We start from the raw sequence: 67,656 nt of genomic DNA on the forward strand, positions 1-67,656 counted from the left end.
TTTGTCTAATCGTGAATGGAACTGATGTCTCAGGTGAACTGAAGGATGATATAGAATCCCTGTTTCCTTCCAGGATAACTGATGCTTTCAGTAGGAGGTTCTCTCCCTGCTCTTTTTCTCTATACATTCAATGTGTTTACAGAGCGAAGTGATACCCGTCACTGCCATGACGTTTCTCGTGGCTACAGATGGTATTTCCCTGGAAATCTTCCTCCAGCTTTGGGAGTGGTCTCAAGTGTAGGGGCATCAGAATTGCTTGGGGTGCCTGGGAAAACACAGATCCAGCCTGTAGATTCTATTAGCTCATGGATGATTTGGTTCACCACGAGGTCTGAGAAGCATTTGCTCTACAATGTTATTTTTTAAATTATTTCACTATAATTGTTGATTTTTGTTTTTGTTTTTTGAGACAGGGTCTCTCTGTCACCCAGGCTGGAGTACAGTGATGCAGTCATGGCTCACTTCTGCCTTGAACCTTTGAGCTCAAGGGATCCTCCTATCTCAGCCTCCCAAGTACCTGGGACTACAGGTCTGCACCACCACACCTGGCTGAGGTTTTTAGTTTTGTAGAGATGGGGTTTAACTATGTTGCCCAGGCTGGTCTCAACCTCCTGGGGTCAAGCAATCCCCCAGCCTCAGCCTCCCAAAGTGCTGGGATTATAGGCATGAGCCGCTGTGCCTGGCTGATAGTTTGATTTTTCATACGCCATTGAAGTCATTTTACCTCACGGTTTCGAAATACTTTTTCGTCTTCTTAGCAGTTTAAAAATATTGTTTTGTTTTTCTTTTCTTCTGAGTTTGGAGCATTCCTGTTACTAATTACATTTCTTTTTAGACAGGTGCATGTTACTACACCCAGCTAATTTTTGTATTGTTTTATTTTGTTTTGTTTTGGTAGAGATAGGGTCTTGCTCTGGTACCCAGGCTGGTCTTCAGCTCCTAGGCTCAAGCAGTCCTCCTGCATCAGCCTCCCCAAGTGCTGGAATTACAGGCTGAGGCAGCACGCGAGCCCTAATTACTTTTATTAGGCCAAATTCCTTGTGTGGAATTCCTGTGCTTGGCACACATATTGTCAGGTTGGCCCCAGAAAGGTGGATTCCGTTTTCCCCTTTCTGTGCCTACGTGGGTGACCAGTGTCCCGAATCCTACAGGAGCTCTTGTTGATCTTTGTCCTCTATTCGCTGAGATAAAGTCCGCCATGGATTTCTGCTTCTTTTATTCACTGTCAGTCCACACATAGGGACAAAGTACTGTGCTCTCCTTAGAAAGCCATTTGTTAAGTGAGAACTCCGGGGAGGGCGGGCCTGAACGAGCGCTTGCTGTCAGTCATTTCGATCAGGGACAGGGCAGAGTCCACTGTCACGGGTGGAGCTGCCCAGCCATTCCCCACCCCTAGGAAGTCTGGGCTGACTAAGGGGGTGCTTAGAAGGGAACCCCTGGGGGTTGGAGGTCTCTTAGCTGCATATTTCCCTGTTATCAGTGTTGAAGTTAAATACAGAGATGAATCCTTGAAATTAAAATGTTTTATTTGGGGAAAGGAGTGTAATTTGTGGATATCTGTAGCCTGGGTGGTTTAGGATGTCCAAAGAATGAAGAAAGGCTGGAGGTTTTATAAAGAGAAGAAATATTACTACTGCTCTTTGAGGAAGCTCATTGGCACTGCTGAGTTTGGGGAGCTGGCAAGCTCCGATTGGCTGGTCCTGCCCCAAGGGCAGAGGGTAAAGCTAGTGAGAGTTGTGTCAATGGGTTGTTTAGTAGGCGTGAGGTAAACTGGGCTCAGGTGGCGGCAGCAGTTTCAGCAGTCGGCTTACAGAGAATGCCATTCTAGCAGAAATTCTATGTGCCCCGAGTGCTCCTTCCCCCGGCCTCTTGACCCTCGATTGGGTAGGACAAGAATGACCCAGTTTGTGTGATTAGCTTTACGTTTTTCTCTTTTAATCAAGGTATTTCTCTGAAAGCATCGCTAACCAGCTGTTCTGCAGCCAGGCTTATCTGTCCCTGGTACTGCGACGGGCCTGTGCCAGCTGTCTCTGTCCCACATTGCAGGGAGCATGGGGGGGTCTATGTCAGCAACCTGGGCCACATTTGTGTAATAACAAGGCCAGAAGGAAAAAATGTCTCAAAGCAGTTTCTGTTTTTTTTTTTTTTGAGATGTAGTTTTGCTCTTACAGTCCAGGCTGGAGTGCAATGGCACTATCTTGGCTCACTGCAACTTCTGCCTCCTGGTTTCAAGCAATTCTTCTGCCTCAGCCTCCTGAATAGCTGGGATTACAGGCATGTGCCACCACGCCCGGCTGATTTTCTTTCTTTCCTTCCTTCCTTCCTTCCTTCCTTCCTTCCTTCCTTCCTTCCTTCCTTCTTTCTTTTTTGTAGAGACAGGGTTTCACCATGTCGGCCAGGCTGATCTCGAACTCCTGACCTTAGGTGATCTGCCCGCCTCGGCCTCCCAAAGTGCTGGGATTACAGGTGTGAGCCACCGCTCCTGGCCTCAAAGCAGTTTCATCTGGAGTCCAGTATTAAGTTTGATTTCATCTGCTTTATAGGCATTAGTCATTACTGGAAGTGTTGAGCAAGTATTATCCTGTTAGGAAAGTTGGCTTCATTGAGATTAGACAGGCAGTAAGAACAACATTTAAAAATTATAATGAAAAAATTGGCAACAATATAATAAACTTAGTTCCTAGAAATGGTTTTTGAACTAACGGCCCAAGCCTAAGGGCAGCAAATTAAACAAAAGGCCTGTGATAGCCACTCTGTAGTATTTCATACAGGATCGAATTAAACTAGTGAACGCCAGCTTTATAAAAGGGACCACCAGCACAATTTGAACAAAAAATTGTGTTAGGGAAAATGCCAAATGTGCCCACTAGGTGGGCTAAAAGGATTGTTTTTTTTAGGTCAGGTTTTCTCAAGTTACCTATAGCAGTTACTTATTGTGAAATTTTAATTATAGCGTTATCCTGCCAAGTGAAATAGTGGCATTGAGAGGGTGAGAGTCTCATTATTATGTGGAGCCTTATAACAACGCCCTAGGAAAACTCATTTTTTTAGGTTTATTTTTCAACTTTTGTTTTTAAGTAGTGGGGTCTCATCATGTTGCCCAGGCTGAAGTTTAACTCCTCTGGCCTCAGCCTTCCAAGCAGCTGGGACTACAGGCACCATGCCTGCTGGAAAAGCTGTTTGGAGCAGGGAAAACATCAGCTTCTCCTCTTGGTTTGTGGTTTGGTTGTCTCTGATTACGGCATCATGCAATTTGGTGAACTTTTGGTGTGGTTCATATATCAGGCGTAAGACTTGTTTTTTACTTCATTAATTTTGTTTTTTATTTTTATATTTTAAATTATTTCATACTAGTTTATTTAGGGGTTCCATTTTCACTCCTTAATAGATTTTTCCATATTTTTTATAAGCTTCTTTACTCATAAGTTCATCTAGTTCTTTTTTTTTTTTTTTGAGACAGTTTTGCTCTTGTCGCCCAGGCTGGAGTGCAACGGTATGATCTTGGCTTACTGCAACCTCTGCCTCCTGGGTTCAAGTGATTCTCTTGCCTCAGCCTCCTGAGTAGCTGGGATTATAGGCGCCTGCCACCACGCCCAGCTAATTTTTGTATTTTAGTAGAGACAGGGTTTTGCCACGTTGGCCAGGCTGGTCTCAAACTCCTAACCTCAGATGATCCACCTACCTCAGCCTCCCAAAGTGCTGGGATTACAGGTGTCAGCCACCACGCCTGGCCAAGTTCATCTAGTTCTGAAGAGTTACTCAGTGTCATTGCGATTGGCCAAACATCTTTATAAAAAATTTTTTTGATAAGTTCTGTATTTTCTACAAGAGCTTCATTAATTTCAGTTACTTCTCCTGATAAAGGAGAATGGAGTTCACCAACAGCTTTCACACTTTCCAAAGCACCAAATTCATCCTGTTTGTTCAATTTTGTCCCAGCTTCAGGCAGACCACAGTAAAAACATCTCCCAGCGCTTCCGGTGCAAAATGCCTGATTCACACTGTTCCCATACCATTTCCTGTTGTTCTCCAATCATGTTTCCTTGTGGCACTGAGAGCAGAGCAGGTTCCGTGCGCAAACCGTGCCCACCCCCAGCCACCAAGACCTCGGCCGGTGAGGCATGGCAGGTGCCAAGGGCCCGCTCAAGCTGCAGACCACAGCCCACACACACTGCGCCACTCAGTGCCATGTTTATAGGGAGGGGTGCGGAGGATCCCCATGCTGCGCTTTGGTCACTGTTTTTTTGTTTTTGTTTTTCTAGAGACAGGGTCTCGCTCTGTTGCCAGGCTGGAGGTGTAGTGGGGCAATCCAAATTCACCGCAGGCTTGAAGTAGCTGGGACTATAGGCGTGTGCCACCACACCCAGCTAATTTATTTTTTGTAGAGACAGGGGTCTCGCTATGTTGCCCAGGCTGGCGTGCAGTGACACAATCATAGCTCACTGCAGCCTCTAACTCCTGTGCTCAAGTGATTCTCCCACCTCAGCCTCCCAAGTAGCTGAGACTGCAGGTATTAATATATGCCATAGCACCTGGCTAATTCATTTTATTTTATTATTTGCAGAGAAGGGGTCTCACTTTGTTGCCCAGGCTGGTCTCAAACTCCTGGCTTCAAGCGATCCTTCCGCCTTGGACTTTGTTTTGTAATATCTGTTTAGTTTTAGCTTAGTGGGCTTCAGGAACAGAGCAGTTTTCATTTTGGTAATTTTGTGGAAGAAAGTTGGATTGGAGGTACCTAGAAGAATTTAGGATTTAGTCGAGTCTAAATTAGATAAGAACTCAAAAATAGTGCATAGAGTTAAAATCTAATAACAGGTGTATTATAGCTTTTTTTTTTTTTTTAAGGAATATAACTCTTTTTTTACCTTGATCATATAGGAATTTCAGATGAAAAATCTCTTGAGGCTAGAAAGTCAAACCAAGTAAGACTTTAGATTTTACTCATAGTCCTAAGTTTCTTGGGCCTGCCAGAAAATGACAGTTTTTATTAACTTACTGTAAGACTGAGGACCCTTGAAGTCAGATATTTTATGTGTATTTTAAAATATGACATTTTAGTCAGTCTTGGTAATAAAACCAGTGTTTCTCATTGTATTTTGTTATAAAGAGAGCATATTTTATTGGACTTATATAAATAACCATATTGTCTTAAGTATACTCACATATAGTTTTCACAGTTTGGAGGAATCAAGTGAGGAGATAAAACACAAATTTTTTATCTTTATTTATAAAAATTTATTTTATCAAATTGTAGTTAATTATAGATAGCTTAAAAGAGAAGTTTTTTTTTTTTTTTTTTTTTTGATATGGAGCCTCGCTCTGTCGCCCAGGCTGGAGTGGCGCAATCTCGGCTCACTGCAAGCTCAGCCTCCCAGGTTTACACCATTCTCCTGCCTCAGCCTCCCGAGTAGCTGGGACTACAGGCGCCCGCCACCACGCCCAGCTAATTTTTTTTTGTATTTTTTGTAGAGACGGGGTTTCACTGGGTTAGCCAGGATGGTTTCGATCTCCTGACCTCGTGATCCGCGCGTCTGGGCCTCCCAAAGTGCTGGGATTACAGGCTTGAGCCACCGCGCCCAGCCGAGAAGATTTTCTTAAATCTGGAAGACAAAACATTTGAGTAAAGAGCCAATAACATTTTAAATAAAAATGATAAAGTATTTTTATCATTTATTATTTATCATTTATTATTTAATTTTATGGCATTAACTTTTGTTCTGCTTGATTTTTATTAGAATAAAAAATTCTATTAATTTTTATAAGAATTTTAGAAATTTTTATTTAGTCCATTGATCTTAAAGTTATTAGAGATCTATATTTAAGAGTACTTGTTGGACTCTTCTATGAATCTGTGAATATTTTTAGAGAAGAGTTTAAAATAATAACAGTGAATGACAAAAACTTAGCATAGCCATGTGTGTTAGGCCGTTCTTGCATTGCTATATAGAAATATATAGCAGAGACTGGGTAATTTATGAGAAAAGAGGTTAGATTGGCTCACAGTTCTGCAGGCGATACAGGAAGCATGGTACTGACATTTGCTCAGCCTAGTGAGGGCCTCAGGAAACTTACAATCATGGTGGAAGTGAAGAAGACACAGGCATCTCACATGGCCAGAGCAGGAGCGAGAGGGTGGGGGGACTGCCACACTTAACAACCCGATCTCAGAAGAACTCACTCACTATTGTGAGGCAGCAGCAAGCCATGAGACACCTGCCCCATAACCCAAACACTTCCCACCAGGTCCTCCCTCCAACACTGGGGATTACAATTCAACATGAGATATGGCTGGAACATATATTCAAACCATATCACCATGGTTCAAACTCTGATGAAAGTTTCCAATTGAAAAGGATACTTAATTATTTCTACTACATGTAGATAGCATTTTAAGATAGCAACCAGAATTATGACTGATAGCATATTAGATTTTTATAAAGTTTTATAATTTTTGAAATATGTATTTTAATAACATACATATATAGCTAAAAGAAGATCTAATATTAATTATTATTTGACATTTTTAAAAATGTAATTTACCAAATCAGCCTAATCACTTAGTATCTCTATAAGATGAGAGAGATATTTTTTGAGGCTTTTTAGGGCCCCAACTAAAAAATATCAAAGTTAATTTAGGCTAAAGAGACTTGAATTTAGGATTTGATTTTTGGGAAGTTTGTCAAAGATGTTAAAACACTCAAAACACTTGATCAAAACAGAGTTGCCTTGTAAAATAATATTTATTTAATCAGAGTGATCATTAAAACACTTTGAAAGCCATACAGAAAGTTACATAGATATAAAAACCTTAACCCTTTTAAAGCTTAGGTTTTTGTAAGTAATTACAAGCCTAATAAAGACAACATAGAAAATTATTCTTGATAAAACATAAAATTTTTGTGGTTTTAGACCAGCTACCAAAAGGTAAAGAAAAACGTTTTGTAGTATGATTGTTTCTTTATGGGAGCTAATTTAGATAACTTGGAAGTCAAACCTGATGAAAAAGGGACTTGGATTTAATCAAACACAAAAAATTGTGTCCAAGGTTATTAGCATAACAATTTAGATACCTTAAGAAAAGCCAAGAGTACAAAATTAAATTATACTAGAAGAAAACATTGCTTTTTTAGGCCTTTAAGATAAACATTTTAGTGACAGTCTGTAAAAGCAGAGTTAGAACCAGAGAAAAAAGTTACAGGAGGCTGGGCACAGTGACTCATGCCTATAATCACAGCACTTTGAGGGGACAAGGTGGGAGGATCATTGGAGGCCAGGTGTTTGAGATCAGCCTGGGCAACATAACAAGACCTATCTCTTTAAAAAAAAAAAAAAAAATTTACAGGACTTAACCAAAAAAAAAACCTGAAGGAAAGAGTTATCAATCTAGGCCTTTTCAAGGGAACAAACAGCTGAAGGCAATGAGGTATGACCTGTAAGTCATATGAAGCAAGATAGCAAGATAGCAAGATACAGTAAAAGTTGAACCACTGAGATATACATCTGAGAAATTTTTTCTTTTTTTTTTTTTTTGAGACAGAGTTTCACTCTGTCACCCAGGCTGGAGTGCAATGGTGCGATCTCGGCTCACTGCAAGCTCCGCCTCCCGGGTTCACGCCATTGTCCTGCCTCAGCCTCTCAAGTAGCTGGGACTACAGGTGCCTGCCACCACGCCCAGCTAATTTTTTTATTTTTTATTTGTTTTAGTAGAGACGGGGTTTCATCGTGTTAGCCAGGATGGTCTCAATCTCCTGTCCTCATGATCTGTCCGCCTTGGCCTCCCAAAGTGCTTGGATTACACATGTGATCCACCGCACCTGGCCATATCTCACTCTGTCGTCCAGGCTGGAGTGCAGTGGCGCGATCTCTGCTCACTGCAAGCTCTGCCTTCTGGGTTCTTGCCATTCTCCTGCCTCAGCCTCCCGAGTGGCTGGGACTACAGGCGCCTGCCACCATGCCCGGCTAATTTTTTTTGTATTTTTTAGTAGAGATGGGGTTTCACCATGTTAGCCAGGATGGTCTCGATCTCCTGATCTCGTGATCTGCCCACCTCGGCCTCCCAAAGTGCTGGGGTTACAGATGTGAGCCACCATGCCTGGCCAAAACTTACCAATTCTTACTGCAAGATTCTCGCTTGCTCTCACCTGTGCTATGGGTGAGATGGGGTGGTCTGAGCCTCAGGCCCTGCCAGCATCCATGGGCAATTTCTAAGCAGCCACTTCCTTAAAATGTCAAGGTTTTAAAATTGGAGCATGACATACATGCAGAAATATACACAAAACATAAATGTACAACTGGAAACATGTTCACAAAGTGAGCCCACTCATAGAATCAATATCCCTGAAGCCCACTTCCTACCCCTTCCCAGCTTCCCCTCCCCAGGGTAACTGCTACCTTGACTTCTAATACCATGAATCAGTTTTACCTGTTCTTGAACTTTCTGGACAAGAATGCCCACACCACATACATTTGTGTCTGGCTTACTCATCCTGAGTCATGCTTGTGAGAGTCTTCCAGGCGGTTGTGCATAGTTGTAGTTCATTCATTGTCTTTGCTGAATCATATTCCATTTTATGAATATACTGCACCTTCTTCATCCATTCTACTGTTGATGGATCTTGGGTTGTCTCCAGTTTGAGGCTGGCTCTTCTGAGCAGTGCCCTTGGGCACATTCTTGTCCATGTCTTCTTCTTTTTTGGGGGGAGGGATGGAGTCTCGCTCCATTGCCCAGGCTGGAGTGCAGTGGCACAATCTTGGCTCACTGCAAGCTCCGCCTCCTGGGTTCATGCCATTCTCCTGCCTCAGCCTCCCAAGTAGCTGGGACTACAGGTGTCCGCTACCACACCTGGGTAATTTTTTGTATTTTTTATTTTTTAGTAGAGACGGGATTTCACTGTGTTAGCCAGGATGGTCTCGATCTCCTGACCTCATGATCCGCCCGCCTCAGCCTCCCAAAGTGCTGGGATTACAGGCGTGAGCCACCATGGCCAGCCATTCTTGTCCATGTATTCTGGTAAAGATATAGACAGGTTCTGTTGTGCATGGAGCAAGTTGCTGGGTCACAGGGTTTGGGTAGGTTCCGCTTTAATAGACACTTCCAGACAGTTTTCTCAGGTGTTTGTACAAAGTGCACTCCCACTAACAAAGCGTGATGCCTCTGGGGGCCATCCTGGCCGACACTTGATATTCTCGGTTGTTTCCATTTTAGCCAGTGGTGGGTGCATAATTGCATCAACTTTTGATTTCACTTGACATTTCCTTGATGACTGAGGAAGTCAAACACTTTTTCATACTCTTATTAGCCATTCGGAAGTGCACGTTTTTGACACTCCCATTTCAATCGTAAGAAGCCAGTTTTTCTACTGGGTCCCTGTCTTGGTATGATTGATTTGTAGGAGTGCTTTGTGTTTTCTGGACACGTGTATTTTTCAGATACACGTATTAAGGTATCTTCTGGAATTGTGCAACCTCCCTTTCTACTTTGTTGCTGGTGTTAAATAAATAGAGAGGATGCCGTTGGTTTGGACTGAGCTTCTGCACTAGGACCAACAGACCAAGTCAAAATGCAGCTACTCATGCAGGGAGTTTCACACCACTGAGCAGACACTAAGTTGTTTATCTGACCCTCTTTTAGGAGACAGAGAGAGGGAGGGAGGGAGAGAGAGAGACCCCAAATTCCCAGATAGGCCAGTTTTAGTCGGGGTGATAAGGGAAGTCCGCTGTGCTTTAACCATGACAAGGAAAATAACTTTGAGATGACCAATCTGCTTTTTGGTCTCTGTTTCTGCTTTCTTCTTTCTTCCACTCTTTCCTGCCTACAAAGCCAACCTCTCTGCTCAGCTCATCCAAATGCTCCTTCTATTTCCTAAGAATGAGGGGTTGTCCAAGTCTAGAATTGCAAATGAAAACCTATTCAATCTTAACTGAATTTGTTGTATTTTGTCATTTGACATTAGTGACTTTGAGGAACACAGGTTTTCATTTTAGCTGTATTCTTTCTTTCTTTCTTTCTTTCTTTCTTTCTTTCTTTCTTTCTTTCTCTCTTTCTCTCTTTCTCTCTTTCTCTCTTTCTCTCTTTCTCTCTTTCTCTCTCTCTCTCTCTCTCTCTTTCTTTTTTTTTCAGACAGGGCCTCACTCTGTCACCCATGCTGAGTTCAATAGCACAATCTCATCTCACTGCTGCCTCAACATCCTGAGCTCAAATGATCCTCTAACCTCAATCTCCCAAGTAGCTGGGACTGCAGGTGCACACCACCATACCTGGCTAATTTTTGTATTTTTTGTAGAGACGGGGTTTCATCGTATTGCCCAGGCTGGTCTTGAACTCGTGGGCTCAAGTGATCCACCCACCTCAGCCTCTCAAAGTGTTGGGATTACAGGCATGAGCCACCATGCCTGGCCCATTTTAACAGTATTCTCCTTACCTTTCCCTGCTTTGTGGGAGGAGAAAAAAGGAGCAACCATGTCCCCAGAAGCTGGTGGCAACACAGCTGGGCTGAGTTATTCTGTCGGACAGGAGCCACCTCACAGAACACCAATATCAGACGGGGTGTCTCTGAGACGGCGACAGAATTAGACAAGACAGGGCCACTTTAACTTTGTCCAAACACAGACAAAAGCAAGGTCACTGTGCCACCCTCAAATTCCCAGCCAGCCCCTCTGTTGGCAAAAATGAGTGGCAGCAGCTGCTTTACGGGTTCTCCATTCTTCTCTGCCCACTGCCGAGGAGTTTTGTTGAGACGCCTGATCACAGAACCAGCCTGAGTTCTGACAGCATCCACACTACAGGGAACCTCTGATTCTTCACAGCCTCCCCCAAGCCCCCAGTTCTGGCTCATTGTGGGTACAAGTTCTTTCTAACCCCTCTGAGCGCATGTCTGGCGCTTCCTGTGGTGCCTGCTCTTCCTCTCTGTGATGCATAAGGAGCTCAAACTGCTCAGCCACAAGTGGGTCCAGTGGCCTTTAGCTGGAGTGTTGACAGGAAGAAGCATGTGCGTGTTAAGAAATGTTTGCATCAAAGTCAAGCAGGCATGCTGCCGGAAGGACAACCAACAATCTGGTTTGCCTGGAACTGAGGGTGCTGTCAGACCTCAGGGTTTCCACTTCAAAGCTGGCAGGATCCCAGGTGAGCTGGAACAAGCTGGTCAACCTAGCTGTCTTACTGAGGCTTTGTACCCATCTCTGCAGATCTTAAGCTTCTACTTTGTAGATTTGGGGGTGCTGGGGACAGCATTTGACAGCCAGGACGTGCCCAAGAAGGAGAATCCAATAAGAGGCCCCAGGACATTTTTAAACTATTTGCACTCAGTTTTCAAGTGCATATGTTAATTATGTCAATTATAATGCAGACTGACTGAGCTGAGCTCCCTCTGTTTCTATATAAAATTAAGTTACCCAGGAACACTATCTCTTATTTTTTTTTTTTTTTTTTTTTTTTTTTTTTTTTTTTTTTTTTTTTTTTTTTGAGACGGAGTCTTGCTCTGCCACCCAGGCTGGAGTGCAGTGGCCGGCTCTCAGCTCACTGCAAGCTCCGCCTCCCGGGTTCACGCCATTCTCCTGTCTCAGCCTCCCGAGTAGCTGGGACTACAGGCGCCCGCCTCGTCGCCCGGCTAGTTTTTTTTGTATTTTTTAGTAGAAACGGGGTTTCACCGTATTAGCCAGGATGGTCTCGATCTCCTGACCTCGTGATCCGCCCGTCTCGGCCTCCCAAAGTGCTGGGATTACAGGCTTGAGCCACCGCGCCCGGCCCACTATCTCTTATTTTAAAAACTTTGGTAAGTAGGTCATAAATATATTTAGAACTACATGGAAATTAAGTGTTACTATTACATACAATGCTATAAGTGACTTAAAACATGCAAATCTGGTGGAATTCTGTGTCAAATTGGCTAAATAGCCTTTCAAATAGCAAAAGTAACTCTCAGAACACTGTCTGCACAAATCACAGCACTCAGTGCCCCTGCGGGAGGGGCCTGTTCTGCCCACCCACGGCAGCATGGTCTGTGGTGCTCAGGCAGCCCTGCCATGGGGCAACAGAGGGGAGAGGCCTCCAGATACCATTCCAGGAGACCAGGAAACCCCACCGTGCACTCATGGAACCCCTGGCCAGAGAGAGGCGCAGCCCGTTCTCCATTTTGACTTTCCTTAAAAGTGACATCCGGCCCTATGGATATATAAAAGCCAGGAAATTGTGCACTCTGCGTGAATTATATTTGAATAAGGTGTTATTTGAAAAGAGCACGAGGCCGGGTACAGTGGCTCACGCCCTTAATCCAACACTTTGGGAAGCTAAGGCAGGCAGATCACCTGAGGTCAGGAGTTCAGGACCAGCCTGGCCAACGTGTGCAAATCCCGTTTCTACTAAAAATACAAAAATTAGCCGGGCCTGGTGGCAGGCGCCTGTAATCCCAGCTACTTGGGAGACCGAGGCAGGAGAATTGCTTGAACCTGTGAGGCAGATGTTGCAGTGAGCTGAGATCACGCCAATACACTCCAGGCTGGGTGATACAGAGAGACTCTGTGTCAAAAAAATAATAAAATAAAAAAATAAAAAGAGCACAGATTCCTGGTTTTGATTCTTAGTAAGATGTCACCATTGAGAGGACTGGGGAGAGTACAGGACTCTACTATTTTGGTAACTTCCTGTGAGTCTATACTTTTCCAAAGTATTAATACAAAGCTTTTAAAATCATTAGGTAATCACAATGTGAATATTGAGTCACTCCAGTTGAATAATTGAGGAAATCATTGAAAATATTTAAAAGTGACCCTGGCCCCATTTTCCAGCACACACGTGAGGCCCTGGGTGCTGAGGGAGCCATGGGGCCTCCTTCCCTGGAGTGGAGCCTCCTGTATCCCAGGACTCCTGGCACCGGCTCCCTCTAGGGACCCCATGAGGTGGGCGGGGTCCTCACACTGTGCCCTCTTCCCACCCTGCCACTGCAGCTCAGGGCCAGAATCCTGGGGTTCCACACCCAGCCCCACCCATGTTTGATTCTCCTAGTCTCTACTGCACCCGCCACTGCAACCCTGGGTTGATTCTGGAAGGCCTCCTGGGGGCAGGGAGGGGCGGGACCCTTGCCCTTGCTCGCATGTGGTGGCATCACCCTGGCAGCGGGAAAGGCCCTCCCCTGGCCACATCTGTGCAGGTTCCAATAACCGGTCACACGGGAACATTTGGGCGTAGCATTACAAAAATGCCCCGAGTTAATTTCCTGGGCCCAGCTCCTTTCTGCTTCAGATCTCAGCCTCTTAGGAGAATAAGCCAGGAAGTGGGCTTGGGCCACAGATACAGGAGTGGGAGGAGAGTAGGTGGGAGGACCCGTGTGGTCAGACCAATGCTCCCACTGAAACCAGATCATACGGTGGACTCGGTGTTTTAAAACGTGTCTTTTTAAAAGACTGGAGAGCTGGCAAAGTAATCAGGCCCTAGGGAAGGGAGGCAGGGCTCTGTGGGGTCAGTCCAGGAGAGTTTAGGGGGTGGATGAGAACACTGATTGCCATGGGCTCCAGGGGAGGGGAAACAGAACACAAACCCCTGTGTGCCCACGTGGAATGTCCCCAAGGAAGTCCCCTCCACATGGTACTGGGTGCACAAAGGGTCTCACAGTCACAGTTGGGTTACCCAGAGTGAACCCACGCTTGGCAAATGCTGCCCCGGAACTCACATTTCCTACTGTGAGAAATGTGAGAAATAAACTGATCTGTCCAAACCCAAAGAATGGACTCAGAGACCCACAGAACAACAAAAGTGAGAGTTTTTTGTTTTTGAGATTTTCGTGCCCGGCCTGAAAATGAGACTTTTAATGACGGTCTTGCAAGATCAGGTGTCTGATAAGCTGGCACACCCAGCACAGTTTCAACAAGCAATTTATCCCCTACTGCGCAGGTCCCTCTCCCAGTTCCTCATAGGCTGAGTACTGTGGGATCACAATCTTCCCGGACATCTCACTCTGTCGCCCAGGCTGGAGCTTAGTGGTGTAATCTCAGCTCACTGCAACCTCTGCCACCCAGGTTCAAGTGATTCCCCTGCCTCAGCCTCCCAAGTAACTGGGACTACAGGCACCTGCCACCACGCCTGGCTAATTTTTGTATTTTTAGTAGAGACGGGGTTTCACCATCTTGGCCAGGCTGTTCTTGAACCCCTGACCACGTGATCCACCCTCCTGAGCCTCCCAAAGTGCTGGGATTATAGACTTGAGCCACTGTGCCTGGCCCAAAAATGAGACTTTTAATGACGGTCTTGCAAGATTGGGTGTCTGATGGGCTGGCACACCCAGCACAGTTTCAACAAGCAATTTATCCCCTAGTGTGTAGGTCCCTCCCCTGGTTCCTCACAGGCTGAGGACTATGGGATCACAATCTTCCTGGACATCGCCTATTGGCTGTTGGGCAGGGGCTTTAGGTGTTTTCTTTAGGGTTGTCTTGTTGCATTTTGTTGCAGCCCACAATGCATTGCAATTCTAGTTAGCTCAGGGGCTCTTCAAGTATTTAACTTATGACCTAAGTAGCTGGGCAGGCTGTTAAGAACAGACAAAGCAAGCTATTTTGCAGGCTAGTAAACTTTCATTTTAGACTAAACTTTTTTGGTTTGGAAGAGGGCAACTAAGAAGGAAGCAGGAGAGGGGGCAGGGGGAGGCTGAAAAGCAGGCATCAGCCATCCAAGCAGGGGCCTAGTATATCTTGTTTCTTCTGTAGTTTGCTGACCTAAGCCGATTCAAGGCCCATTGTCTTGGAAATGGACCACTGTATACATTATTTCCTTCACTGCTAAGTGTAATAAACTGACTCCAGCCAGGGCCTGGCAGAAGCACATGCGCAGCCTCTGGGGAAGGTGCCCACCTTGCAGGCCTCAGAATATTGCAGCCATTGAAGCAGGAAATTTCCCCTGACCCCTTCGTGGGCAGGAACTGAAGTGCAGGCACTGGAGCTAGCTGGCAGCTTCGGCACCAGCAGGGGAAAACTCCACTCACCCAAACCCCTTGTGTTCAACCCTTGTGGGAGGGAACAGGCAGGTGAGCAGTTGCAGCAGCCAGGGTGAGTGCTTTCGAGTGTTAGCTGGGGCAGAACTGCGTGGGCCCTGCAGCAGTATCTGGGAGAAGTACCCGTGACCCCCAAAGCCCCAGAAGGAATGTTACAGTCAGTGCTCTTTTAGTTCTGCCATCCACAGATGGCTTAAGTGTTAACAGCTCAGTGGGTCCTCTGCCTTTTCTCATGAGGTGGCTGCTTTCCACCAGTGAGGGCAGGGGGTCAGTGTGACAGCCTTTTGCATCTGCACCCATGGTACCTCAGCTCTTGTTTGGCGTCCAGGTCACACAAATTGAAGGGTGGTGAATGTGGGGGATTTTATTGCCGATGAAAGCGGCCCTCATCGGGAAAAGGAGTTGGAAAGGGGATGGAGCAGGAAGGTGATCTTCCCCTGGAGCAATGCCATCAAGCCATCTCTCTGAAGTCAAGCTGCTTCTCTCCAACATCCAACTGTACTCTCTGATGTCCAGATGCTTCTCCTCTTCTCTGCTCTCTGCCAGTGGAACCTGGGGTTTTTATAGGCACAGGATGGGGGGTGGGGGCAGGCCACGGGTGGTTTTGGAAAAGGCAACATTTGAGCAGGAAAACAGGAAGGCATGTTCTCACTTTGGGCCATGGTTCCAGTCTTCAGGTTCGGGCCTTCACTGGGGACCTGCCCTTTTCTGCCCAGAATTTCCTTGCCTCCTGTCCCTATCATTCCCTACCTTGGAAGAGGCACATCTAACTGCTGTTAGAATATGAACAATGATTGATCTTAGCTACTTCTTGCTGACAGGGGGTGTTGTTTTGGGGAGATCAGTTTTCTCCTTCATCTCTGAGATGTTTATTTGTACCATCAATAACATCTGGCTCTTCCCAGAGTCCTCTCTTCCTGCTGTAGCTCATGATAGATCTTCAGATGTTTGGTGGGCACCCACACAGGCACCTGATTGTCACCTGGAGAAACAAAAGCAAATCCTCTTCCCCATGTAATTATCCGCCCTTTGATTAAGTTTAGTTAAAGGGCCAGGGAGGTTAGTATGTGCTCTAATATGAATGACATAGAAAGGGGAATGCCTTTATTGTACTGATTGCTGTAAAGAATGAAATAGAAGATTAAGTTGGTCATCAGTCACATTTTGAATTAAGGCACATTCAGTATTTTGCGTGGCTTGCACTATATAGGCTGAATCAGAAACAATGTTTACTGGCTGTTTAAAAATTTTTAATACTTTTATTACAGCCATAAGTTCAGCCCTTTGAGCAGAAGAAAAGTCAGTTTGAAAAACTTGCTGTTGAGGTCCTGCAAATGAGGTTTTTCCATTACTAGATCCATCAGTGAAAACAGTAATGGCCCCTTCAATAGGGGCTTTTTGAGTAATGGAAGGCAATATCCATGATGTTAATTTAAGAAATTGGAATATTCTGGATTTAGAATAATGATTATCAAGAACACCAGTAAAACCTGCCAAATTAACTTGCCATTCCTGGGAATTAATATAAGCCTGCTGAATTTGTTGTTTGTTTAATGGAACTATAATTTGATTTGGATTATATCCCAATAACTTTGTTGTGCACAGCCTTGCTTGTCCTGCTAGTACAGTAATTTGATCTAAGTACAGAGTGAGCATTTTAGCCATATTGTGAGGTAGAAAAAGCCACTCAACCAGATCATTCTGTTGAACAATAACTCCTGTAGGTGAATGTTTAGTAGGAAAAACTAAAAAAACTGTAATGGCTGCATAGGGTTAATTCGAGTTACTTGTGCTTTTTGAAATTTTTTTTTTCAATTAATTGAAGTTTCTCTAATGCTTCTTTGGATAGAGAGTATTTGCTGTTAAGGTTCGAATCACCTTATAAGGTAGAAAAATGATGAGACATAGCATAAGTAGGAATGCCTGAAGTGAGATGAATCCAATTAATGTCTCCTTATAATTTTTGAAAATCATTTAGAGTTTTTAAATTATCTCTTCTAATTTGAACCTTTTGAGGCTTAATAGTACTTTGTTCTACTTTAATTCCTAAATACTGAAAGGGAGCAGAAGTTTGGATTTTTATTAGGGGCTATGATTAATCCCACTGCAGTTACAGTGTTTTCCAATTGTTTGTAGAATAGCATTAATTCTTCTCTAGTTTCAGTTGAGCATAAAATATCATCCATTTAATGGAGAATATAGCAGTTTTTGAATTGTTCTCTAACTGGTTTAATAGCTTTTCTGACATAAGTTTGACAAATAGTCAGACTATTTAACCTGCCTTGTGACAGTACTTTCCAATGGTATCCGTCCACTGGTTCTTTGTTATTTATAGCGGGAACAGTAAAAGCAAATCTTTCATAATCTTCAGTAGCTAAAGGAATGGTAGAAAAAGCAACCTTTTAAATCTATTACTATGAGAGGCCAGTATTTGGGGATCATTGTTGGAGGGGGCAGCCCTGGTTGCAGTGTGCCCATGGGTTGAATCACAGCATTAACGGCCCTCAAGTCTGTTAACATTCTCCATTTCCTTGATTTTTTCTTAATAACAAACAGGAGAATTCCAAGGAGAGAAAGTAGGCTGCATGTGTCCCTTTTGCAATTGTTTCTGTGCCAATTTTTTAAAGTCTCTAGTTTTTCCTGTTTCAGCAGCCATTGCTCCACCCAAACTGGTTTGGCAGTTAATCAAACAAGAGGAATGGGAGTTGGAGGCTCAGCAATGGCTGCTCCTAAAAATGATACCCTAATCCAGTTCGATCCATTTGCCCTTTTAGTTCTAAAGATTCTGGTTGGCCACTTTCATTTTTCTCAGTCCCTTTTCTGGGAGATATCCCATTTTTCTCATCATTTGTTTACTATTATTACTACATTGAGCCATAGGAATTGATATTTCAGAACCCCATTGTTGTAGTAAGTCTCTACCCCATAGATTGACAGGACTAGGTATAATAATAGGTTGAATTGTCCCTTCTTGGCCATCTAGCCCTTAGCATGGCAAAATTAAAGAACTTTGAAAAACTTCTGAGGCAGCCCCTACTCCAACAATACCGATGGATGCCTTTTGTTTTGGCCAATGCCAGGGCTGTTGATTTAAACCAATAATAGAAACATCAACTCCAGTATCTACCAGCCCCTCAAAATCTTTGCCTCGAATGGTTACTGTACAAATAGGTCTTTTGTCAGACACTTGATTAACCCAACATAGAGCTTTTCCTGCTGGATTCACACTACCAAAGCCTCCTATTCTTTTTACTGTGCTTCTTCCCAGTTTTGCATAAGATGACAGTAACAACTGAGCAATTCTTTCTCCTGGGGAAGCAGACCATGGAATTGAGGAACTAATAACTAATTGAATCTCTCCAGTATAATCAGAATCAATTATTCCTGTATGTACAGTGGCACCTCTTAAATTTAAACTAGATCTTCCAAGCGATAGACCAACTGTTCCTGAGGGTAAAGAGCCCCTAACTCCCATGGGGACCTTCTTTGGTGGCTCTCCAGGAAGTTAGGAAACAGGAATTGTGCTGCAGAGATCTACAGCAGCACTGCCTGCTGTGGCAGGGGACAATGGCTGTACATTTGTAGGGACACTGACGGTGCTGCATATGCCTTGGGTTATTGAGGGGATCCGAGGCCAGCCCCTCTTCCCATTTCCTGAAAGAGGTTGCCCATCTTTGCTAAATTTAGAAAGACACTGATTTGCCCAGTGATTGCCCATCTTACATCAGGGGCAGATACCAGGACTTTTTTGTTGCTTACTGGTAGTAGCCCTTGCCTATTGATTTCCCTTTTAACATTCCTTTTTTGTGTGTCCAAACTGCTCACAATTAAAACAAGAGCCTGAGAAACAAGGCATATTTTTCCCCACTTTTAATTCAGCCATTGCTTGAGCTAAAAGAGTAGCCTTATGTAAGTTACCTCCAATGTCATCACAAGTCTTAATATATTCAGCCAAATGAGCCTTCCCTCTCATAGGTCTAATGAAGGAAGGATATTTTTTCCCTGTAATATTTATTTTTTTCCATGCCCATAAGCACACAGTGCATAACTGAACAATGGCAACATTTTTCATTACTGCTTGATTGTCTAATTGGCCCCAATTAGGGCCCAACCCCATTAACTGTTCAAAGGAAATCGGCACAGGCGGCTGTGCTTGTGCATTTTCTCTTGTCTGAGTTTGAGCTTCATCAGCCCACGAAGTTTTAAACTGCAAGTACTGAGATGGAGTGAGAACAGACTTTGTTAAAGTATCCCAGTCATATGGTACTAATCTATTATCAAGAGCCACATTTTTTAGTAAAGTTTGTACAAAAGGAGAATTTGGCCCATATTGACTAATGGCTTGCTTAAATTCCTTTAACATCTGAAAAGGAAAAGTGGCTCAATTAACTATGTTTTGTCCTCCTTGCTGAATTATAGAAACTGGAAATTGCCATGCTTCTAGCTCTTCTTCAGCTCTAGCCTTCTGAATAGAATTTTGTGTAGCACCACCAATTGTTCCCCATATTTAATGTTGCCACTACAGAAGCAGTAAGTTTTGCAGCTAATTCATCTTCTTGCCCATTAAGGGGAGAGGGAGGAGGTGGCCATTCATGTAATTCAGCAGGTGGAACCAACGGGCTAGTAAAATATACCTTTTTCAGCTTCCCTTTCTTTTCTTTAATTTCTTCCAGTTGCTGTTCTTCATATTCAGAATCTGAAGTTATTTTTTTACACTCGTCTACCTCTTTCTCATCTGAATCTGCCTCATCATCTGTTTGAAATGGCTCAAGAACTGCCTTTATCAACACCCACACTGACCAAACAGAAACTAGAATTCTGGCATCTTCTTTATGGGCCTTTAAAAAATCTCTGCCAATTCTTTCCCATTCATCTAACTCCATTGTCCCTTGTTCTGGGAACCATGGATAAAACTGCTCTACTGTACAAAAGAGTGTTAATAAATTCTGAGTACTAACCTTCACTCTCCCTCTCCGTAATAACTGCCTTGAGAAATTTAAATAAGTAGAATGTTTGCTTTCATTTTGTCCCATTGTTACCCTGGTTCTTCTGAGCACTCAGCTTTCCCACCAAGCTTCTTTCAGTCACCCTCAGGTGTCCTCTGACAATGCATCCTCTGCTTCCGCACACTCTGGTGTTTCTTCACCGGGGTCTTCATAGCCCCACATTGGGCACCAGAAATGTTGGGGTTATCAGACTCAACACCAGGCCGTGGGGGCTACAAAGTCTGGCGGAGTCAAAGAAATGAGAAGAGACAAGTTAAGAGTGCATAAGGTGGGTCCAGAGGGCCAACGCTGGTATGGAGGCTGCGAAGGCCCTGAGCTCTGGGAGGCCACACTCTTTCTTGGTGATCACACAAAAAACCAGGTGGTGAGGATGCACGGATGTGGTGGTAAACAGATGAAGACGTAGGGGTAGAAAGGTAGGGGTGCATCAAGCATAGCTGTGACAGTTTAGCATTTTCCTTGACGCATATAGAATATGCTCTGCTGCTTGAGATAATGGAGAACATGTTTACTAGCCTGGGAGAGCAACCAACAAGTCTGTGCACGTTCCAGAGGCTGTGAGGGGTTTTGTGCCCTGCGCCCTGAATTCCATCCAAGCCATGGGCTTAGATTTGTGGTACAGCAGGGCAGCCTTCCACCTTTGGCACAGAGCTTGGTGTTCCAAAGGCCACGAGGGATTTTAGACCCTGGATCCTGAACATCTTCCAAGACTCTTTTATATTATGACAGACAAGCCAGTCCTACCTCAGCTCTTCTACCAACACTGTGGCCATCCTGAGGGCTGAAGGATATATCCTCGAGAGATGGCCCGGTCTATTTCTGTAGGAGAATATTGAGGTTTTATTTCTCTATGGGGCCCTCCCAGATCAGTGGGGCTTCAAGTGTATCAGAAATCAGAGGCACTCTCAGTGCTGATTTAGCTGCATGGTCCACAAATCTATTTCCCTCGCCTACTTCATCCGTCCCTTTTTGATGGCCTTTACACTGTATTACTGCCACTTCCTGTGGAAGGAAAACTGAGGATAATAGTCTAGTAATTTCCTGATGGTATTTAATGAGAGACTCATTAGCTGTGAAGAAGTTCCTCTCTTTCCAGATAACGGCATGGACATGGAGGACTAGGAAAGTGTACTTAGAATCAGTATAAATGTTAACTGCTTTCCCTTTGCTTAATTCTAGTGCCCTCATCAGGGTGATTAGCTCAGCTAGTTGAGCACTTATGCCCAAGGAGAGAGATGCATTCTCAGCAATATCATTCAGAATAACTGTTGCATACCTTGCTTTGTGGATCCCTTGCTCTACAAAAGAACTTCCATCCATAAAGAGTGAGGGTTCTCTAAGGCGGTTTCCTTGAGGTACTCCCTGGCTGCATAGGTTTGCACTACTATCTGTTCGTAGTCATGTTCAAGTTTCCCAGCTTCCTCTGGGAGGAAGGTGGCTGGATTTAGGAAGGGACACGTTCTTAATTTGACTGCAGATTCCTCTAATAACAGAGCTTGATATCAGAGGAAGCAGTTGTCTGTTAGCCAGAGACTCCCCTTAGAAGACAGCAGTCCTTCTACATTATGTGGGGTAGAAATGGTTACATTATTCCCCATGGCTAACTTAGTAGCTTCCAGTACCAGCGAGGCTACTGCTGCAGCTGACTGGAGGCAGGCTGGCCATCCTTCAGCTATCAAATCAAGCTCCTTAGTTAGGTAGTCTATAGGCTGCTGGGCTGGACTGTGGCCTGTGTTAGAACTCCCAGGGCCATTCCCTTTCTTTCTGACACATAAAGATTAAATGTCTTCCCTATGGGGAAACTAAAGACCAGTGCCTTAAGCAGGGCTTGTTTAGTTGGTCCAAAGCCTCTGGTTCCCAAATTGCACAGTGAGTTTTATCTGCCTGGGTCTCCTTTGTTAGGTGATATAAGGGACAAGCTATTTCACTGTACCCAGTTATGAATCCAGTAATGCCTAAGAATCCCCTTAGTTCCTTGAGGGTTTGGAGGAGGGGAAAGAAGGAGATGGATTTAATCCTCTTTTCACCCAATGCTCTGGTCCCCTCTGACAAGACCAGGCCTAGGTACTTCACCAAAGTCTGACAGAGCTGGGGTGTAGATTTTGAAACCTTATATCTTCTGTTAGCCAGAAAATTAAGAAGAGCCTTTCTATCCTCCTGAGAGATTTCCTCAGTTGGAGCACAGAGGAGAATGTCACCTATGAATTGTAAAACTGTAACCTGAGGATAAAGGAACTTGGAGAGGTCTCTTGACAATGCCTGCCCACATAAGTGGGGGCTGTCTCAGAACCCCTGAAGTAACACTGTCCAAGTCAACTGGGTGGTTTAGTTAGAGGGCTCCTCAAATGCAAACAAATACTGAAAGTCAGGGTATACAATGTCCAGAAGAAGGCATTCTTTAGGTCCAGGACTGTAAACCATTTAGTTCCTTCAGGTATTTGAGCTAGCAGGGTGTATGGATTGGGAACCACTGGGTGAATAACGGAGGTCTCGAATTAGTTAGTCTCCATTCCTTGTTGGGTTTTTGTACCCCCAATATTGGGTATGACAATGGCTGTTGCAGAGTTTGAGGAAGGCCTGCAACCTTAAGTTATCAACGATGGCTTGTAGTCCTTTCCTAACTTCTGGTTTCAGGGAATATTGTTTCTGGTTAAAAAAGGAGAACTTAAGGTTGACCCAGACCAGTATGGCAGTTGTGGCTTGGCCAAGTTTTTTGTTTTTTTGTTTTGTTTTGTTTTTAGACAAAGTCTTACTCTGTCACCCAGGCTGGAGTGCAGTGGCGTGATCTCAGCTCACGCTGAGGAACCTCCACTTCCTGAGTTCAAGCAATTCTCCTACCTCAGCCTCCCGAGTAGTTGGGATTACAGGTGTGCACCACCATACCCGGCTAATTTTTGTATTTCTAATAGAGACAGGGTTTTGCCATGTTGGCCAGGCTGGTCTCCAACTCCTGACCTCAGGTGATCTGTCCACCTCAGCCTCCCAAAGTGCTGGGGTTACAGGTGTCAGCCAGAGTGCCCGGCCGCCCATTTTCCCTTGAATTGCCCAGACTTCTGGGTCTCATCTAACGGACCTGTCATGCAAGACCCAAAAGGACAATATTTCCAAGTAGCTTGGAAAAAGTAACTTGGTGCCTTGATCTAAGGGGATCATCTGATGGAAGCTCCATGATTTTTAATTGTTTTCAGAGTCAGAGTCTCGCTCCGTCACCCAGGCTGGAGAGGAGTGGCGCAACTGTGGCTCACTGCAGCCTCAAGCTCCAAGGCTCAAGCGATCCTCCCACCTCAGTCTCCTGAGTAGCTGGGACTACAGGCCCATACCACTACACTTGTGCTTTTTTAAAAGAAGGTTATATGTTGACATAATTACAAGACTTCCCAGAATTCAAAAGTGTTCCAACCAGCACTTTGGCAAAAAACGTTGGAGTCTGTGCTTCCCTCCCACTGATTTTCTCCATCACTTGGCATTGGTGAGCTGCCCTGGCTCCTCTGTAGTAAGAAGTGGGTCATAAATTGCCCACCTGTGGCTCAGAAGTACTCAGGATCTGGGTGAAGGGGCAGGAGAGGGTTTGTCCCACCACAAGGGTGAGAAAGCGACTCTGCGGAAGGGAAACTGCCCCTCTGCAACTCTGAAGGGAGCCTCCTGCAAGGCCTGGACCCAGCCAAGTTCCCGCGTCCCCTGGGCTAGGGGCTCCCATAGCTCCCCAGAGCTTCCTCTACAGCCACAGTTTCTGCTGCCCACAGTGGGCCAGGGTCCTTCGCCCTGGGAAGCTGAGTGTTCCACAGTCCTGGGCAGTCCCTGGGGCCACCAGCTGGCAGAGGCACTCCCTGTGGTGGTCACAGCCTTCACTGGAGCTACCTGAGGCTGGCCTGCCTTTCCCAGGACTTCGCTGGGACTGCTGGCCTTTGGAGGAAGCTGGAAACACGTGAGCACTCGGGAAAGACTGGGCTAGTCCGGAGCTGTCCCTTAGTCCCCAGGGTGAGGGATGGGAGGGCTGAAGCTTGGTGAACAGGCCGGACCTGGACACGTGTCATCGAGACAGCATCTGAAAGGGGCAGCCAGAGCCGTGACAGCCGGGACTTCCAGGGCACTGCCACCAGCTATGGGGGAGTGTGCTGGGCCGTCCCCCTCGTGGGGAAGGACTTTCCATGTTCCCGTCTTATAGGAGAGAAAAGAGCCAAGGAGAGACCCAGCCAAGCCCATCCCAGGGGCTGCGTCGCTCTGCTTGGGTGTCCCAGGGGTGACCCAGCTTCTGTTCCCTGCCCAGCTGGCCTTGGCTCTGCTTCCCGGGGACTCAGACCTTCCCTCCCCTCAGTGCAAAGGGGCAGAGGGGTCCTGCATGGCCAGGCCTCAGTTTCCCTTCCCTCGTGGCAGATGTGGCCCCGCCAGCCCCTCAGCCCACCTGGCTTTTGTTCTTCCAGCCTGGATGCCGTTTCCTTGGGGACACCAACACCGTTTTTGCTTTAAGTCAGTGTAGAAAAACACATGGCCACACAGCCCCTGGCAAACAATTCCAGAACAATCCTTGGATCATTTTGGAAAAAGTAAGCATTCCCCTTCTTCTCCCACTCTTCTGAACTCCACCCACCCATGCAGTGGGAGGGACTGAGATGCTGGCTGCTTTCCGGGGAAAGACCTGGGGACAGAGGGCACCTGACAGAGCTGCCCCTGCCCAGGCCTGCTTGGGGTGAAGCTAGGCAGAGCCCTTCACTGCAAAAATGTGGACTCTCCAGCCCCTGTCTGGGCTCAGGAAGGACCCCAGGGCTCCTGCACACCTGAGGGCCAGGCTCTCTATTTGACCGAGAGTGGGGCCAAGGTCATGGCCACGGGAGGGTGTGGGAGGGTGGACAGAGTTGGTCCTAGGACACAGTTCCTGCTCTTGAAGTTCCAGACTTTATGCAGCCCTGAGAATCAGCTGCCCTCCAGGTAGGGGAGCCCCTCTGCTGACCAAACCTGCCTCGTCCCCAAATGAACATGGCTGCCCCCAGCTCAGGCTCCTCCTTCAGGCCTCTGCACCAAACGCAGGACAAGCTGCTCATTCACCCCCAACAGGGTGGAGACCAGGCAGTGAGGGTGACAGATTTTACTGTGGGATTAGGGGTGGTGGAACAACAGAGCAACCCAGAGGACACAGGACAAGGGCAGCCTGAGCCCAGCCTGTCCTGGGGTCGGAGCCTGTCCTGGGGTCGCACCCTGGCCCCTCCCACTACCTCCCCTTGGTGCACTCTGTGCCTCTGCAGGCCTGGAGTCTGGGCCAAAGTGCCTGACAGTGCTTGCCCTTGAAAAGGGAAGGACCCACCACGCTAAGCCTCCAGCCTCCCAGGCCCCAGGCCCGGACCTGGGTTGAAGTCTTCACGGATGAGCCGTCACAGATGAGCTGGCAGAAGGACTGACCAATCTCATGGGGAGATGTCCCAGCCCGGCCCTCAGGGATGCTCCCACCCTCTGGCCTCAACACACAACCAGCCGTGTGGCAGGTTCATATTCAAGAAAAATTCTAGGCACCCTTATTCAAGTAAAGCTGTAGGAATTTATTATACAGACTCTTAAAAATTGTTTCTAGTTTTAAAAGCATTTCTTATAGGAAATGTTCAAACTAAATATCAAAATAAGAAATTTTAAATTATTCAAGCACTACAAACATGAATATGTCTTCGATGCCTTTCCCCGCTCTACTTATGCAAAATACCATCTTGTGTGCACAAATCTGAACAGAGAAGAGTCACCCACCATCCCACACATTTTAAGGGATTACGTGAAGTACAGATTGGATCCTGCCACCTTCCCCTTCCCCTTGAACATTTTGGTGCCAACACGTCTATACTAGCACAACCATTCTGCACAGATACTGTTCTACAAATTTGCATTCTTCACTAATATCATGTCATGAACGCTCTTCCAGATCAGTGGAAACATCTGCCTCCTTGTTTGAATAGCCACATTGCATTGTGTAGTATAGTTGTTTTCCTCTTTCCCTCTTGCTGGATAGTTTGGGAGTTTCTAGTTTTCCCTACAATGAGAATCCTTGTATGAATAATGACAGGTTTGTCCTAATATTTCTGATAACATACATTCCCTACAAGTAGAATTATTACCTCAAAGATCCTGTTCAATATCTCTTTATTAAGATACGAAATCTTTTTTTTTTTTTTTTTTTTGAGGTAGAGTTTTGCTCTTGCTGCCTAGGCTGGAGTGCAATGGCACAATCTCAGCTCACCACAGCCTCCTGGGTTCAAGCGATTTTCCTGCTGGAATTACAGGCATGCACCACCATGCGTGGCTAATTTTGTATTTTTAGTAGAGATAGGATTTCTCCATGTTGGTCAGGCTGGTCTCGAACTCCTGGCCTCAGGTGATCCCCCCACCTCGGCCTCCCAAAGTGCTGGGATTACATGCATGAGCCACCGCACCCGGCCTAGGATAAGAAATCTCTTTACTAAGGTAAAAAAATTTTAGCAGAGATGTAAACCATCTCGTTTGTCTGAGGACTCCCCCAGGGACCTGTATGGCTTAAGAATCCAGAAATGTAATTATAACAGGGCTACTAAGGTAGCAGGTTATCAAGACAACCAAGCAGAATCCCAGGGTTTTTTTTGTTTGTTTGTTTGTTTATTTATTTGTTTTGAGACAGAGTCTCGTTTTGTCTTGCCCAGGCTGGAGTGCCACGGCGTGATCTTGGCTCATTGCAGCCTCTGCCTTCTGGGTTCAAGTGATTCTCCTGTCTCATCCTCCCAAGTAGCTGGGATTACAGGCGCCTGCCACCACACCCAGCTAATTTTGTATTTTTAGTAGAGATGGGGTTTCTCTACTAAAGGAGTTCGGGGTTTCTCAAACTCCTCACCTCAGGTGATCCACCTGTCTTGGCCTCCCAAAGTGCTGGGATTACAGGTGTGAGCCACCACACCCAGCCAGAATTCCAGGTTTTTATTTGAAGTTATTTTCAAAAACCGTGGCCTCAAATTCTAAAGCTTTAGAAACATTACAAAGCTCTTCTGTTTCAATAACAGTTCATGGTAATCGAGAAATTGGAAAGTTGGTAACAATTACAAAGTTTCACACAAGTCCTAATTTCCCACAAGAAAACAAGATTTATACTCTTGTAAATGGTCTTAATTCCACACCTTATCCAATCAAATTATTTGATCAGCCTTTATCATTTAGAATATCTCTCCTCCATGATTTCAGGGGAAAGGAGAAATCTTTAACCCTGTCTTAGATTTTTTTCGTTGATGCACATTTTCATTTTTAAGGACAGGATCTGAAAATTCATTAGTTGCCTGAGAAGCAGAAAGCAAACCCATGGAACTCGGCTTTACCCAGTCAAAAATGAAATGCGTTAATAGGATCTTAGTTCTAACAGCTGAAGGAGGAGCAATGCAATTTTTCTTCCACAAAGAACAGAAACACTTTTCAAATGCAGAGTTCAAAAATTAATTCCAAAAAACATATGCCAATTCGTTCTTTCGCGGATAGGGAGCTGGCTTCCTTACCCGTTGTCAGGACTAGAGGCAATCACCTTGTTTGTTTATATTTTTGACAATCTGATGGGAACCAAAAAACTAATGTTTTATGATTTTTAAACAGCTTTATTGAGATATAACTGACATGCAATAAGCTGCACATATTTAAAGTATGTGTTTAATTAATTTGCATATGTGTATATACTTGTGAGAGTATCACAACAATCAGCATAATGAGCATATCCACCACCACCACCAAAGGATTCACCATGCCCCTGGGTGACCCATCCCTCTCATCCTTCCCTGCTCCCCCATCTCCAGGTACCATCTGATCTTAGTTGAATAGTTAACATTTATAATGGCAAGACTGTCGGCCGCCAGGCCATCTCACTCACTGCTTTGGGAACATAATTTTGCACAGTCCCTGCAGAGGGTGATTTGGGCTCATGGGTCAGGCTGACAAATGCAAGAACCTGTGAGTCAGCCATTCCCCTTCCAGGAATGTATCTTATTTCATTCTCTAACAGCTATGCAAAGTGGCCGGGTGCAGTGGTTCATGCCTGTAATCCCAGCACTTTGGGAGGCCAAGGCAGGCGGATCACTTAAGGCCAAGAGTTTGAGACCAGCCTGGCCAACATGGTAAAACCCCATCTCTACTAAAAATACAAAAATTAGCCGGGCATGGTGGCAGGCACCTGTAGTCCCAGCTACTCAAGAGGCTGAGGCAGGAAAATCGCTTGAACCCAGAGGGCAGAGGTTGCAGTGAGCTGAGATCGCACCATTGCACTCCAGCCTGGGCGACAGAGCAAGACTCCAACTCAAAAAAAACCCACAAAGCACAAAACACACACGCAGGAAAAACCCACAAAGTGACTTCAGTGCCGGGCTAAGTCATTTCTATTGTAGTAGCAAAATACTGGAAACTCCCTGAATGCCCATGAGCAGACAGCAGGGAAATCATCGCAGGGCACCCAAACAATGGAGTACTGTAAGCTGCTTTCAAAAACAAAAAAGAGACAGAGAAAGAAAAACAGGAATTGCTCCAAGATGCCATGTGGAGGGGAAGCCCATGGGCAGAGCGGGTGGCGGCAAGCTTTGTCCCTGTGTAGGATCCGCCAGATCCGTGACCTGGCCTCCTCTCTCTCTCCCTTTCCAACCCCTATCCCAGGCGAAGGGGAACTCATCTGACTGGCAGACGGGTGAAGGTATAAAGCCCATTTCTCTGTGCTTTAACTTGTTCAACTTATGCAGTGTTTCTCCTTCTTATGTCTCCCTGGGGGAAGCGCTGCTGCCCACATCTGGGTCAAAGCATCTGCCCGTTGCTGGTGGCGCTCACGTGGGGCGGCCGTGGCCTGCAGATGGCAGCCACATTCTTCACAGTGGTGTTTTCAGGAATGACGATTATATTTGATCTTCGCCTGCCTGCCTCCCTCAGGTTGTGCCTCGGTAGGTCATTTGTTGGCACCCCTAACAAACGATTGTATACCAGCAGTTTATACACATCTTATATGTGCCATTAGACAGGGTACATGTGTCTTATGCAGACATGACACAGTGCGTATATGAATGTATAATCTCCCAAATGACAGGATTGTTCACCCAGAAAATCAGAGACTACACCAAAAGTCTCCTAGAACAAATACCACAATCTGGAAATGTCACTGATTATAATAGAAATATGAAAAACTCAGTAGGTTTACATTTTACACTGAGAACCTAGTTAGATAATTTTCAGGGGGAAAGGGTCTGATTCACGATATTGCCTAAAACTATGAAAAGCTCTGTTAATATGTTTTAAAAGAATTGTTCAAGACCTACATAGTAACAACTCAATACAGAGCACTCAAAACTAAAACTCAAGAAGGACCAGAGACACGGGTAGAGGTGAAAGGGGCGGCCTGGGGTGGTGGTGGCAGGGGGTGCAGGATGGACATTGTAATATAAGTTCTAGAGCTGTTATTTGATTTTTGAAACTATGTTGATGTACTACTCTGGCAAAAAATGTAAATCAAAAATTTAAAATTCACAGAAAAAAATAAATTTGTGAGAAGTGACAATTTGAAACCTTGGAATTAATTTTTTTTTTTTTTTTTTTTTGAGATGGAGTCTCACCCTGCCACCCAGGCTAGAGTGCAATGGCACAATCTCAGCTCACTGCAATCTCTGCCTCTGGATTCAGATAATTCTCCTGCCTCAGCCTCCCGAATAGCTGGGATTATAGGCACCTGCCACCACACCCAGCTAATTTTTGTATTTTTAGTAGAGACGGGGTTTCACCATGTTGGTCAGGCTAGTGTCAAACTCCTGACCTCGTGATCCACCCGCCTCGGCCTCCCAAAGTGCTGGGATTACAGGCATGAGCCACCGTGCCCAGCCGGAATTAGTTTTTTTTAAATAAACAATCAAATGCCTTCCGTAAAGTTTGTGCTAGGTTACAGTCCCACCAACGGTGAATTCATGTGTCAGATTCCAACACTGCACTTACACAGCCTTGGAGTGAGGGTCTCCTTAGGAGTAACACATTGGCCTGGCATGGTGGCTCATACCCATAATCCCAGTGCTTTGGGAGACTGAAGCAGGAAGATTGTTTGGGGCCAGACGTTTGAGACCAGCCAGGGCCATATGGCAAGACCCCATTTCTACAATAATTTTTTTAATTAGCTGGGCAATGAGGCACAGGCCTGTAGTCCTAGCTACTCTGGAGATTGAGGAGGGAGGATCGTTGAGCCCAGGAGTTCACAGTTACAGTGAACTATGATTGCATCACTGCACTCCAGCCTGGGCGACAGAGTGAGACTGTCTCAAAAAAACAAAAAATAAAACAAAAACAACAAAAAAAAAACAGTAAGGCCTCTTGGGCACAGAATGTAAGTGCAGGCTCAGCTCTGGCATCATCCTGAGATCCTTCCATGCTGTGCCCTGGTGCCTCACTAGCTTCCCTCTCATCCTGGCCTTGACTGCATCCCTAGGTAATTGCAGAGATTAATGCCACCACTAAAGCCTTGAAAGAAGCAGAGATGTGGCTATCACATTCCCACACCATATACCCACCAGCTCAACCTGTGCAGATGCTGGACAAACCTTGGAGAATGACTGACCTGTAATAAATGTGATCAGGTGGCCGACTCCACTCACGGCTGCTGTCCCAGATGTAGCACTTTTGCTGGTGCAAATCCACCTGGTCCCTGGCACTTGGTATGCAGCTCTTGGCCTAGCTAATGTCTTATTTCCACACTAATTTGCAAAAACAATTTGCTTTTACCTGGCAGGGCCGACAGTACACTTTCGTGTCTTAACTACATGAATCCTGGCCTCTGCTATAATATAGTCCACAGAGACCTTTGGTTTTTTATTTTTTATTTTATTTTATTTTATTTTACAGTCCAAAGGTCTTTTATTTTTTTTAACACCTATTATGCCATGAATTCATAGGGCAGAGGTTCCAGCAGCTCAAGCTCCTTCCTGCTGGTTCTCACAAAGTGTGCTTCTCTGGGTGGAGCAGCCTGTGGCTTAGTTGAACCCAGGTACCTTTCTCTTTTCTTTTCTTTTCTTTTTTTTTTTTTTGAGATGGAGTTTCCCTCTTGTTGCCCAGGCTGGAATGCAATGGCATGATCTCAGCCCACTGCAACCTCCACCTCCCGGGTTCAAGTGATTCTCCTGCCTCAGCCTCCTGAGTAGCTGGGATTACAGGTGCATGCCACCACGCCAAGCTAATTTTTTGTATTTTTAGTAGAGACGGGCTTTCACCATGTTAGCCAGGCCAGTCTCGAACTCCTGACCTCAGGTGATCCACCCACCTCAGCCTCCCAAAGTGCTGGGATTACAGGCGCAAGCAAGCCACCTCGCCCAGCCCAGGTACCTTTCTCTGTGGCTTCTTTCTTTTTCTGATCATTTTCCTCACACGTTTCAGGAAGCTATCTCGGCTCTTAGAGTGCTTAATCTGCTCAATATGCACATTAGTTCTCTTGGCAGGAGTCTTGCCCTTAACTTGTTTGTCTACAGCAATGCCAGCCGCATGCTGGGGAACACTGTAGACTCTTCCAGCTTTGCCATGGTGACACTTGTGGGGCTTCCTTTTTGAACAGTTCCCATTCCCTTGATGTCTACAGTGTCACCTTTCTTACAGATTCACATATACATGGCCAAAGGAACAATTCTACGTTTTCCAAAAGGCCTGGAGAACATGTATCGGGTGCCTCTCCTCTTTCCCTTTGCGTTCGTCATTTTGGCGAACTTTTGGAAAATGGCGGTTCCGGCTGAGAGGGCTTTGTGATCTTTTATTTCTGTATTTAAGTAAGTTTTATTGTTTGTACCTTATACTTCAGAAAAAGCTCAGAGAACTATTGAATTTGTATGAGTCACCTGGGGATGGTACAATTGCAAACTCTGATATCGTAGGTCTGAGGAAGGCATTCTTTTTATTGATTGATTGATTGAGACAGGGTCTCACTCTGCCACCCAGGCTAGAGCGCAGTGGCACCATCTCAGCTCACTGCAGCCTCCACTTCCTGGGCTCAAGTGATCCTCCCATTTCAGCCTCCCAAGTAGCTGAGACTACAGGTACACACCACCATGCCTGGCTAACTTTTTAATTTTTTGTAGAGATGAGATCTCACTGTGTTTCCCAGGCTGATCTCGAACTCCTGGACTCAAGCAACTTGCCTGCCTTGGTCTCACAAGGTGCTGAGATTACAGGCCTGAGCTACCACACCCAGCTGAGGCGGGCATTCTGACTTTCTAAAACCTTTCTAGGCGGTTCCCTTGTGGCTAATATCTTAACCATTCTTACAGTATCAAGGTCCTAATACACTGCTTTCTAAAATGTGGTCAAATAACACGAAAATCCTTTGTTTTAATCTAGGCTTCAGTTCCTTTTTTCCTTTATACTTTGTATTTATTTATTAAATTGTGGTGAAACATACAGAACATGAAACTCACAATTTTAAACACTTTTAGGTCTACACTTCAGTGGTGAAACATACAGAACATAAAACTCGCGATTTTAACCATTTTTAGGTCTACACTTCAGTGGCATTCAGCACACTCACATTGTCATGCAACCATCACCACCACTCCTCTTCAGAATTCCTTTCACCTTGCAAAACTAGAGCTCTGCACCCATCATACAAGAAATTCCCATTGTCCCCAACCCTCGGCAAACCCATTCTACTTTCCATCTCTATGACTTGATCTTTTATTATTTATTTACAGAGTCTCATTCTATCGCCCAAGCTGGAGTGCAGTGGTGGGATCTTGGCTCACTACAGCCTCCACCTCCTGGGTTCAAGTGATCCTCCTGTCTCAGCCTCCCGAGTAGCTGGGATTACAGGCTTGGCCACCACACCTGGCTAATTTTTGTATTTTTAGTAGAGAAGGGGTTTCATCATGTTGGCCAGGCTGTTCTCAAACTCCTGACCTCAGGTGATCCGCCCACCTTGGCCTCCCAAAATGCTGGGATTACAGTCGTGAGCCACCATGCCCGGCCAAACTGATCTTTATTATTTAACATTCCACACACCACTATACTGGCCCCCTGCATTGGTGACGTAAAACTAATTGGATTTGATAAGAAACAGCATATCCTCTAGAAACTTTAATAAAACATATGTCAGTTAGAAGGTACAAAGTGAAAGCAAGTTTTTTTTTAAATAAATTATTTTATTTATTTTATCTTTTGAGATAGGGTCTCACTCTGTCACTCTGTCACCCAGGCTGGAGTGCAGTGGTGTGATCTCAGCTCACTGCAACCTCCACCTCCCAGGCTCAGGTGATCCTCCCACCTCCTCTGAGACTACAGGCACACACCACCATGCTTGGCTAATTTTTTTTTTAATTTTTCACAGAAACAAGTTTCACCATGTTGCCCAGGCTGGTCTCAAACTCCTGGACTCACGCAATCTACCCACCTCGACCTTCCAAAGTGCTGGGATTACAGGTGTGAGCCACCACACCTAGCTGCAGATTTATTAAGAGAGTAAAGGAATGAAAGAATAGCTACTCCTGGATGGGCATGGTGGCTCATGCCTGTAATTCCAGCATGTTGGGAGGCTAAGGCAGGAGGATTGCTTGAGCCCAGGAGTTTGAGATTACCCTGGACAACATAGTAAGACCCTGTTGCTATAAAATATATATATATATATATATATATTTGACCAGGCCCAGTGGCTCATGCCTGTTTATATTTATACATATAAATTTATTTATAGATATATAAAGTTTATATATATATATATTTGTTTTGTTTTGTTTTTGTTTTTGTTTTTTGACCAGGCCCGGTGGCTCACACCTGTAATCCCAGCACTTTGGGAAGCCAAGGCAGACAGATCACCTGAGGTCAGGAGTTCAAGACCAGCCTGGCCAACATGGTGAAACCCCATCTCTACTAAAAGTACAAAAATTAGCAGGGTGTGGTGGTGTGTGCCTGGAGTCCCAGCTACTTGCGAGGCGGAGGCAAGAATTGCTTGAACCTGGGAGGCAAAGGTTGCAGTGAGCCAAGATCATGCCACTGCACTCAAGCCTGAGCAACAGAGTGAGACTGTGTCTTAACGACTACTCCATAGACAGAGTAGGGCATTCCTTAAAGTAAAAGGAGGACCACGTCCAGCCTAAGTATGATGCTTGTTTAAGACAGGAAAATCACATGAGAAGTGCTTTACTACAAGGGTTTGTGATAAAGGGTTAGTCTTTGTAATTACCATATTTCACAATAATCGATATTATTATCTTTTTTTTTTTTTTTGAGATGCAGTCTTGCTCTGTCACCCAGGCTGGAGTGCAGTGGCATGATCTCGGCTCACTGCAAGCTCCGCCTCCCGGGTTCACGCTATTCTGCTGTCTCAGCCTCCCCAGCAGCTGGGATTACAGGCGCCCGCCACCACGCCTGACTAATTTTTTGTATTTTTAGTAGAGACGGGGGTTTCACCGTGTTGGCCAGGATGGTCTCGATCTCCTGACCTCGTGATCCGCCCGCCTCGGCCTCCCAAAGTGCTGGGATTACAGGCGTGAGCCACCACGCCCGGCCCGATATTATTATCTTTAAAACAAAACTTCTTAAACTAGGAATGCTTGTGTTCTCAAGATATTGGGACATCAGGACATTCCGGGTCTGTTAGTAAACATTATTAATCTGCTCCCTCAACCATAAACTGTTGTGACTAACAATCCCTAACTTCCTGGGAATGCAGCCCAGCAGGCCCCAGCCTCATTTTTCCCAGCCCCTATTCAAGATGGAGTCACTCTGGTTCGAATGCCTCTGCCAGGAGCAGCACCCTGATCTCTGTCTCCATCCTCACACGGCATTCTCCCTGGGTCGGTCTCCAAATTTCCCCCTTTTAGGACACCAGTCATATTGGATTAGAGCCACCCAATGCCCTCACTGTAACCTGATTACCTCTGTGAACACCCTAGCTCCAAATAGGGCCTCACTCCTCGGTACTGGGAGTTACGACTTTAAGATGAATTTGGGGGGACATAATTCCCTAGCCACACCAGTGCTTTTTCCATGAACCCAGAAACAGTGTATTTATGGTGACCAAGATGGAGGCTATGCATGGGCCCAGCAACACGGGCTTGTCTCTTCAGGCTGGTCTGACTAATCTCACTGCTGGCAACCCCCTCTCACAGCCCCAGAGAGCGGCACTGAGTGCCCAGTGGCACCTTCCCCCACAGAAAGCAGCCAGCGTCTGGTAGCAGGTGGATCCTGGTCTCTTCCATCATGGAGGGGACACAGACTAACCTTCCTGGAAGGGACACACTTTGCCTCCCTTGCCCAGAGTGTTTCTGCAGCACTGCTGCTCGCAGCCTCACGTGATGCCTTCCACCATCATGGCTTCCACGCAGGGCTGCTTCTGACCAAGGAACCCATTTCACTGCCAAGGAAATGCCACAGTGGCTCGTGGCCGTGGAATCCACTGGTCTTACTGCTTACTCTATCACCCAGAAGGAGCTAGCCTCAGCAAAAGACTGAGTGGCAGTACCCAGAAAGGATGGACTCTATTTTACAGGATTCCATATACGCTATGAATCAGGGACCACCACATGTTCTATTTCCCTTATAGCCAAAATGCATAACTCCAGGAACCAAGCTGTCACAGGTAGTGACTAACTAGGACCAGTGGTGCATGCAATAAAGGAATTTCTCAAGATAGTTGTAGGTAAAGATGGGCAGGCTTATTAGAGAATGTAGGAAAATACATGGCAAGAAAGCAATGGGCAGATCAGCAAGAGGGGAGCTGACTGCAAGGAGACAAAGACTTGTGGGGGATTTTATAGAATGGTGCTTGTGCTGGAGAGGGCCCCGAGCAGTACGGATAATGCCAAGGTTGCAGTTAGCTAACTTACAGTTGTCTATCAGCCGAGGGTCTGGTGATAAGCTGGGCACAGGATGATTGTGAGTCATTTGCATAGGAGGGCTCTGTGTGTCCTGGGCCATGAGAAAGGCAGACTTATAGCTTACCTGTTTTTTGTTTGTTTTGTTTTTCCTGTTCCCCACAGCCTGACTCCTTTTCCCTGATTAGAACTCCATGCAACCAGCTGATGTGAGGGGGATCCACTCACCATTACACCTAGTAACAACCAACTGGCGGGATTTTTGCTTCCTGTCGCAGCAACTGTGAACTCTGTTAATGTGAAGGTCTTTGTCCCAGAGAGGAACATCCTTCAACCAGAGGACGCAGCAGTGGTTTCCTTACATTGAAAGGTGATGCTGCCACCTGGCCATCTGGGGCTCATTCTGTCATGTCACCAAAAGACCTAAAACATGATTGCTCTCTTGACTGCAGTGATAGATTCTGATTCTCCTGGGAGACCAGGCAGCTGCTACTATGTCTGGAAATCAGGGCATCCATTCTCTGTGGCACTTCTGACTACTTCCATGGCCCACAGAAAAGGTTCATGGAAAACTACCCCAGCCATGGAAAGGCAGGAAAATGGAGGACTCAGAACCTTCTGAAATGAAAGTTGAGGTTGTTTCATCAAGTAAAGATCACCAACTAGCTGAGGTCCCAGCTGAGGGTAGGGAAAATCCAGGATGAGTGATGGGAGAAGGAACCATGGGCATCAAGTCTTGGCTCCTGACTGTTGCAGAAGCAAGGACTGTAGTATCTTTGCTTAGTCTTCTTTGCTTGTTTTCTGTACGTGTTTGTTTGCACATACCAACCATTTTCCTGTTTTCTCTAGCTGGCATCTGTATTGTATACACACTTTTTTGGAGGTTAGTGTTACCATTCCATTTTCAGGTAACAAGACATTCAGTGGACTGTGGTTGAATTTGTGGTGTCATTAACAGAGGCAGCAGTGGCTACAGTAACCATTGGTACCTTGTCCTCACTGTGCCCTCATTTTGGAGACAGCCTGAGTGCATCTTCACTTGCAGGAAGGACACATGTATTGCATTTACTGGAATTTTTAGAAAAGGTTAAATGTATGTAAAAGGGTGCATATGGAAAGCAATTGCGTGCTATCAATCTACTGCCTCTGACCCAACCCCATCTTTCACTACCCTACTTGAGGATTCTGGAATCCTCTCACCTGCTGGCACGGTGCTGTGCACTGTGAGTAGAGGGAGCTGGAGAGACAATCAAGGAGGGAGGGGGGTTTCTTTTCACTTGTTCATTGGCTGCTCACCTGCACAGCCTCCCAGGACGGCTTCCCATGCTCTGCATAAGTAGCTTTGCGGCAAGTTTTGAGGCACAGCACCTGGCTGTGCATGGCTTACCTGGCATCTCAGGAGGCGACTTTCCAGCAGGTTCAGCTGGTTCTTTCCCACAGGTTTTTCCAGAGCACCTGCTGAAGTCACCAAGGCTGCATCCTCTCCACCAAGGCCTGCATCCCCGTCCCAGGGATGGGCACCCTTTGGGGATGGGCACCCTTCCAGATCTGCTCCTTCCGTGGAGCTCTGCCTCGACCTAGGGGATCTCCCATTCCTTTCTTTTGAGCTCTCTTTATTCCTCAGTAGCCAGTCCCTTGTTAACCCCAATCCCCTGTTACAGTCAGTAACTCCTTATAGTAAACATTCCCTGTTCAATTTGCTGTGTGGTTCCCACCTCTTGACTAGGCCCTGACTGACACAAAGACTGAGAAGGTTGTTTGGCTCCAAACATGGACTGTTTGTCATGGCAAAGAAAGGGCCCCTCAGAGGGCAGAGCCAGGAGCACAGGGGAGAGGTGGAGGAGCCAAGAGCTGTCAAGAGTGGTGGATGATGAGAGAGCACCCCCGGGGGCAGAGCTGGGCTCATCTGGAGGCGCAGTTGCCTCTCCTGGAGCAGGGAGGGGCCTGGCCACATGCGATGGCTGGACTTTAGCACGGCCTCCCATCCTTCCGCTTTGAATGGCATTGCTGGCAGTGGCTGTCCTGGTCCCATCATGTCCCCCTGTGTTGAGTGTGTCCTTCCCATTCACATCCAGTCCCATGGAAGGTCACAGTATAGTGAACGGCAACTATCGTCCATAATGGGAGGAGACTTTGGGGGGTTTGGGAGGGAGGTGAATAAATTCTTCATGGGGGGATGTAAATAATTGCCATCAGAGGGCAGCTGCAGTGAGTGGGCAGGGGTGGGGGGTCACACTATACTCCAGCTTCTCCCGTCACAAGGAAGCCAGTTTCTCCAACCTTGAACCTTGGTAGAATAACTGGCTTTGACCAATGGGACATCAGCAAATGTGACATGAACAGAAGCCCGAAAAGCACTTGTGCCCTAGGCCGGCCCTCTCCCACCACCATGTGACCCGACCCAGGCTGGCGCCCTAGGAAATGGGACACCCACTATTCCAGGGGTCCCCCTTGAACCTGAAAGTTCCCACCATCCAGGATCCTCCCCTGGGATCTTGCCAGACCCGTGTGCCCAGGGGCAGCTGATAGAGAGCCTGTGGGTTCCGCCTTCCAGGGCAGCCGGAGCAATCCTCCAATGCGCCCCCCCCCAACCAGAAGGAATGGAGTCCTGGATGGAGGTCTTGGCTGACAACGTCCCTACATCCTCCCGACATTGCATTGTCCCAGGCCCTCTGGGTGAGCCTGCAGGAACAATGACTGTCTGTAGAGGAGCGACCTCCTGATTCACGGCAGTCCTTTAAGCAGGTTCAACGTCTGTACCACCCACCTGGGTGCATCCATCCGTACCACCCACCTGGGCTCATCCGTCTCTACCACCCACCTGGGCTCATCCGTCTCTACCACCCACCTGAGCGTTTCGTCTGTACCACCCACCTGGGCTTATCTGGAGGCACAGTCGCCTCTCCTGGAGCAGAGAGGGGCCTGGTCACATGAGGCAGCTGAACTTTAGCATGGCCTTCCGTCCTTCCTCTTTGAATGGCGTTGCTGGCAGTGGCTGTATCACCCACCTGGAAGGCTCAGGGAATCAGGGCACCCCGGCTCCTTTCCTCCTGGAGTCACCACTGCCTCAGCCTTCCCAGCTGAGGCTCTGGCACAGCAGCTCACAAGCCTGATCCAGCCACTAAATCTGGGGACCGTCCACTTCCCTAAGGCCAGGGGCAGATGCTAGCTGGTGAGGCTGAGGCCTTAAGAGCAGTGACTACCCACACTGCAGGGCAGGCCACGTCTCAAGCATCTCCGCTTTTCTCATCATTGTGGTCATCTGCTCACCTCTGGGCCTCTCCTGTCCACTCTCAGGGGACATCAGTCCCTGCCCACTGCCCCCTCCACCACTCCATGAGCATCCACAGGCCCCCTTCCCAGTTCCTTGAGCCCCTAGCTCCCAACGATATCAGCACACAGTCTCAGGGTCACACTCCAACTGTGTCCTCACCAGTAACTGCAGTGCCTCCACAACCTCAATTACGAGGGTCCTCCTCTGTGACCAGAGTCCCCGTCCCTGCATTCACTGATTCCAGTAGCTGTACCTAGCAGTCCCTGGCTGCCCCCAGAACCCCCATCCTCTGACCCTGTGCTGCCTTGCAGTCCCTCAGCCCCTCGTGCATGCCCCCACCCTCCCTGCAGTGAGACCCCACAGCCCATCGGTATGACTTCTCCCTGGCAAGCCCCTCCCGCAGCTCAGCTATCATCCTCCCGAGCGATCCCCTGACAAAACCAGAGCCTTGCTTAAACCCAGCCCTGCTACTACAGGCTGCACCTTGGCCCTGAACTCGGCTTCATGCCAAGTCACAAGTTGCTGATGAACCCACTTCAAGGAGGCGCTGGCCATGGCTGGTCGAGCCTACCTCCAGACACTAAAGTATCTTCCTCCCCTCTCCCCCAATCTCCAGCAACACCACTTTCATTTTCTCAGTTACATGTTCAGTTATAAAATGCTACTAATATAACACATTCACATGGCTCATAATGAAAAGTTACAAGATATACGGCCAAACAGCTCCTTCCTAACCTCTGTCCCCATCCAACCCTGTCCCCCCACAGGCACACGCACACACACACACACACACACACACACACACACATACACCACAAACTCTGCTCTGCAGTGTGCTTTTTTCTGCTTAACGTTATGTGTCCTGAATGTCAACATCAGAACAGAGAGAACTTCCTTATTCTTTTTCACTGCCACATAGTACTCCATTGTCTGGGTGTGCTGCAGTGATTTCCCGGTGTCTGCCGATGGGCATCTAGGGAGTTTCCAGTATTTTGCTACAGTAACTGAAGTGACTAGTTTGGCATTCAAGTCGCTTTACATAGCTGGTAGAACATGGATACGGTACATTCCTGGAAGAAGAATGGCTGCCTCACAGGTTCCTGCATTTGTGAGCCTGACCCAGGAGCCCAAATCACCCTCTGCAGGGGCTGTGCAAAATGATGCCCCCAAAGCAGTGAGTGAGATGGCCTGGCGGCCAGCGGCCTCACACACAAAGTGTTGTCACTCACTGGGGTATTGGCCACTCTAATGAACCACCTGCCCATTCTGCAGATATCTCAAACTTTAAAAAAAAATTAATAGAAGACTTATTTTTTTTTTTTTTGAGATGGAGTCTCGCTCTGTCACCCAGGCTGGAGTGCAGTGGTGCAATCTCCACTCACTGCAAGCTCTGCCTCCCGGGTTCAGGCCATTCTCCTGCCTCAGCCTCCCAAGTAGCTCGGACTACAGGCGCCTGCCACCTCGCCCGGCTAATTTTTTGTATTTTTAGTAGAGACGGGGTTTCACCGTATTAGCCAGGATGGTCTCAATCTCCTGACCTCGTGATCCTCCCGTCTCGGCCTCCCAAAGTGCTGGGATTACAGGCGTGAGCCACCGCGCCCGGCCCTGGAGAAATTTTTCTTTCATACCCCTGTCAGTTTTGAAAACTTACTACCAGAAGAAGGGGGGCCCAATTCCACAGAGAGCTCCCAAGAGTGACTTTCTGGGAGTGAGTCTGAAATTGGGATAACCCTTTACTGATCTTGCTTAGGTCCAACGCATCCAGGCCCCCTCTTTGATGAGCCCTGGTGGTTAGGCTGGTTGCCCTGAAGCAGGCCTCCAGGGTCTCCTGTTTAAGCAGGATTTTAAGGCCAACCCTCCAGCTTGCTCCTGCTGGGTTTCTGGAGATGTGTCATATTCGGCTGGATTGAGGGTCCAGGGCAGAGTGGCCAGGCGTGACAGAAAATACTTTGGGTCAACACCTGTGAAAAGAAGGAAAAAATAAAAATAAAAAAGAATACTTTGTGAACAACATCTTGGTGACACAGCGCGCAGCTGCGAGTGCGGACAGACCTCTCCCCCTTAACTTGACCAAGCGCCTCCTCAGCCCTGTCTCCCCTCCCAGGCTCTCCCTGTTCCTGGAAGCAGCCCCACCGCAGCCTGGCTCCCTCGGCTGCTCTTTCCTTCAGCCCACCGAGAGCGCGCTCCATCTCACTGTGCAGTGGGGGCCCTTGCTGCCGCCCTCATCTCTCCCCTGGGGACCCCAGCGCCCCAGAAGGCCAGAGGGGTCGTTCCAAGCCATAAATCCCACGAGTTGAAAATCACGTCTCCAGCCCCTTCCAATCCCCCGCCATAGCTGGAAGGAGCCCGCTTACCAGCCCCTCCTTCCTCCTGCGGGGTCTCCCGTCCAGGATCCCTTTTCCCCAGCCCTGTCATCTTTCTTTGCGTAAAACCTGAAATTCCTCCCAGTTCCCGCCTGCCGGCCTCCGCAAGCTCCTCCCTCCCCTGCAGCGCCCAGCCCGAGTCTGCTCCAGGCACCTCCTCAAGACCTGGCCTCCAGCTACTGACCCTTCGAGCCGCCCCTTCACCCGCAGGCACCCCCGGCCCGTCCCCCGCGCCTGCACCCAAGCTGCTTGTTCTTGCTCCTGGCTCCTGCAGGAAGCATCAAACCCCGGAGCCGGCCCTGGCCGGCTGCCTCCACCGCTGGAGACCAGGGGCGCCCGGTGTTCCGCTCGGGCTGCGTCCTCCCGGCTCAACCCCTGCTCACAGGAACCTGGGCGGCCCGGGGTCCGTCCTGGCACAAAGGCAGCAGGCGCTGGCCCAGGCCCCGCTCCGGCCGCCCTGTCCCCGCACTGGGGGACTCGCTCCTCGCCGCCGGACAGATCCTCCTCTCCGGAGGATTTTCCTGGGGAAGTTACTGGTGCAGATCCAAGCGCTGGCGGGACAGTGACCCGGAAGGCCCCCGCCCCTAAAAGCAAGACCAGCAGGAACCTCCAGGGCGCCGCCCGCACCCTCTTCCTCCTCGCCCGGGGCCTCGCGCCCTGAACCCGCTCCTCTGCCAGGGGTGGGCGTAGCCCGCGGCGCCCACCTGGCCCCAGGTCTCGCCGCACTCGGACGACTCGGCCCGCCCTGGCCGCTGCGAGGCTGAGGGTCGCTTTGGGACCTAAGTCCGCCCCCGTGGGAGAATGTGTGCCAGGGCCCGCTGACAGCTTCCATTGGGGCTCAGGGCCCGTCTCTCTCCACGCTTGCCCAGGGTCGGGGGGCCCATGCAGGGGAGGGTCGCGCTGCCCCCACTTCCCCCGACCCTGTGCTCCGAGGAGAGGAGCGGGAACTCGCCTGCCCAAGGCCCACGCTCCCCACGTGGCTCAACAAGGCCAGGACCTGGCAGCCACATGGACCGGCGGGTCCAGGAGCCAGGCAGAGGGTCTCCGCACCAAGCTGCACTGCCCCTGACCCTCCTTTCCCTCCTTTTCTCTCACTGTACGGTGGCCTCATGCCATCCGCTTTGGCCCCAAGAATGGAACTCACGGGAAAGGGCCTCCCCTTCCCACCCTAGCTCCCTGCTGTCCCAGGCCCTACTGAGACCCACACCCTTCTTCAGGCCCACACGGCTCCCCTCGGGGCCTCCCCAGCCTCTGTGCAACCTTCATCAAGGTACCCTTCTTTCCTTCCAGGGACTCTGCTCCTTCCCAAATTCCGGGCCAGATTGGCAGCAGAGAGGTCTACCCTTCCCTGGCAGCTGAAGCCCTCTCTGAACACAAACCAGAACTCCTGTGTCCACAGCTGTAGCTTCCAGGTCGATGCCAGAATCATAAGAATAAGGTCCCACTGTGTCCCTTGCATGGGGTTGAAATGGCTGCCCTGTGTCCACCCCACCCTCTTCCTCAGTAAAAGATGGTGAAGGAAACCCCAAAAGGTCATGGTCCCCTTTTTACAGATGAGGAAACTGAGGCACGGAAGGGTGAAGTGACTGGCCATGCCCTACAGGCAGACACTTCCAAAGCTCCTGCTCAGTGAGGCGGTGGCGGGCCCTCTCCTGCCTGGACCACAGGAGCTGCTCTGGGGGCGGGGACAGGCTGGGGATTGACACACAGCCTAGGTAGACAGGGTTTGCCCAGACCCCAAGAGGCTCCCGAAGCTGCTAAGGCTGCCCGGCCAGGCCCCCCATCATTGTTCAGCTCCCAAAATAAACCACTCCACAGTCGCTTTTGAATTCTGTTTTATATCAAGCTATAAAAACCTGGACCCTGTTTAACATACATACAAAAGCAGTACTATAAAAAATAATTATTATATTAACAATATCAAACACGCTAACTCCTACAAATGTACAAAGACCTCGGGCATCATCTATACGGGCCAGTTTCTGGCCACAGCTTTGTAAGCCAGTACCTGGGGAAAGGGGATGGACCCAAGAGAGCCGGCAGGAAACCCAGACTCAGCCCTGCAGAGGCATCAGCAGGGCTGAGTCATGCCTGAGTCTGAAGGGCCCCCTGTCGGGCTGAGAAGGAACTTTCAGACCCAGGGAGGAGCAGGGCCTTACAGGTAGCACAGGCCGAGCAGGAAAACGAGCTCACATTTTCCTGGGGTACAGCGAGGTGCTCTGCAGGGCAGGGAATGAACGGAGGCTGCGGTGGGCAGAGGAACGGCCTCCCAAAGATGTCCATGTGACAGTCCCTGGAGCCCGTGACCATGTTAGGTTACACAGCCAGTGGGAATTAAAGTTGCAGATGGAACTAAGGTGGCTAATCAGCTAACCTTAAAATAGAAAGATGACCTGGGTTCTCTGGGTAGGAGCAATGCGATCACAAGCGTCCTTAAAAGCGGCAGAGCAGGCCGGGCACAGTGGCTCATGCCTATGGTCCCAGCACTTTAGGAGGCTAAGGCTACAGGATCGCTTGAGCCCAGGAGTTCCAGACAATCCTAGGCAACAGAATAAGATCCCGTATCCACAAAAAGTATGCAGCTGGGCGTGGGGCATTGTCTCAGGGGATTGAGACAAGAGGATCACTTGAACCCAGAGGTCCAGGCTGCAGTGAGCCTTGATGCCATGACCAGGCCACTGCACTCCAGCCTGGGCAACACAGCAAGACCCTGTCTCAAAAAAAAAAAAAAGTGGTAGAGGGAGGCAGGAGAGGGGAGGCCTCAATGAGGTGATGGGAAAAAGATTCAACTACCCACAGCTGGCTCTGAAGATGAAGGAGCCTGAAGTCAAGAAGTATGGATAGCCTCGAAAAATGAAAAGGCCAGAAATCAGTTCTCCCCTAGACCTCCAGGAGCGCAGGCCTGCCGCCATCCAGACTTCAGACCCCGGTCAGCCTTCTGACCCACAGAACTGGAGGACCAAGTTTTGATCCACAAAGTTTGTGGAAACCTGTCACGGCAATAGGAAATAAATACAGAGGCCAAAGGGTCAGAGGTGAGAGGTCAAGCTTGCCCTGCCCCTGCCCAGACCTCAGCTAGACTTCTGGGTAGCAGAGCCCACAGAGACACCCCCAGGGCCTATCCTTGCCTCTGGGAAGCGGGAGCCTGAGATGACCCAGGAGGTCCTGGGCCCTTCTGTAGTGGACACCAAGGTCTTGGGGGACCACCCTCTGGTTGAGGCCTTGGGGGATGAAGAGGGAGGGCTCAGGGCCCCATTGCAGGGCCAGCCAGTAGGAGCTGTGGGGCCATCTGGACATGACGTCTAATGCTGGCAGTGGCCACAACACAGGACCCCACAAGCCCCTGCCAGATAAGAGTTCATCTTTTCCTTCTTTCTCTTCCAGTTCTGTCTTCCATTCCAGCCTTGCTGAACCCAGCTCACGGAGGCCCTGGGCTGCGGAGGGCAGATGGGTGAGGCTCGGCCCCTGTCTCCAGGGAGCCGGAGAGGGCCCTCGTCCCCACCCACCAGGAGGACAGTCATGAGGCTGATGGTGGAGGGGCCCTGAACAGAGGTGGCCGGGGATCCCTGAGCCTGGCCACACTCTCCCTCCTGGTTCTTTGCTTGCGTGTACACGATCAGCTATTGTTTACAAAGAGTCCTTGGTGTTACCTGGTTGGCTGCCCATAATGGGAGCTCCTGCCCCCATCGGACATGTAAACAAACCAAGGTCTGTCCAGTTCCAGCTGACAGGGTCTGCACCTCCGCCACGGCTAGGCAGAAGCAGCATCAGAGCACAGGAGACCCGGGAGGAGCCGAGAGCCAGTGCCGCTCTTAACAGCTCCCAGCGGGGTGTGCTGGGCACTCACAAGCAGGTCAGGCCACAGAAAAAGCTAACCAACCTTTATAAGGGAAAATAGGGACCTGGAGGGCTCCTGCGCCCCCGTGCTGACATCCAAGATGCTCCGGATGCTCTTGAGCTCACTGTTGGATAGGTTCCCCTTGATGGCCAGGATGGCGCTCAGGTGGCCTTTGCTGGCAAAGAGAGCATCCCGTCAGCCCAGCCTGTCACCCACAGTCCTGTTCACCAGCTCCCTGCACTCCTGACCAGTGCCACAGGGCCCCACAGCCAACGCCTAGCCCATGAGGGGGCTGCACTTCACTCTCCCTCGCCCATGCACTCCACCTGACGGTCCCAAGAGCAGCCATGCCCCAGCCTGTGTCAGGCCTCTGCACGGGCTGCTCCCCCTGCAATGCTCTTCCCAAGCCCTGAGATGACCACCTCTTCCCACCCCTTAGGTCTCCACTAAGATGTCCACCCCCAAGAGGTTTTCTTGTCTCTAAAGTCAGCACCTCCTATTATGCAGAACCTTGGTTAAACCCTATTTACAATTTGTAATTGTCTTTTCTTTGCCTGATTATGTCATTATTATTGCTGGCCCTCAACAGAATGTGAGCTACTTAAGGAAGGACTGAGATCTGGCTTCTCTTGTTACTTCATTGCATCCTGGTAACTAGAACAGAGGCTGACACCTAGCTGACTTCTCTATAATTGTTGGTGGCATAGGTAGATGGATGGTGGGTAGATAAGCAAATGGATGAGAGCTAGATGGGTGGAGGGATGGGCACATGGAGTAGATGCATGGGTGGATGGGTGGGTGGGTGGGTGGTTGAGTGGATGGATAGCTAAATGCGTGGAGGGATGGATGGATGAGTAGATGGGTGGATAGGTGCTTATATGGGTAGGTGGATGAATAGATGGATGGATAGATGGGTGGGTGGGTGGGTAGACAGGTGATGGATGAGTGAGAAGAAAGACAGATACCCAGATGGGTGAAGGAATGGGTGGGTGACTAAATGGGCGCTTGTATGGTGGGTGAATGAATGGGTGGACTGGATCAGACAGGGGCTGGACTTGGCTAAGCTGGGGTCAACCCTGTCAAGAGCCATTCAAACTTACCTAACATGTCAGAGGACCCAGCCAGAAAGAAACGATGTCCCTGGCTCACCAGAGCCTCAGGCAGCCAGGGGCTAAGCCTCCACTCCCAAATATGAGCCCTGGTCCCAGCGCATGGGCCCAGGCCCCAGAGGCCCCCCAAGCTGGGTGAACCTGGCCTCTCTGGTCTCAGTCTCCTCTGAGAGGCAGCGTCAGGCAAAGCTAAGAGTATGGGCCATGCAGCCAGACACTAACTAGCCATGTCACCTTGGAGGCATCCTGTGAGCTCTCCAGGCCTCCTCTGTGAAATGGGAATGGAAAAAGGATCGGCCTCGTAGTGTTGTGGTGAAGGCCACAAGAGTGAGGCCCTGGTGAGGTTCACACAGTGACTGGCACGTGGCAGCTGCCAGGATCTGGGTTTCCAAAGCCAGCCCTGTGAGACCCTGGCCGCAGTGATGTGACAAGGGTCCTGAGGTGCCCCATGCTCTCACCTGAAGTCAGGGTAGCAGGTGGCATAAGTGGCCACCTCAATCTTGATGGCACTGGGGTCCTGCAGGCGAATGATCTCTGCCAGCGTGGGGAGAGCAGGCTGCAGCCAGGTCGCCGGGGAGCCCTGCAGGAGTGGGTGTGGTCCAGAGGCTCGGGTCAGCAACTCCTTGGGCTTGGAGAGGCACCAATGGCCTATCTCCGACCCTGAAAGGGCTAGGGGAGAAGAGGCAGCCATTTCAGAGGAGCTTGGGAGAGGTGGGCGGGGGCTTACGTGCTTGGTGCAGAAGTGCTGGATGGTGTCAGCATTGGCCAGGATGTGCCCAGCCAGCTGCTGCTGCTGCTCAGCTGTCTTGAGGACCAGGCGCCGCTTGCTGAGCTGGATGATGTACTCCTTCACCAGGTGCAGGTGCACGGCCTCCATGAGCTCCTGGGAGGGCAAGCAGCCAGAGGCGTGTGAGCTGCCTGCTGATGGGGAGCTCACCACCTCCCTTGAAGCCTTGTAGCCAGGACTCCAGGGAGAGGCAGATGCCAGAGCAAAAGACTGCACACGTGCTCATGCATCCGCATGTGTGTGTTCACATGTATGTGTTCACATGCTCGTGCGTTCAAATGTGAGTGTTCACATGTGCCTGTGTTCAGTATGTGTTCACATGCTCTTGTGTTCACATGTGTGTGCTCACATGTGCGTGTGTTCACATGCGTGTGCTCACATGTGCGTGTGTTCACATGCTCATGTGTTCACATACTCGTGTCTTCACGTGTGTTCACATGTGTGCATGCGTTCACATGCTCATACATTCACATGTGTTCATATGCTCATGCATTACGTGTGCATGTTCACATGTGCATGTTCACGTGTGTGTGTGAGCACATGTGAGTGAGTGTACACAGACATGCTAGTGTGCGTGTTCGGCCTGCCCCCATTCCCCGAGGCCCAGCCACCAGCCCAGAGCCTCCTCACCTCCCGGAAACAGTCCTGCAGTTCTGAGAACTCAGGCAGCCTCATGTCCACAGTGGTGATAATTTTTTCCACCGTCTCCATGGCGGCCGCCCAGCGGGTGTGCGTGAACCTCTTGAATAGCGGCTGAGACAGGAGAGGCAGGATGTCTGGTCACGCCCTGGAGAGGAAGGGCTGCCAGCCGCAGACACGCAGACACAGACACACACCAACACCTGTGCCTGGCGGAGCAGGGGGGCACTCAAGGACTCCCAGGGAACCGGGGCCAACCCCAGGTCCCTGCTCACAGACAGGAAGTGGGAGCCGGCTCTGTGCACCCTTCTCCAAGGTCACCCAGCTGCGGCTCAGGAGCCAGGAGAGCCTATCTGCCGGCCCGGAGGCCAAGTCCACTGCCTCTTAAATAAATAAATTCTTTCATAAACAAGACCTTGTGTTTGGCTGGGCCTGGGAGATCGGTGCCAAGGGATCTGGGGTCACTGCTCGGGCTTCCACCACACTCAGGCCACTCATGGCCGCTAGTCCCTAACACCAGGCAGAGAACCTCTCCCCTTCCTTTCAAGAGACCCCCACTTTACACCCTGCTAAAGAATCTGCTTGTTTTCACAGCATTTTCTGTGGATTTCTTGGCCCATAACAGATGTGACCCTGGCTGCCGATAACCCTGAGCCTCAGTGGCTGGGAGTCAGGGGCGGGGAAGGGGTAGACAGGAGGGGCTGCGGGGATTGGAGGAAAAATGTCTACAGGCTTGGGACTGGGCTGGGTCTGAATTGGGGAGGGGCAGTGAAACTTTTCCAGGCCCTCCCAGCCCCAGGTGGCCCCTCTCAGGCCAAGCCCCAGGGCGTGATGGGTGGAGTTCAGAGCCTGCCAGGGTCCCCAACCGGGCATTACCGCTGCACCAGAGCTGGCTCACAGTGCCGTCCACAGGCCTGGAGCGTGTCTCCCCCACATCTTTGCCTCTGCCACTCCTCCCCAGGGGCACCTCCCAGCCCCTCCCTGGGCCCCCCAACACTGGGCTCCTGAGGGCAAGAGGTTCCCAGTACCTTCAGGTCCTCACGCAGGTTCTGGAGCAGGGTGTCAAAGCCATGGCTCTTGAGCTCACCCAGGGGGCCCAGCAGGAGGCTCAGGGTGTCTTGGGGTACCTGCCACTTCTGCTCCATGGACATCCTGGAAGGTGGAGGCAGAGAGGTCACCCCAGCCCTGCTCAGCCTATAGCTCCATACCCAGGGAGCCAGGCAGCCCCCTCTCTTCACTCTAGAACCCTCAATGGCTCCCCCTTCTCTATGGGATCAAGTCCTCCCATCCATGTTCTCCATGCCTCAGGACACTCCTCCACCACATCCCCTTGTAACCGAGGGCAAGTCAGTCTCCTCCTGTGATTTGCCCATCTGCCTAATAGACAGATCACTACGCCTACTTCACAGGGTTGCTTTAAGGATAAAATAATGGCTGAAACATCTGCCTGTGTGCTTGCCCCAGCCAGCACTTGGGAAATGCTTGCTGCTGGTGCTGCAGGCCCCGGCATCCTCACACATGTTGCTGGTTTGAATTCCACTTCTTGACCTAAGCAGCTCCTCCTCCCTCCGCCTCCCAGCTCCCCTCTCCTGCCTGCCGAGTGACTCCCACTCCTGCAAGCCCCTCCCAACACTCTCACCGGAAGGACAGGCAGTTGTTGATATTGGCAATGACATTGGCCCTGTAATTCCTCAACTGCTTGCCTCTCTCCAGAAATTCATTAAAGGCGCGCTGGTAGCTGGTGAAACCAGAAGGGGCATATTCAAGACCAGCCCAAACGCTGGGATGGCAGCAGCAGCCTCCCCGCCCTCCATGCCAGCTCCCGGGGTTCACTTTTCTGTCTGGCTGCCCACAGCCCAGGGAGGGGCCACTAGTCCCTGAGCATCATGGAACTGGCTTCACAAGCTAAGGCCAGGGCTCCTGAAGAGGGTACCAGCCCATCTCTGCTGCCCCCAGCCCTTCTCCCAGGCCCTCTCTAGAATTGGGAGACCAGGTAGGAGTGAGGGTGTGGTTGGCTGGAGAAGCGCTCAGAGGTTGAGAGGGAGAGAGCAGATAAAATTTGGGCGGTGGAGACTGGGACTGTTGTGTGAAGGAGTGGCGGGGTCTCAGTCCCTCGTGAGGCATCTTCTTGGAAGCTAGAGGCTGCTCTGCTGAGAGCTTTGCTGATGGGGTGGGTGCAGGAGGTTCCCACACTGAATCCTGGTGGAGGTCAGACCACCTGAGGATCTCAGTGCCCTGGCTGAGTGGGAAACAACTCCTGGCTCAGAATGACAGGGACAGGGGTGGAGGGCGGGGAGCCAGCTCAGCTCCCCACCTGAGGCACTAGGGAGGGGCCGTGGCTCTGAGAGAGGTGGCTACAGGGACCCCATCCTGGGCACACACCCACCTCCTCAGGAATGCAGGCAGCTCCGCCAGCAGCACCTGCTTTATCTGTGAGCCCAAGTCCAGCGTGATGCTCTCGGCCTTGGCCTGGGCCTGGGAGATGATCTGCGGGGTGGTGTTGGGTGAGCTGAGCAGGGGCTCACCTGGACAAGGGGGCAGGGGATAGGGAGGAAACAGGCTGGAACAGAGGGGGTGCCCCGAGGTGGGCATGGGTATGCACACAGGACGGAATGTGTGTGGCACTTCCCGTGCACGTGCACGGACGGTACATGTGCCCTGGGGCAGATTGCAGTACCTGGATGATGTCGATGGCCAGCTCACTGTGGCAGTGGCCGTCCAGCCTCTGGGGAGGCACATCCTCAGCCCAGTGCTGTGCCTCTAGCTCCAGAGCTCGGTCCATCAGCTCCCTCACATTGGCCTGGGGGAGGAGGGCAGGTCACTGGGGCACTATCCATCACCTCGCTCACCTGGAAGACCCGTCAACCTCCCTGCCCATGGCCTGCCTGTCTCTGAGCCTCTCTTGTGCCACCTCCCTGCCCCTCCCTGGCCCAGGTGGAGACTCACCGCCTCGTTGGACAGGAATGTGGCCTCCAGCAGCCGGATCTGTCTGGGGGGCAGGAGGCTCCCGAGCCCCACACCCTGCAGCTCACCCGCCAGCTTGGGGCTATTGATGATGTCACTGCAGGCAGGGGAGGCTGGCATGAGGACAGGTATACCCAATCAGCACCACCCCTCAAGCTAGAGCCCAGGTCCTCAGCCTCGGTCTCTGGCAGGCCCAGACTGCCCAGCACACCCTCCCGCACACCCACCCCCGTTCCCATTTCAGATGATGGGTCCTCCATCTACTTAGCTTGGTTTGGAACAGAAACCCTGAAGTCATCATGCCTCCTCTGACCCTCTCACCCATCCCCATTAGGTCCTGCTCCAAAATAGCCCCCAAAATCAGCAGCCTCACGCCACTCTGGCGCTCTGGCTGGCTCCCACCAGCTTCCCGCTAGCTCACTGCAAAAGCCTCCTCCTGGCCTCTCTGCTCCTTCCCTCACCTCCAACAGTTCCTTCTCCACCCAGCAGCCAGAGCCACCTTTAAGATCTGATCTTCTTCCTGCTCCAAGGCTACCTGTCACCCAGATAAAACCCTGCTCCTAGTCACAGCAGCCCTGGAATCCAGCCAACTCCCAGCCCACTGCGCTCCAACCCTGCAGGTCTTGGGCATCTCAACAGCCCCAGCCACCTCCCAATCCCAGGAGTAGGCCAGAATGGGCAGGAAGGGCTGCCCCAAACTGCTCCCCAGATGCATCTTGGCTCATTCTCCTGGCGCCTCTGCAGCGCCCCAGAGCTCCCAGGGGACTGCCCAGCCCCAGCACTTCCTAAGGGGCCTTTGTCTGCCTAGAGGCTTACAAATGACCTCTCTGCCCCTCACCCAATCCAGATGCAGCTGTGTCCCTCCATTCCCCACATTTCTGGCACACAGGCTTCAACGATGCCCCCCTGGACACCCTCTCACCAGGGCTCCATGCCCAGCTTGGCTTTAGTTGCCTGTTGCTAACCCCAGGCCAGCAGACCCCGAGGTCACTGGGACAGGAAGACTGGCAGGCAGGGGTGCCTGGCATTTCCTGGTGAGCCAGGACGAGCAAGCGGGAACTGGCTCTGGGCTGGGCTATCTCTCCCACAGTCCCTGCCCTGTGCCAGTTCCCCTATGCCCTGCTGACCCCTCTCCCACCCTCCCCACTGGACCCTTTCTCTATCCTTCTGCCGAGGCTGACGCTTCAACAGCGACTGAGCCCATAGGACCCCCAAAGGCCCCCGAGACGGCAGACACTGCCCACACTGTCCACATCTCTGAGCTTCTTTCCTAAAGTTTCACACTAGCATCTGGGGCCAGCAGTGGCCAAGCCCCACAATAACAGCCCCTGGACTCCCCTGCCCTGGGCCTTTCCACACTGCAGTAAGCCTCTCCCCATGCAGACTGTGTGAATGACAGGCACGCCCAGGGATCCATGGAGTCAGGGGATGCCTGAGGCTGTACTCAGCAGGGGTACCAGCTGCACAGCCAGCCTCCCACCTGATGGGCTCCAGCTCTGCCGCGGGCTCAGAGGGTAACCCTATACAATGGGGGTCTAACAAGACACATGGCCCTAGCCCACCCCCTTTGAACTCTGCTGCCTGGGGGTGCCCGCATAGCCCCCAATAAATCCAAGGGCTAAACATTCTGACAAGCTCTGCTCAGCTCCAGAGTGCCCTGGAAGAGGACACGCTCAGGAGCACCGGCCTTCCTCTCACCTTCTTCCCTGCGTGCCCTATCACCCTTCCTCCTGCCTCCTGGCCTGATTCCCCGGCTCAGAGAAGGACCGCTGGCTTTCACCTCCTCCAGGCTGGCTTCCCTGACTTCTCCAGGCCTGCTTTGGGCCCATGCTCTGCAGGGGGCCTGGCCTCTGCTGCCACAGCCCTTCCAGCTCTGGATGGTTATTGATTGCTTTGCCCCCTCCTCAGACTGGGCGCTCGTGAATGAATGAAATCCCTACCATTTTCTGTGCCTCAGTTTCCCTAACAGCAGAATGTGACTGAGGCCCAGGAAATTAAGGATTCTGCCAAAGCTGACCGAGCCCCAGCCTTATCCCTGTGTCCAGGCCCAGTCTCTGCCTGTCCAGGCTCTGCCGAAGGGAGTCCAAGTCCCACCGCTGCATTCTCCGACTCAAAACTCTGTAAGCAGCAGCCTCACTAAGAGCTGCCGGCGGCACACCTCGACACCCCTCCTACAGAGGACACCCTCCCTGCTGGTCCGGGCCCAGCCCTGAGCCTGCTCACTTGGGGTAGAGGTTCTGCACCCAGACCAGCAACATGTAGGTGTCGCGCTCGCACAGCTCGAACTGCGCCATGGCGGCCAGGTGGGCCGCGAAGTGCTGGTGGTAGCTCTCGGCGTAGGCCGCCACGACGCCGAACTCGGCGGGGAACAGCGGCTTCAGTCGCTCCACCACGGCCTCCAGGTCCTCTTTCATGGTGCGGCCCAAGTGCAAAAAGACGCTCTCGGGGACCTCGGGACCCGCGGCCGGCCGCTGGCCCATGCGCTCCTCGGCCGCCTCTGCCACACCGCGACGCCACAGCTGCAGCCAGCGCCGCGGGCGCGTGACCGCCAGTCCGGAGGTCCCCGGCTCTGCCGCCGCCGCCGCCGCCTGGCGGTCCTCGCTCTCCTGCTCCGACACCACGGCCAGCGCCTGGCGCAGCCGCTCTGGAGCCACCTCCAGCGGCCGCCGCAGCACGCCTAGCACCTGGTCGCGCAGCAGATCGTACAGCGCCTCCACCTTGCTCTGGCGCCGCACCAGCTCCTCCTCGCTCGCACCGCCCGCCGCCGCCACCGCCGCCAGCTCTCGCTCCAGCGCCAGCAGCGGCGGAGCCGCCTCCAGCTGCCCGCGCTCCAGCGCCGCCTTCAGCTCCTCCACTGCGCCGGGAAAGTCGTGTCAGCCCCGGCCCCAGCCCGCCGGTCACCGGGCGGGGCGGCCAGCGCCCGGCGGGACCGTCCTCCCCTAGACGCGCACAGGGCCGGCGGCCAACACCCTAAAGGGTGATGTCGGTGTCCCAGACTGGGCTGAAGGCCTGGTCTCCCCCCTCCCAGCCCCGCAGATTGGGGCACAGGTGAAAGCAGAGAAACAGATGCGCCTTCCAACCTCATTTGCCGGCCCACTGTGCAAGTGGTTCACTCACGCGGATGAGCGCCAACCCCGTCCAGGCCCCAGACTAGCTCTAGCCCAGGGACCCAGCGCACCTGTTGGGGGCGGGCCATCCAGCCCCTGCCTGGACCTGGCTGCGCCCTCGGGCTCCGCTGAGCTGAGCTGACCCTTCTTCTTCTTCCCTTTGGTGAAGACGCAGAACACATTGGCCAGGCCTTTGGACTTCTTCTTCTTCTCCTTCTTCTTCTTCGCCGTCTTTTCCTCCTCCCTATATAGGGCTGTCCCAGCCTCCAGGGGTGGCGCCAGGTCCTCAGAGGAGGCCACTGACATGGAGGCCTCCGACTCTGCCTCTGATGTGGACGGCAACTTTTGGGGGCTTCTGGGGAAGTCGAGGGTGTCCCGCACAGGCTGATGGCCCGAGAGGCCTTGGAAGAAGGTCATCATCTTCAGCATCACCCTGGCTCAGGCCTGCAGGCTCCTGTGGGGTGGGGTGAAGGCATCAGTGGTCACCATGGACCAGCCCTGGCTCCCAGGCGGGAGCACACAGCTGTGCTGGCTGCATTGAGTGCACTCAGTCTGTTTCACCCATTAGACCACCAGGGCTCTGCTCATCTCCTGGCCCAGATGAGCACCAACAACCATACTCCCTCCCTGGCCACAAGCATCTCACCACACACAGCTTCCCTTCCAATACTTCACAGCCCCAGAAGCAGGGAAGAGGCTGGGGATGCCAAGCCTGCCACACAGAGGGGGGCCTTCACTTTATTTGGGCAAATCCTTCCCTGACAGCCCACTCTCTAGGCAGGAAGCAGGGAGTGAACACCTCCCTGGATCCCACGGGACCCTAGGGAAGAGGCGGGGCATGTGCTCTGTCCCTTTGGACAGAGCAGGAACAGAGGTCCAGAAAGGTCAGGGACATGCCGGGGTCTAGAACACCAGAAGTTGGCCTGAGACCACCTCCCCCTGCCCAGCCCCAGCCCCTCTGCCATCTTGCCCAGTTCTGATCCAGCGGTGGGGTCACAGAAACACAGCTGCTCCGGCTGGGCCACGAAGCGGGCAGAGCCTGACTGGGGTCTACAGAAGCCCAGTGGGTGGGACCTCAGAGAGCATTTCACACATCACTGGGGACAAGGGGCTCAGCAAGTCACAGGGCTGCCTGAAGTCACACAGCAACTAGGGTCCAGAACCCAGGCTTCCTGGCTCCCACCCTCTCTGCCCGCTCCCATACGGGATGATAGCATCATCACAAAAGCTTCCAGTTTCTGCAGCCTTCCTGGGTGCCCATCCCATCTCTTCCTTTCTCTCATCTGGAAGGGTGTTATTTTGGCTTAAACCGTCCCTATGGCGAACAGCTTGGGTTTGGAACTCAGGTCACCTGGTCCCAGAGCCCAGCTCTCCCCCTGCCTCCACATCCCCAGCTGTCCTGCAAGCTACATCCAGAGAGGCAAGACCCAAGCCTCCCCTAAGTCCCCGCCCAGCACCTGACCATTGTCAAAGCAAGGCCAAGTCCACTGGAGAAGACCATGACTGCCCTGAAAGGGGGAAGGAGGCAGGGGCTGGGCCTCCCTGAGAACTGGGGTGACCTGTAACCATGATGCCACCTGTCTGACCCACCCCAAAATGAAATGCATGCAGCCTTGTCTCATGTGTCACGGTAACTTCAAGTGACCCCTGAAACAGCCCCGCAAGGCAGTCAGGATGACCCACCATCCAGAAGGAGAAACTGAGGCTGAGTAGGAGGTGTTTGCTCCAAGCACAGCAGCCATGGGGGCTCAGATTGGGCCCATCAGACTCTTCCCATGGCCCCGCTGCCTCCACCAGCCCCACTACCCTGTCCCCATCCCGGAAGGGCTTGGCCAGAGCCACCTGAGGGACAGGAAGCCTGGGCTCCTCCCACCCCCAGCTCCTGCCATGCTCACCCAAGGCCCTGGGCAAAGTCCCACACTCCTGGATGGCACGGGCCTCCCTGGTGCCATTTGGGTTGAGCGTTCCACTCCAGGACCAAGAGGGGCATGCTCCAGGGAGCCTCAGGGGCAAGGCCATGGGGCACCTCTGCTCCCCACCCAGTGCCCCAACCTCGCTTCCCAGCCCCTCTCAGGTGCATGCCAAGCACCCACAGGAGATGGTCTGTCTGGCAGGGCCACTCAGCCCCACCCTGGGTGCCCAGGCCCCACCTCTGCCATTCTCCTGGAGTGGGGGAGGGTGGCCCTTACCAGCAATGCTCCTGCCAGCCTCACCTCAGCCTTCCCTGTCCCACCCCACATGTACTAGGCTCTGTCCCACCTCCAGGCACAGCTCCCGCAGGACGCCCATAGCATCGCCACCTTCTCCCCTCTGTGACACAAAACCCAGAGCGCCTGAAGGTCCTGCTGCAGCCCTCTGGGCCTCATCCCAGGTCTCCGCTCTCCGAGGCAGCTGGTGCCGTGGAAAGAAACGGTTTCGGTGCAGGCTCAGCATACCTCTCACTAGTGCGTGCACTGCACACCTCCTTCCTTCACAAGCCTCAGTTTCCCCGTCTTTGAAATGGGGATGAGGACCCCCACCTCACAGTGCTGCTAAGGGGATGTGGCCAAACCGCGAGGCCAAGGGCTGGGCTCCTATCTGAGCCTCAGTGGGGGTGAGTCTCCTGTGTGCTGAGTCTGTCCTGCAGGCAGCAGCGAGTGGGTGCAGCCAGGAGGGAAGGGGAGGAGGGGCGTTCCTTTAAGCCTTGCCGCTGGTTGGGCCCACTGAGGCAGGCTCAACAGCGCCCCCCAGCCTCCCGCTGCCCTGCCTGTCCTCAGGCCGACTGGTCTGGCTCGCCTTCCCCGCCACACGCCTGATGTCCACGCGCCTCCTGGGAGCTCGCTGGGCCCGGCTCCTTCAGCCTTGGGCAGGATGTGGAAGGCGGACCCATCTCCCGATGAGGACACTCGGGCACAGGCGAGGAAGTGACTTGGCCTGTGTCGCCCGGTCGGAGAGTAACGCCGGACCTGGGGCCTTCCTGCTGCTAATGGAGGGGAGATCCCTGTGACTGCCCCAGCCCCGCCCTCCCTGCCTCTGGCAGGACCCGGCCCTCCGCCGCGAGCGCCAGCCCCGGCCCCTGTGCGCCCGGACGCGCGGACGTTGGGCGACAGGGCCTCAGTTTCCCTGGCAGTGGGGCTGCCCCAGGCCAGGGTCCCTGGGACCGTCCAGTCCCGTCCTGTCCCCGCCGCCGCGACAGGCTGTTCCCTCGGGGAATCCAGCGAGGCATGGGGTCGGGGCGGGCGAGGAGCCGCGCGGAGCGGCGGGGAATGGACGCGTGGAGGCGAAGGTCACTTACCGTGTCCTGGCCTGGCCGCCGCTGTCCTGGCCCCAGTTCCGCAAGGCCTGAAATAGTCGCAGACTCTGCCCCGCCCCGCCTGCCCCGCCCCCCGCAACCGCGGAAAACCCGCGGGCGGAGGCCAAGGCCCAGCGCGGCCCGGCTGTGTCTCTGCGTCCCGGGGGCCGGGCGCGCCGGGCCTGCCCAGCGGGGGATGCGGGGCGCGGTCACTTCCTCCCAGCAGCGGGGCAGGGGCGGGGGGCTGGCCGCACGTCGCATGGTATGTGGAGTTCGGGAGTCCGAAGGACGGGGCTGTCAGGCGCCGGGCCATTGTCGGACGACGGCTCCTGATAGGCCGCCTGGAAGGGGTGCGCTTGGCCGCGTTCCCGCGTCACAGACCGGCTCCAGCTGCGGAGCGCCCCATCCACTCCAACTCCCCCAGCCGGCCCTCTAAAGTGTTCCGGCATCACCGTGGCCACAAGGAGACAGGGGACGGGGGCTTCCCGGAGGAGGCCCCCTAAGGGGAAGGGGGCTACACGGCTGGCCAGAGTGCTGGCCGCGCGGCTGTGCACAGGGCCTTGAATCCCTCCCGTCGTCAAGCCTTGCTCGAAATGCGTAAATGCGGAAAGGTGAAGTGGCTGACCCGGGTCACATCGCTTTAAGTAGCGGCGTGGGGTTCCTAGCCAGGCCTGTGGGACTCCCACTGGAGCCTTTCTCCCTCTAGGGCTAGGGCTGGACCTACAGGCTGCGGGAGCAGGCAGAAGGGGAAGGGTCCAAGGCCGAGACTCCAGGCCCTCGTCTTAATCATCAAGCCGACTTTACCCACTCAGCGCAGGCCTCCGTTTCCAGGCCTGTTTCCCCATCCAGACTCTGTTTCTCAGGGTCTGTCCTGGGCGATGTGGAGGTGGGGCATGTGGGGAGGATGGAAGGGGGCTGTGAAGGAGCCCCCTGGAGATGAACTTCCTTCCTTATTTCAGACGCTGGGAATTTCTGCCCTCGGGAAAGGTCCTGTCATTTAGGAATTTCCCGCTGGGCACGGGCTTCCCTCCTGCCTCACTGGGCCTCTGCTCCTCCCCTCTTTTGTTTGGCCTCTTTCCCCGCCCCCCGCTCACTCTGCCATTCCCTCTCCAGCCTAGCAACAGGTCTTCCACGACCAGGGGGCCCGCGGAGTGGGGGCGGTGTGGGTTCAGGGTGCCCTGGGCACTGAGAACTTCCTCTTCAAGGGTGGTGGCCAAGCGCCAGGTTTGCACTTGGATTGCCATCCATCCCGTCTCTGGGGAACCTGTGGGGGAGCGGATGCAGGAGGCCGCCAGGATGGGGTGTTAAGGCTGCCAACCCCACCCCTTCTCTCCTAGGGCTCCAGGGATGACATTTTTCAGATGAGTCCACAGAGCCACAGTGTCCAGGGCTGGGAGGTCCCTTCCATCGGCACTGCACAGATGGAATTCATCCACACGGGGCGATGGGGATACGGGCTGAGGGGCCCTGGCCGGTGGCTGCCTTCATGGCTGGCTGCTGTGGCCTCATTGTGCAATCCCCACAAGACTCTCCTGCCAGACTCTGTTCTCCCACCCCACCCCACCCCACCTCCCCTCCCAGCCCCAAGCAGATCGGGAAATTGCTTGGAAGTCTGTATCTGCCAGGAGGGCGTTGTCAGGCCTTAGGCCCTACTGTCCCCTCGGAGGCAGCCCCTGGTCTGCACAGGCTTTGTAGGGCTGAGGAGGGGCTGCCACCCTTGTCCCCCACTGACGGCAGTGGCCCACCCAGAGCACCGGCCGGTGATTGGGAAATGAGGCTGCTGCCTTGGACTTGTGTCTGCACCAGTCACTCCCCTTCTCTAAGCTCAAGCATGAGGGTCAGTGGTCACATGCGTGAAGTCCTCAAGACAAGGAAAGTCTTCTGAAAATGGGGCAGCATGGAGGGCCAAGGGATGACAGCCAATGGGGCCCATAGGGCAGGAGCAGTCCTTACCCTCTTCTCGCAGATGCAGAAAACAGTTCCCAAGAGGCCAGGCACTTCCAGGGGAGCCAAAGGCCAGCCTAGGGCTCCACCCCAGCAGGAAGCCAGCATCGCATGCTGGGTGGGGATGTTTGTGACCAGTGGCCCCCCGCTGTCCCATTCCCCAGCTCCCCAGGGCACAGGCCGGGGGCAGCAAGCGGGGGCCTCTGCCTGGCGGGGAGGGCAGCAGACAGGAGCAGACTGGCAGTGACCTCCCCATTTAGCCTAGAAGGCGAGTGTGCCAGCACCTGGCCAGGAGCCACCGACAGCTCCTCGCACGCAACCCAGGGCCTCAGAGGCCAGGACACATGGGATGTCCCTCCCTTCCCTCTGCCAGAGCAATGACAGCTGACTTTTTTTAAATTATTATGGTACAATATACATAATGCAATTTATAATCTTTTAAGCGCACAGTTCAGTGGCATTAAGTATATTCACAGGGGCCGGGCGCGGTGGCTCAAGCCTGTAATCCCAGCACTTTGGGAGGCCGAGACGGGCGGATCACGAGGTCAGGAGATCGAGACCATCCTGTCTAACACGGTGAAACCCCGTCTCTACTAAAAATACAAAAAATTAGCCGGGCGAGGTGGCGGCGCCTGTAGTCCCAGCTACTCGGGAGATGAGGGAGGAGAATGGCCTAAACCCGGAGGCGGAGCTTGCAGTGAGCTGAGATCCGGCCACAGCACTCCAGCCGGGCAAACAGAGCGAGACTCCGTCTCCAAAAAAAAAAAAAAAAAAGTATATTCACAGGGTTGTGCAACCAACATCGCCCTCCACCTGCAGAAATCTCCACCTGGCAAAACGGAAACTCTACCCACTGTGCACTAACACCACTTCCCTCTCCCCCGGGCCCTGGCAACCACCACTCTACCTTTTGTCTCTGTGGTCTTGACTATTCTCGGTACTGCAAATAGAGTCACACAGCATTTGTCCTTTTGTGTCTGGTTTATTTCACTCAGCATAATGTCTTCAAGATGCATTCATGTGGCAGCAGGTGTCAGAATTCCCTTCCTTTTTAAAGCTGAATCATATTCCATTGTATGGATGGGCTACACTGTGCATCCATTCATCTCTCTGTGCACACTGGGGTTGTTGCTACCTCTTGGCTGCTGTGTATAGTGCTGCTATAAAACATGGGTGTAGACCAGGTGTGGTGGCTCACGCCTATAATCCCAGCATTTTGGGAGGCCCAGGCAGGTGGATCACTTGAGCTCTGAAGTTCAGGACCAACCTGGGCAACATAGTGAGACCCTGTCTCCACCAAAAATACAAAAAATTAGCCGGGTATTGTGGGGTGCACCTGTAGTCCCAGCTACTTGGGAAGCTGAGGTGGGAGAACAACCTGAGCCTGGCAGGTTAAGGCTGCAGTGAGCCATGATTGCACCACTGCACTCCAGCCTGGGCAACAGAGTAAAACCCTGTCTCAAAACAAAAACAAACAAAAGAACACGAGTATGCAAATATCTGTTCATGTTCCTGCTTTCAATTCTTTCGGGTAGACTGCTGACGTTTGTCCATCTCCACCAGTGCCAGGCGTTGTTCTAAGTGTTTTGTATACGTTAGCCAATTTCATCGGACACCCTAATGAAGTGGGTGCTAACTCTCCTCTTTTCACAGATGAGGAGACTGAGGCACAGAGAGGTCCAGTCATGTGCCAGCCAGTGGTGAAGCTGGAGCCCCAGTGTTATCTTGCTTCTCCTCCAGCATTGCTCAACGTCTGAAATTCAGCTTGATGTATTTAAGTCAGACACAAGAAAGGACTTCCAGACCAAGGAGTTTAGATGCAGAAATGGGAGGTACTATCCTCCACTCCTTTTCCATCTTGAAAAAAAATTTTCTCAATCTTTTTCATTACCTCATTTAGTCCATTAATTGCACCTCCACCTGCGCCCTGTAGGGCAGCAGGAAAGGCTGATTTAGCACGGACCAGAGAATAACACAGGCAGGCGCGTTACTGGCCCTCTTTCTGCATTCTTGAGGGCACCTAGAGGAAAGCTCTCTAGAAGAGGGGCAGTTGGGGCCGGGCATGGTGGCTCATGCCTGTAATCCCAGCACTTTGGGAGGCTGAGGCAGGTGGATCACCTGCAGTTGGGAGTTCAAGACCAGCCTGACCAACATGGAGATACCCTGTCTCTACTAAAAATACAAAATACTAAAAATACAAAATTAGCCGGGTGTGGTGGCGCATGCCTGTAATCCCAGCTACTCGGGAGCCTGAGGCAGGAGAATCACTTGAACCTGGGAGGCAGAGGTTGCCGTAAGCCAAGATCATGCCATTGCGCTCCAACCTGGGCAACAAGAGTAAAACTCCATTTCCAAAAAAAAAAAGAAGAAGAAGAAGAAGAAAAGGGCATTGAAGGCAGGCCCTGTGACTGCCTCCAGCCCAGGTTCTGGGAGCCCCCTTCTTGCCAGGCAGGAGGAAGAGCAACCTGAAGCAGGGCCCAAGGGTGGTGGGTGATCACGAGGGGCAGAGAGCCCATAGGTGGCTGGGCCTGGCCAGAGGCGTGGCTGCAGCTGCTAGCCTTGGTCACAAGAGCGTTGCTGACCTCAGGGTGGGTCACCTAGCCCCTCCCCCAGCATCCCGGGACCACTTCCCTCTGCATGATGACTTGCACTTCCCGCTGCCCTAACCCTGGTTCCCAGGACCCCAACACTCGCCCTGCTTCTCCCTTTCACTTCTCAGGCTGTCACCAGCCCTGAGACTCTTCCCAGGGCCTCTTGCTCCCCCGGGGATGCCCTACTCAATGCATGGGGTGGGGCCATTGTGTCCCCTGTGGACAGATGAAGAAACTGAGTCTCAAAGAAGCAGGCACAGAGGTTGAGGCCTTAAGGCTGGGATCCCTGCTGCCACCCAGCCTTCCCCAAGAGGAGCAGTGACTCGCTCAGCGTCACCTGCAGCTTCGTGAGACCCTGGCTGAAGTCTGCGGCCCTCCTCCGGGACTGTGGGATGGCCAGGACAGCTGACCAGGAGCCACTCTCACGGCATATCCCTTCCTGCAAAGGAGGAGGCATGAGGACCCTCAGCAGCCCAGACATGCACCATCAGGCGGTGCCCCACCCCAGCCCCACGGGACACTGTTGACTTGTTGACAGCCCCTCCCCCTTCCTCCTAGGAGGAAGCCGGGCCAAGGATTCCTTTCCGTATTTGGCAGATGGAGAAACTGAGGCCTGATGAGGTATGGCTTCTGCAGCTATTCCATGAGCCTGGCCCACTGTCCTTGCTTGAGAAGGGCGAAGGGAGAGAAAGCAGGGCCTATGGGGCAGCAGGACCCCGACCCCAGTGGCCTTCCAAATACTGTGGTGTAGGAGGGCTTCCTGGAGGAGTAGGTCCTGGTGGAACTCATGGGCATAGGAAGTTCTCTATGCCAGCTGCAAGCAGCCACTCTCCTCCCCAAGTTCAGCTCTCCTAAAACTCTAGTCTTTCACCACAGCTCTCTGGTAGTGATGCAAAATACCCGAGTTCAGTTCCGGTCCCTTCTACCCAGGGTTCCTTCTCAGAGTCGGCATGAGTTCCAGGAAAACAGCTGCAGAGCCACGGTCTATACAGGGTTCTCCCAATGACAGAGGCCAGTCACGTGGCAGGAGCTCTCTTGGGAAGCCCAGTGCTGCTTCATGGGGCTGTTCAGGGAAGTGAGTTGGGGAGGAGAGGGGAGGAAGGGGAGGGAAGGGGAGGGGAGAGGAGGGAAGGGGATGGGAGGGAACAGGAGGGGAGGGGAGGTGTTACCAGGAGGGACTGTATCCAAGTCATGAAGCACCAAAGTATGTTAGCAGCAGCAAATCCATACGGGTCTGTAGCAACCTCAGTTCTTACCTCCTCAGAAAAGAGAATTCAGCCGAGAGATCTAAGGCAAAGTGAGAGACCGTGGCAAGTTTCAAAGCAGAAGTGAAAGTTTATTTAAAAGCTTTAGAGAAGGAGCCTGAGCAACATGGCAAAACCCTGCCTCTACCAAATAATAAAAATAGTAACACAAAAATTAGCCGGCATGGTGGTGGGCACCTGTGGTCCCAGCTACTCAGGAGGCTGAGGTGAGAGGATCACTTGAACCGGGAAGTGGAGGTTGCAGTAAGCCCAGATTGTGCAGCTGCACTCCAGCTGGGCTACAGAGCAAGACCCTATCAAAAAACAACAACAACAACAACAACAACAAAAAACGGCCAGGCACAGTGGCTCACGCCTGTAATCCCAGCACTTTGGGAGGCCAAGGCGGGCAGATCACCTGAGGTCAGGAGTTCAAAATCAGCCTGGCCAACATGCTGAAACACTGAATCTACTAAAAATAAAAAATTAGTCAAATGTGGTCCCAGCTACTTGGAAGGCTGAAGCAGGAGAATTGCTTGAACCCAGGAGGCGGAGGTTGCAGTGAGCCAAGATTGTGCCACTGCACTCCAGCTGGGAGACAGAGTGAGACTCTGTCTCAGAAAAAAAAAAAAAAAAAGTTTTAGGGCAGGAATGAAAGGAAGGAAAGTACACCTGGAAGGCCAAGCAGGTGACTCAAGGGACCTTTGACTTGGGGTTTTATGCATTGACATGTTTCCACTTCCCAGGGTAGGGGAAGGTTGCATTCCTTCTCCAGATTCTTCCCTTGGGCTGGGCTGTCCACCTGCACCGCCGTGGCCTACCAGCACCTGGGAGGGGCTGCATGCGTGGTGTGTTTACTGAAGTGGTGCACGTGCTCATCTGAGGCGCTCTTCCCTTACTGTCGAGGGTTTCCCTGAGGAAGGTCATGTACCAGTTAAGCTCTGCCATTTTGCCTGTTAGTGCTTATGCTGGAGCCCACTCACCCGACTCCTGAGATCCTACTGGGAAGTTGCTGATCACTAGTTTTGGGTGCTTCTATGTAGAAGAAACACCTGTGCTGGGAGACTGCCTTTTCCTGGTGCTGGTTCGACCAATTATTATTTTAGAGAGACAGTGTAACAACTGCCTATCCCCTGATGGTGGCATGACATTCCTAGGTGCTCTCCTGCCCTGCTCACGTCTGTCTACTGTCACAGAGGCTGCTCAGAAAACAGGCAGGCCCTGTGACTGCCTCCAGCCCAGGTTCTGGGAGCCCCCTTCTTGCCAGACGGCCAGGAGCTCCGACTGCCAGACTTTGGAGAAGCAGGGCATCCCGCTGTGGGCTCAGGCGTGGAGACCACCTGGGCCCTGGCACTCCATTGCTTGCAGCTGTGTCTCTCCACACATTGCTTGGGACAGTGACATTTCCTTGGGACCTCCTGGAGATGGCGCTGGCACACTCAGAGGGTTGGCAGGGATGGCTTAAAGGAGGTAGTGCAGGTAAATAACAATGAATGCCACAGGTAGGAGGATGCTCTCGGAAAGCCAGGTCCTCCTCCAGCCAACTCTTGCATTTTCTTATGTAATGCTCTCAAGTTTACACAGGGAGACGGAACCCAGAGAGGTGGAGTAACTCACACAAGGACACACAGCTAGGAAGGTGCAGAGCTGGGATTCCAGCCCAGAGGTGTATGAGTCCAGAAGCTGATTCGAAATGCTAGCCCTGAGTCCAGGGAAAGCAGGAACATCATACGCCACCAAGCAGAGTCCGGCACACACTGGGCACCCCACAAACAGCAGGGCTTCTCATGATGAGGCAGGAGAATAGGGTCTGGAGGCAGGGAACCTAAGGCTGTTTCATGCCAACTTCCTAGAACTATACTGAAAGGAAAACGCATACGAAAAATTAGCTGGGCGTGGTGGTGGGTGCCTGTAATCCCACCTACTAGGGAGGCTGGAGTGCAATGGTGCTATCTCCATTCACTGCAACCTCTGCCCCCGGGTTCAAGTGATTCTCCTGCCTCAGTTTCCTAAATAGCTGAGATTACAGGTGCCCACCACCATGCCCAGCTAATTTTTTTGTATTTTTAGTAGAGACGGGGTTTCACCATATTGGCCAGGCTGGTCTTGAACTCCTGATCTCAGGTGAACCTCCCACCTCAGCCTCCCAAACTGCTGGGATCACAGGCTTGAGCCACTGTGCCAGCCTCACCCTAGCCTCTGATTGGTTGCTTTTTACAACCAATCAGATGTTGGCACAGGAGTGTGACCTTTGTAACTTCACCTCAGCCTCTGGTTGGCTGCTTTCTGCAACCAATCAGACTGATTGCAGACCACCACTTCATTTACATGAGATGAGCATGAAGTGGCCAACAGGAAACTTCTAGGGGACATTTGGACTCAAGAAGATTCTGTATTTGGACTGTTGAGCCACTGCTCGGTCCACTCCCACACTGTGGAGCGTGCTTCCGTTTTCAGTACATCTCTGCTTTCATTCTTTCGTTGCTTCATTCTTTCTTTGCTTTGCTGGGCATTTTGTCTGATTCTTTGTTCAAAACGCCAAGAACTTGGACAACTTGCAGTCATGACCCTCTACTGGTGACCCTTGTCTTCCCTAAGATCCTGAGTCCATTATTGGAGGATTCTGTCCGTCTAAGAGCCTTGAGTTCCTCATTTGATGTTTACAGGGATCAAGAACGACTGCCCAGGCCAGGTGCAGTGGCTCACGCCTGTGATCCCAGCACTTTGGGAGGCTGAGGCGGGCAGATCATTTGAGGTCAGGAGTTGAGACCAGCCTGACCAACATGGTGAAACCCTGTCTCTACTAAAAATAAAAAAATTAGCCAGGCAAGGTGGTGAGTGCCTATAATCCCAACTACTTGGGAGGCTGAGGCAGCAGAATCACTTGAACCTGGGAGGCAGCGGTTGTAATGAGCTGAGATCATGCCGCTGCCCTGCAGCCTGGGTGACAGAGTGAGACTTCATCTCAAAAATAAAAAAGAAAAAGGAAAAAAGAAACAACTGCCCTATCCTCCCAACCACCTCCAGCAAAAACAGTTTCCTCACCAATGCCCAGAATGTCACCATTCATATACATTCCTTGGGCAAGAATCACTTTTTAACAACTCAAATGTCCTGCAAGGAACCTTGGTTACTTCTGGGAATGGGAGCAGGAAGACTAGAGATAAGAAGGAGACTTTTTACCTTATGCCCTTTGCATATCTTTTACATGTTGACCTATGTGAATGTATTGCTACCCAAAACATGATTAAGCATTTAACACATTTTTAAGGCTGTCAAAAGATGGGTGGGCATATGTGCAGACAGAAGTGAGGGTGTCCCTGGAGAGGCCCAGGCCCCCAGGGTCCAGGAAAGGATGGACCAAGGGGTGTGTGGGACTTGTCCAAGTTTCAGTTCCCTCCAAGCGTTTCACAAGACCAGGGTCCCAGGAGGCCAGGCTGAGATTTGGGTGGCTCCCAGTGAGCTCTGGTCCTATGACCCGGGGCGCTGCGGACCCCGCCCTCTGCAGTGGCCGTCTTACTGCAGCACGGTGGCCGGCAGGTGCCCACTGACCAGTCTTCCACAGGGAAGGGTGGGCATGGGCAGTGTTATGAGGCAGGCCACTCCTGGCCACCCCCAGGCCTCATGATGGCCTGTGAGCTGTGTGCACCGACGGCGGCCCTGGGGCTTCTTTGTGGTGGCAACGGAAGAAAGTTTGATTGGGGACGGGGGTAGCCTTGGGGACCCTGCAGCCTCCTCTCCCAATGTGGGCAGTGGTGAGGGGTCCTGCAGTCACCTTCCAGCCGCTGGGGATATTGCCACCATGTACAGCGGCCTGCTGAGTACTGAAGCCAGGAAGGAAGGGGCTGGGGTCACCAGGCGAGGAAGGAAGAGGGTGAGCTGTGCAGGCCTGGAGGGGACACATGGACCACCACTCACAGCACGCCCTCTTGCCAGGACCGCTGTGGACAGGTTCACTGGCTCCCTACTGGGCACTCCCTCCCACGTTACCAACAAGAAGACTGGATTGGTCCCCCGGCTGGAAGGGGCAGAGCTGAGACTGGAATACAGGCCTGCGTGGCTCAGCCTCGTGTGTCTCCCGCATGACACACTCAAGCAGGGGACAGGCCCAGACACCTGAAGACCAGGAGGAAGAGATGGCCGCAGAGGGCTGCCGGGCCCCAGCCTGAGCTGGGGTGGGGGGCAGCTCTCCAGTCTCCTCTCACCCTACACACGCTGTCCCTGGGCCAGCGTGCAGCACACACACACACACACATACACACACGTACTACACATACACACACATACATACATACACATATACACAAATACACACACACACATACAGTGGATCATCTCTGCAGACCAGAGCATGCGGGCCTGGGGCATGTGGGTTCTCTGTATCTTCTCTCTGCCCCCAAGTTGGGCCTGGGATGGGGCCCCAGAAGATTCACAGAGCAGACTCAGTCTCAAGTACCTCAGGCTCAGGGACAGAGACCAGAGGGAACCCCAGGACATGCAGAAGCCTCAGGCCATGGTGGCACTGGGGGAAGCCCAGCTAGCCCTGAAGAGGGAGGAGAACTGGGCCATGCAGCAGGAAACAGGTGGCTGGCAGAGGCTGGGGGCCAGGGGACAGCAGGCAGGGCCTGGGGCTGAGCTTGGGGGCAAGTAGGATGGTTCCAGGCTGTCTTGCTTTCTGAGAGGAGTGAGGAGACTGGGCAAGGGCCTCCATCCTGGGGGTGCTGACAGGGGCTGGTGCACATAGGTGCACGTG

General features: G+C 51.3%; 1 protein-coding gene and 1 pseudogene across 3 annotated transcripts; both read right to left on the reverse strand.

The window, feature by feature from the left end:
- Positions 1-3,381: 3,381 nt before the first annotated feature.
- LOC117069678 lies at positions 3,382-39,601 on the reverse strand (annotated as a pseudogene).
- Positions 39,602-40,655: 1,054 nt separating this feature from the next.
- TNFAIP2 (TNF alpha induced protein 2) lies at positions 40,656-57,368 on the reverse strand. Of its 3 annotated transcripts, XM_033191184.1 has the most exons (13): positions 57,128-57,368; positions 53,925-54,307; positions 52,970-53,600; positions 50,729-50,843; positions 50,460-50,582; positions 50,169-50,269; positions 49,422-49,520; positions 48,811-48,934; positions 47,774-47,896; positions 47,084-47,239; positions 46,815-46,936; positions 45,290-45,422; positions 40,656-41,007 (listed from the first exon to the last, which is right to left on the reverse strand). In XM_033191184.1, the coding sequence occupies exons 2-13, from the start codon at positions 54,280-54,282 to the stop codon at positions 40,891-40,893; spliced, it is 2,202 nt and encodes a 733-aa protein (XP_033047075.1). In that variant the 5' UTR covers positions 54,283-54,307; positions 57,128-57,368; the 3' UTR covers positions 40,656-40,890. The 3 variants fall into 3 exon arrangements, 2 of the variants coding, with proteins under 2 accessions (XP_033047075.1, XP_033047076.1); XM_033191185.1 differs by lacking the exons at positions 40,656-41,007; positions 57,128-57,368 and having other exon boundaries at positions 43,231-45,422; positions 53,925-54,733; XR_004432243.1 differs by lacking the exons at positions 40,656-41,007; positions 57,128-57,368 and having other exon boundaries at positions 45,276-45,422; positions 47,774-47,991; positions 53,925-55,264.
- Positions 57,369-67,656: the final 10,288 nt, after the last annotated feature.

This window comes from Trachypithecus francoisi, unplaced genomic scaffold (genome assembly GCF_009764315.1).
Source record: "Trachypithecus francoisi isolate TF-2019V2 unplaced genomic scaffold, Tfra_2.0 Lachesis_group3, whole genome shotgun sequence".
Lineage (NCBI taxonomy): Eukaryota > Metazoa > Chordata > Mammalia > Primates > Cercopithecidae > Trachypithecus > Trachypithecus francoisi.

Coding starts and splice junctions, on each gene's coding strand:
- TNFAIP2 (XM_033191184.1), bottom strand. CDS start 54,282: ATGCTGAAGATGATGACCTTCTTCCAAGGCCTCTCGGGCCATCAGCCT. Junction 53,601..53,924: donor GGATGGCCCGCCCCCAACAG/GTGCGCTGGGTC, acceptor TTCCCGGCGCAG/TGGAGGAGCTGAAGGCGGCG. Junction 48,935..49,421: donor AACAACTGCCTGTCCTTCCG/GTGAGAGTGTTG, acceptor TCCACCTTCCAG/GATGTCCATGGAGCAGAAGT.